General features: G+C 44.0%; 1 protein-coding gene and 1 long non-coding RNA gene across 3 annotated transcripts; one reads left to right on the forward strand and one right to left on the reverse strand.

Annotated features, from left to right (window-relative positions):
• Positions 1–2514: 2514 nt before the first annotated feature.
• LOC109870007 (histone acetyltransferase p300) lies at positions 2515–49173 on the reverse strand. Of its 2 annotated transcripts, none has more exons than XM_031804712.1 (29): positions 48457–49173; positions 45533–46122; positions 43821–44006; positions 43339–43648; positions 43048–43161; positions 41602–41841; positions 40898–41003; positions 40595–40729; positions 29862–29979; positions 29526–29613; positions 29114–29191; positions 19289–19371; positions 18885–19037; positions 17392–17853; positions 16644–17073; positions 16349–16467; positions 15978–16217; positions 15141–15229; positions 14185–14295; positions 13493–13549; positions 13326–13403; positions 13147–13214; positions 12871–13021; positions 11510–11656; positions 11108–11387; positions 10707–10874; positions 10312–10473; positions 8151–8432; positions 2515–7125 (listed from the first exon to the last, which is right to left on the reverse strand). In XM_031804712.1, exons 1-29 carry the CDS (start codon positions 48548–48550, stop codon positions 3757–3759), a joined length of 8508 nt encoding a protein of 2835 aa, XP_031660572.1. In that variant the 5' UTR covers positions 48551–49173; the 3' UTR covers positions 2515–3756. The 2 variants fall into 2 exon arrangements, with proteins under 2 accessions (XP_031660572.1, XP_031660573.1); XM_031804713.1 differs by having other exon boundaries at positions 14185–14265; positions 48457–49172.
• Positions 49174–65507: 16334 nt separating this feature from the next.
• LOC109870114 (uncharacterized) lies at positions 65508–68018 on the forward strand. The gene is made up of 7 exons (XR_004205465.1): positions 65508–65913; positions 66112–66212; positions 66350–66730; positions 66832–67062; positions 67221–67258; positions 67382–67541; positions 67704–68018. It is a non-coding gene; the product is annotated as an uncharacterized LOC109870114 (long non-coding RNA).
• The last annotated feature ends 4071 nt before the right edge of the window (positions 68019–72089 follow it).

Raw genomic sequence — 72089 nt, forward strand, 5'->3', positions numbered from 1 at the left:
ATTATACTGAACAAATGTATAAACCATTTCAAAGATTTAGACGAGTTATGAACTAAGGAAATCATAAATTTAAATAAACTCATTAGTCCCTAATCTATGAATTTTACACGCCCTAATAGGGCCACACAATGGGGAGCCAGGCCTGGCAAATCAAAATGAGTTTTTCCCCACAAAATGGCTTTACTACAGAAAGAAATACTCCCCAGCAGGTGAAGAAGCTGGATGTGGAGGTCCTGGGCTGGCGTGGTTACACATGGTCTGCGGTTGGACGTACTGCAAAATTCTCAAACAACGAAGGTGGTTTATGGTAGGGAAATGAACATTCAATTATCTGGCAACACCTCTGCTGGGCATTCCAGCGTGCCAATTGCACGTTCCCTCAAAATTTGAGACATCTGTGGCATTGTATTGGGACAACTGCACATTTTAGTGGCCTATTATTGTCCGCAGCACAAGGTGTCATGATTATGCTGTTTAATTAGCTTCTTGGTATGCCACACCTGTTAGGTGGATGGATTATCTTGACAAAGGGGAAATGCTCACAAGGAAGTAAACACATTTCTGCATATGGACAATTTGTGATCTTATTTCAGCTCATGGGACCAGCGCTTTACATGTTGCATTTATATTTTTGTTCAGTGTATTATTGGCTATCATGGGCGAGATAGATGTTATCTGTCCAACCAATTTCACCATGTGATGGAAATGTAGCTAGTGAAATAAAAGCCATTTCAACATACAGCTATTTTTCCAATGGTACAAACATACTTTATTGTACAATTAAATTGGCAAAAAAAAGACCAAAAGAACTTAAATAAGAAATTAATGAAAATGGAGCAACAGTTATTTATTTTTTGCTTCCTCTCAGCAAGCACCAAAGTATTTTAACAGAAAAGTGGTCAAAGATTCCATTTGAACACTAAACACAGTCTTAATTCCAGTTTCTTTAGGCAGAAAAAAAAGCAAAACAAAAGTTGTTCAGTTGCCATGGTTTGTACAGTGATTCAGTATGTATACAAGTGTACATTTCATCAAAATGGCATGATATACTCAAACAGCCCCAAAGAGGACTATGAATGTCATTTTACATCACCATTACATCTTCAATACAAAAAAAGTTTAATCTATTAATTCCTGTAGCTTCAAGTTTTATTTTCAAAAAATAAAATTAAATAATATCTATATATAAAATACAAGCTTTCCTTGTTTTTTTATAAAATAAGTCTCAAGATATATTGCCACTTGTTTTTCCCCCTCCCCCAAATCTCAACCTTTAGAGAAAAATAAGTGAACTTGTGAAATCTTGTGTAATTCTTTAATATGAGGCAAAATGAATTCATTTTCTGACCACAGTAATACGCCTTCTCACGTTTTGTGCATGTGTTCATGTGAATGTGTTGGTGTTCACAGCAATCAAGATGTTATGTTGCAATATCCCCAGTTTAAAAAAAAATATATATACACAAAGGCTCATTGGTGCTCATGACCTACACCCCATACTGTACCTTTCAGAAATCAATACTTTTACATAGTTTGGGAGTCCAGGTTGCTAGGAAACCAAATCGAGAAAATCAGCAGTAGAAAAAGAGTCTCTGCTCATCATAGGTCTGAAAGTCTGTACAGCGCAAATGTATGATTTTCATTTTATTACAAACAGTATTTCATTAAGTCCAGTTTTTGTACAGTAATAACATTAAATTAAACCCAACGTTCAGGGCAAAAGAAGAGGGGCGTGTGACTAGGATGAGAGGGGAAGAAGAGGGGCTTGTGACTAGGATGAGAGGGGAAGAAGAGGGGCTTGTGACTAGGATGAGAGGGGAAGAAGAGGGGCTTGTGACTAGGATGAGAGGGGAAGAAGAGGGGCTTGTGACTAGGATGAGAGGGGAAGAAGAGGGGCTTGTGACTAGGATGAGAGGGGAAGAAGAGGGGCTTGTGACTAGGATGAGAGGGGAAGAAGAGGGGCGTGTGACTAGGATGAGAGGGGAAGAAGAGGGGCTTGTGACTAGGATGAGAGGGGAAGAAGAGGGGCTTGTGACTAGGATGAGAGGGGAAGAAGAGGGGCTTGTGACTAGGATGAGAGGGGCTTGTGACTAGGATGAGAGGGGAAGAAGAGGGGCTTGTGACTAGGATGAGAGGGGAAGAAGAGGGGCTTGTGACTAGGATGAGAGGGGAAGAAGAGGGGCTTGTGACTAGGATGAGAGGGGAAGAAGAGGGGCTTGTGACTAGGATGAGAGGGGAAGAGGGGCTTGTGACTAGGATGAGAGGGGAAGAAGAGGGGCTTGTGACTAGGATGAGAGGGGAAGAAGAGGGGCTTGTGACTAGGATGAGAGGGGAAGAAGAGGGGCTTGTGACTAGGATGAGAGGGGAAGAAGAGGGGCTTGTGACTAGGATGAGAGGGGAAGAAGAGGGGCGTGTGACTAGGATGAGAGGGGAAGAAGAGGGGCTTGTGACTAGGATGAGAGGGGAAGAGGGGCTTGTGACTAGGATGAGAGGGGAAGAAGAGGGGCTTGTGACTAGGATGAGAGGGGAAGAAGAGGGGCTTGTGACTAGGATGAGAGGGGAAGAAGAGGGGCTTGTGACTAGGATGAGAGGGGAAGAAGAGGGGCTTTTGACTAGGATGAGAGGGGAAGGGTAGCATCGTTGACAAAAGTTAAAAGTTCCTAGGAAAGCTCGCCACACCTTCCCCATATCCCCTTCAAGTTTCAGTTCATGAGGGTATATACACACACTACATGGAGCCATCCATCAATCCTCCAAATCAGCTGGCAACATCAGTAGTAAGTTTCTCATCCATCGTCCTGTTTGTAAGTGTAGGGTTAAAGGGGAGTGTAGGACAGGGTTACCCAAACTCTGTCCTGGGCCCCCACCGGGTGCACATTTTGGCTTTTGCCCTAGCACGTCAGTTGCTTCAAATAATCAAAGCTTGATGATGAGTTGGTTATTTGAATCAGCCGTTTAGTGCTAGGGCAAAAACCAAAACATGCATCCGGGAGGGGGGGAAACCCTGGCGTAGAAGATCTGGCATCCAACGACCCGAGATGCTCAGACAATCCTAGAGGGAGATCAGCCACCCCCTGCTCATCTCCCCAGCAATAATGTTTCGGTTTCACTTGGATCCCTAACAAAATCAGAAAAAAAAATACACTTGCCCTTCTTTCAACCCTCTCGGTTTTTGGACAGTCATTAACAAAAATATATTCTTCTATTTGAATTGTAGCAGTACATCTCCCCCCCCCCCCAAAAAAAAAAGATATGACATTTGTTTGTAGATCCAGCAAAAATAATATTGATAATTATAATTAAAAAACACTTCTCTGCAAAACAGATACAATCATGACTGGTTTTATGGAGGAAAACCGAACGATAGAAAGGTCCATTGTATTAACTCACCTCAATTGTCCACATTTAAAATCTTAAAAATATTTGTAAAAAAGGCAAAATTCTCAGTCCCCAAAAATATTACTTGTGTCATATACTAAGGAAGAAATCTCTACTGTCCAGAAACCCCTTACACATTTTGTACACAATTGGCAAAAATATATAGATATATATTAACAGCAATAACTTACCATTCGTTCAATTTATTCATTTATTGACTTGTAGATTTAACGTTGCATCTCCCATAGGAAGTTGAGTTCTTTTCATTTATACATCAGAAAAATATTAAATAAAAATAACTTCAAAAACTGCCATCCCCCTTCCAGCCAGACCCATGAGGACAGTTGTTCAGAGCACTGAGACAGATGTAGTAGTAGGCTACATAATGTCTAAACTGTTGTGGTTGTTTGTCCCCAGGTCCTGGTGGTTATTACCCAACATGTCTGACTGCCCTGGGCCATGCAAGCCTCCCATCCCACTTATCTGGGACATCATAGCACTCGGGTCTGAACCAAACGTACCCGGGTCCCCAGAGTTAGCCTGCTGCTGTTGTTGCTGTGACAATTGTTGTGGGTTTTGGGGGGCCACCATGCCAGGGTGGTGCTGGGAGAGATGACTCGGGTGCGGAGAGCCTGTCTGTGTCTGGGGGGAGATGCGGTGAGGGGAGGGCTGGGGCTGCATGCGTGGCGAGGGGCTGGAGTGAGGCGGCTGGGACTGTGGCCGAGGGGAGGGCTGAGGGGAACGCACCTGGTTACTGAGGGACTGACCGCCCAGAGCCTGGCCCTGGAGGTGGGGGTGTGGGGACTGGGCCATCTGCTGCTGGGGGCTCATAGGACTGCCGTGCTGGGCAGGCGAGCCCCCTCCTAGGTGCTGCTGCTGGAGTAGTCTCTGGTGGAGGGCCTGCTGGAGCATGGCATGGGAAGACTGGGGCTGACCACCTTGGCCTTGCTGGGGACCCTGCTGCCCCTGTTGGAGCTGCCCAGGCCCCCCACCCCCACCCCCATCCTGCTGTTGCTGCTGCTGCTGCTGTTGCATCTGGTGCTGTAGCCTCTGTTGCAGGGCTGTGGCTACCTGCTGGGACATCGTTCCAGGGTAGCCCTGTCCTTGTTGGCCCTGCCCTGGACCCGGCTGGGGCCCCTGGGGACCTCCCCCACCCTGCTGCGGCCCTCCCCCGCCACCAGGCTGGGTCTGGCCAGGTTGACCAGGCTGGCCCTGATGCATGAAGCCCTGCTGGCCCTGACCCTGCTGCTGTTGTTGGGGGGGCTGGGGCTGCTGGAACTGACCATTGTTACTCATCTGTTGCTGCTGCTGTTGGAGGTGCCTTCTCATCAGAATCTCTCTGAACTGGGGAGTCATGTTGGACATGGGGGTGCCTTGGCCTGGCATACCGCCTTGCTGTTGTTGTAGTGCTGCCATTTGCTGCTGTTGCTGCAGACTCCCAGGCAGGAGGGGGCGCTGCTGCTGTTGCTGTTGTTGTTGTTGTTGCTGCTGCTGCTGCTGCTGTTGTTGTTGTTGTTGTTGTTGCTGCTGCTGTTGTTGCTGCTGTTGTTGCTGTTGTTGCTGCTGCTGTTGTTGTTGTTGTTGCTGCTGTTGTTGTTGTTGCTGCTGCTGCTGTTGTTGTTGTTGTTGTTGCTGCTGCTGTTGTTGTTGTTGCTGCTGCTGTTGTTGTTGTTGTTGCTGCTGTTGCTGCTGCTGCTGTTGTTGCTGCTGTAACTGCTGTAGCTGAGCCATAGTGGACATATTTACTCCTCCACCTGCCTGGCCCATGTTCATCCCTGGCTGGGCTACTCCGGGGTTTACGTTCACCTGCTGACCATCCATGCCCACCTGGTTACCCCCAGGGCCCATTCCTGCCCCACCAGGGGCCCCCTGGAACCGCACGCCTCCGGGCCCCCCTCCTCCCGGGGCCCCCGGCACCCCTGGACCTCCCTGGTATCGGGCAGCTCGCTGCTTGATGAAGGCAGCCATGAGGAGGGGGTTGGAGCGGAGGATATTGAGGACCTGTTGATGCTGGCCGGGGGAGCTGGGGGAACGGAGGGTACGCAGGAGGTCCTGTAGAGCTGCCTGGGGGAGGTTCCCTGTTCCCACCATCGCCGCTGCCGCCCCGGCCACGCCCCCTGGACCTCCCATCAGCCCCATTAACCCCCCTTGCCCTGCCTGCTGTTGCTGCTGACCTTGCTGTTGTTGTTGCTGGACGAGCTGCCGCTGCTGCTGTTGCTGGGCGAGCTGTTGTTGTTGCTGCGGTGTCAGGTGACCCATCTGTCCCATCATGCCTTGCCTCTGCTGGGGTGCCATCCCACCTGGGCCGCTCCACTGCTGTTGGTTAGGATTCTGGAGTTGGGCCTGCTGCTGGAGCTGAACCTGGGGAGAGAGCTGCGACTGGGGGCCTCCTTGCTGCTGCATGCCTCCTTGCTGCTGCATGCCTCCTTGCTGCTGCATGCCTCCTTGCTGCTGCATGCCTCCTTGCTGCTGCATGCCTCCTTGCTGCTGCATGCCTCCTTGCCCCACCACCATCCCCTGCTGCTCCATATGAGTCCTCCCTGCCACACCCTGGCCCTGGGGAGCCATCCCCTGGGGCCCTGCTATGCCTGCTCCTGAGTGGGCCATGCCTTGCATCTGGGTCTGGGGGTTCTGGTGGTGGGGGTGAGGGGGCATCATGCCTCCACCCTGGGCCGCCTGCTGCCTTTGGAGGATCTGAGCTTGAGCCTGGGCCATCTGACGCTGTGTCTCTGCCACACGCTGAATCTTCAACGCTATCTCCACCGCTGCCGGAGGAGGCCCCTGCTGCTGCCCCTGGGGCATGGAGCCCTGGCCGGGGTTTGCCTGCTGCTGTGGAGGTGTGGCTGGGCCCAGACCGGGTTTACCCAGGGACTGGTGGAGGGGCGAGGCACCTGGAGGTCTGGGGGTGTAAGGGGGAAGACCTCCTGGGTGCTTCATCTGCTGGACATTTGGAGACTGGCCCTGCTGCTGCTGCTGTTGGAGCTGTTGTTGGACCATCTGTTGCTGCTGAGGAGAGTTCATCATTACCCCTCCACTATGCTGTATCTGCTGCTGGAACTGGTGGTGCATGTGGTGCTGCTGGGGAATGCCACCCTGCTGCTGTAACTGCTGCTGTTGCCCTGGGGGGCCCTGACCCATCCCCTGCTGGGGTCCGAGGGGCATGTTCCCCTGAGTGGGGGTCTGAGGCGTGGGGGGCTGCGTGCCCACGGACATGGGGGTACTGGGCCCTGTAGTGCCGTTGTTTCCCGGGGACGGTAGCCCACCGTTGCCCCCCGGTCCCGGAGGTGGCTGACCCACCCTCTGCATGCTGGCCATCCTTCTCCGCAGCATCTGGGCCTGCTGGAGACGGTGCTGGAGCTGCTGCTGCCTCAGCTTGTGCTTGATGTTCAGACAGAACGGTACAGGACACTTGTTCTCCTGGCAGTGCTTGGCGTGGTAGCAGCACAGGGCGATGAGCTGCTTGCAGATGGGGCAGCCGCCGTTGGTCTTGCGCTTGCAACCTTTGGTGTGCTGCACCACACGCTTCATCTTCTGGCAGGACGGCAGGCTGCAGTTGGCGTTGCGACACTGGCAGGCGTGGACCAGAGACTGGATGCAGCGCTGGATACTGAGGCGGCGCGAGTCTCCAGGGTTGGCGATGGACGAAGCGGCCGAGTTGTTGCTCTCGTCATCCAGGCCGAGACCCAGCTTCTCCATCTTGTGAATGTGCCCCTTAGAGTTGTAGCAGGTGATGCACAGGTCATAATCCTGGGACAGAGAGAGGAGAAAGTAGCATATAGGTGTTGGTTACACCACACTTTACTTATCATCCCCTTATTAGAATTACCCTAAAACAAATCTCAGTTTGACTTTTCAGCCAGTTCCTCTTCTTTTCCCTCCTAGCCCACTCTATACCCATCCAACCCCATTCAATCCCCTTCCCCAGAGCTAGATGAAACATTTATCCATTTTGCTCAATAACAATATCTTCTTTTTATAAACAGGTACTGTATCATAAGTGTAAACGTCTTTCCTACCTAACGCAGTCTCTTCTGTGAGCTGCTCCACGCTACAACCAGTTGTGAGCTGCGCGGTCTCTTGCTGCCTGACAGTTGATATTTTGCTCAAACTAAGCTGTGTATGGCGAGTGTAATCATTTATCTACATAACGAACTGACAGCTTAGATTGAAAATAGCATTATTACAACATTGTTTTCACGGGCCCAGTGAATGGTTTTCACTGACGTGGATGAATGAATGGCCCAGAGGGATAACAAAACCTCCCAGGGCCAGCGGGCAGCCCTGCAATGAGTAGATGGGAGAGGCAGGACTTGCAGTGTGTCGAATGTCTCAAATAGTCCTATTTTAGCGTTCGGCAACGCATTTGCTCGTTGACGAAAGCGAGCAGTTTGGATGCAATAATTGAATAACGTACTCGTTACTATGCAACTCTCCCGCACACAGTGAGGCCAGTTTGCTTTCCCTGTAAGCTACATACTACACCACCTGAGGTGGTGGGAACTAAAAATACATTAGCTCGATTACTTTCATGTCCTACAAAAAAAAAAAAACGTTCCATCTGTATGCCTAGGCTACTTTATGTATTCAATGTGAATGGCATGCTACGCTCCACAGGTGCATCGTCTCAAAAACATATTAGCCTCGCGCCACAGACAAACAAAATTGTGTCATAAGAGGAAGGCAATGTTGGTGTTTAATTTTCTGTTTATCGTCCCAGCTCTACCCTTCCTCTCCTCTTCCTCCACCCCTCTAACCTGAACCCTAACCCTCACCTCGCAGACGGTGCAGTGGTAGCGTGTCTCCACGTGGCCCTTGCACTCATTGCAGGTGTAAACGAAGCGGTCCTGGCTCTGGTTGTGGAGCTCCACCAGCATGCACATGGAGCTCCACTTGGACCTGCGCAGCGAGCTGAACTCCAGGTGTTTGTCGCGGGCCAGGGTGAGAAAGGCGTCGCGCCCGTCCATCAGGTCGCATGCCATTAGGCCGTCGGGGTCCGTGATGGGGCCCAGCGTGTTGGACATAGGCGCCGCTATCAGACGGATCACAAAGAATACCTGGCGAGGAGAGAGCAGAACAGAGTTAATGGAGAAGACATTTAGACCGGTTTTATTTTAAGCTGTTTGTCAAGGGTCATTTTAACTTGATTGTACAATAGAGGGCACTATATGTTGGGGTCATGGGTCACAAGTACAGTTGAAGTCGGAAGTTTACATACACCTTAGCCAAATATAATAATTCCTGACATTTAATCCTAGTAAAATTGCCTCCTCTTAGGTCAGTAAGGGTCACCACTTTATTTTAAGAATGTGAAATGTCAGAATAATAGTAGAGAGAATGGCTGATTTCATATTTTATTTCTTTCATCACATTCCCAGTGGGTCAGAAGTTTACAGGCTTTCCACAATAAGTTGGGTGAATTTTGGCCCGTTCCTCCTGACAGAGCTGGTGTAACGGAGTCAGGTGTGTAGGCCTCCTTGCTCGCACACACTTTTTCAGTTCTGCCCACAAATTTTCTATAGGACTGAGGTCAGGGCTTTGTGATGGCCACTCCAATACCTGGACTTTGTTGTCCTTGGGCCATTTTGCCAAAACTTTAGAAGTATGCTTGGGGTCATTGTCCATTTGGGAGACCCATTTGCGACCAAGCTTCAACTTCCTGACTGATGTCTTGAGATGTGGATATTTTGAAGCAACATAATTTTCCTGCCTCATGACGCCATTTATTTTGTGAAGTGCACCAGTCCCTCCTGCAGCAAAGTACCCCTACCACATCATGCTGCCAACCCGTGCTTCACGGTTGGGATGTTGTTCTTCGGCTTGCAAGCCTCCCCCTTTTTCCTCCAAACATAATGATGGTCATTATGGCCAAACAGTTCTATTTTTGTTTCATCAGACCAGAGGACATTTCTCCAAAAAGTACGATCTTTGTCCCCATGTGCAGTTGCAAACCATAGTCTGTCTTTATGGCAGTTTTGGAGCAGTGGCTTCTTCCTTGCTGAACGGCCTTTCAGGTTATGTTGAAATAGGCCTTGTTTTACTGTGGATATAGATAATTTTGTACCCGTTTCTTCCAGCATCTTCACAAGGTCCTTTGCTGAGGTTCTGGGATTGATTTGCACTTCTCGTTACAAAGTACATTCATCTCTAGGAGACAGAACACGTCTCCTTCCTGAGCGGTATGACGGCTGCGTGGTCCCATAGTGTTTATACTTGCGTACTATTGTTCGTACAGATGAACATGGCGTTTGGAAATTGCTCCCAAGGATGAACCAGACTTGTGGAGGTCTACAATTTTTTTTTCTGAGGTCTTGGCTGATTTCTTCTGATTTTCTGAACTCTGAACTCAGAGGCACTGAGTTTGAAGGTAGTCCATTAAATACATCCACAGGTACACCCCCAATTGACTCAAATGATGTCAATTAGCCTATCCGAAGCTTCTAAAGCCATGACAATTTTCCAAGCTGTTTAAAGGCACAGTCAACTTAGCGTATGTAAACTTCTGACCCACTGGAATTGTGATACAGTGAATTATAAGTGAAATCATCTGTCTGTAAACAAAAAATTACTTGTGTCATGCACAAAGTAGATGTCCTAATCGACTTGCCAAAACTATAGTTTGTTAACAAGAAATTTGTGGAGTGGTTGAAAAACTAGTTTTAATGACTAGTGTATGTAAACTTCCGACTTCAACTGTATATAGATAGCACATGAAAGGTTAGCACAGGTGAGAGAGGGCATACAGGTCTTACCATATCACAGAACATGCTCATAGATTTCACCTCTACACCTTTTCTATGCAAATATTTGTATTTGAACTAAACCATTTATCTTTTGTATGCTCAATAAATGGGAACTTCACCCGAAAAGAGTTAATGTTTGGAAAACAATTTCGTCTCTCTCCTGTGCCATTAGCCATCAGTCACTCCCTCCTACCTCTTTGTGCTTCTCCATGCTGGCGTAGAGTTTCTGAGAGAGGTCATTGGACACGTTGGGCAAGCCTGGCTTCTTCTTATTGGCTCGGCTCATACTGCTCTTATTCTTAGAAGTCTTCTTGGTGTTCTTCTTCTTGGCATTCTTGCTGTCGCCCTTCGTGGCCTGGAGGTGAATTACACACACCACAGTAGTAAACTTTTTTTAAATTTACAACCAATGTAGAAATGCAATTCATACAAAAATCTATTCAACATTTTGTATTAAGTGAAACATAAAAACAGAATGAAATTATCACACTGATTGAAAGAGATCAAATGAAATCACATCAAAACAAACCCAAAGATCCATATGAACACACTGCAATGTACCTTGTGGTAAATGTCCATCCCACTTACATCTATGCTCTCGTTGGAAGTGCTGTTTTCCTCTCTCTTCCTCTCCTCCTCCTCCTGCTCCAGCTCCTTGATGCTCTCCTCCAGCACGTTGGGCCAGAAGTCCCCCTCAAAGTACGGCAGCTCCTTGGCACTTGTCAGACGGTCCTCCGTGGCCTGCTTGAAGATGTCCTGAGTGAGGGACATAAATATATTAAACCCAGATTTAACACTCCACTCGTCCTGCTTTATGTAACAAATGAGTAACACCACTTCAAGTTGTCACAACATGAACGGTGATAAAATGGTGCTTCTCAGAGGCCAATCCATGACTGTCCTTGTGTGCTCAACCCTCCACTTGCCGAAGAAGACAATTTAATAAAATTCTAACTTTGACCCCGCAAGGACCCCTCAAGCCTCTTTACCTTGAAGTCATGCACAATACGCTCTGCCACAGCCTTGTCCAGCATCTTCCTATACCACTCCTGAAGCCTCTTGGGCTTGGGGATCTTCTGGTCCATAGGGTGACAGTGGAAGATGTAGTCGTCCCCTTCACTAGGTGGGCACGCCCAGATGTGACCCGTCGTGTACCCCAGCTTCTTGACATACTCCAGATAGCCAATGAGAATCTCATGGTAGACGCCCGTCCTCAGAGAACGAGGCTGGAAGAAGTGAACACTGTCCAGGTACGAGATGTACACGCGTCTGGGGAGAGATGGAGAGAGGAGAGAGGGCAGGAGAGAGCAAGGATGAGGTCCAGTCCTTAACATTAACATAAAACTGCTCCCCACGGAGTTGAGAAAATGTACCCTTCCAATAACTATCACCTCTGATTGGGAGGAGGGCAGTCCGAGCCGTACTCCTGTACATGCATGCCAAAGAAGCAGACATCAGCTCCATCAATGTCCTCAAACGCAAACAGGGCTTTCGTTCTGTATGGGAATGACTCACACATCTCCCCAGTGTCCACAAACCTAGAGAGAGACAAGAGATGTCTGATGCTAGAATGACAGCATGCATGCATACTAACAGGTTTGGTAGGTTACTTTCTAAATGTAATCCGTTAGTTACAGTACCTATGCATAATTATCAGTAACGTAACTTTTGGGTTACCCAAACTCAGTAATGTAATTGATTACTTTCACTTACTTTTCAATTACTTTCCCCTTAAGAGGCATTAGAAGACAAAAAGGATCCATCAAACGCATTTGGTGTGTCATCATAGTGGTCTCTGACTTGTGGTCAGACTTGCTCAGGTGAAACAAACTTAAGTCCAATGCAACTGTTCTCAATATTAAATCATTTCTAGGTAACAATTAAGTACCAAAATGTACTTCTTAGAAAGAACAATTACTCAAGCAAGAATTTAGCTAGGACTGTCGGAGTGGTCCGAGTTGGGAGGGGAAAACTGAAAACTAGATATTGGCAGAGAGGTTTGGAACTCTTTCTTATTGCTCTATTAACCAATTTACCACCTGGTGATGTCACCAGGCAGGCCAAAACGCCATCCCACCACAAAAGGCTGACATTTCAGGCTCTTTTCAAAACAACTCTTATACAAAAAGGCTATTAATAATTTTACAATTTGACCGTATTATTCAAATCTCATAGTGTGGAAATATTATAAAACACAAGAAAATCAAATTTAAATTTGCACCTTTTTTCCAATGCTAAATTGAATGTCATTATGTCAAAGGTGACATAACATATTTTTTTCCACAAACATCCTTTCTGAATTTAAAAGTAATCCAAGAAGTAGAAATCTAGTTTTTCCAAAAGTATCCAATGTGACTACAATATTTTTGATTGGTAACGTAACTAACTACAGTTAGTTTTGGTAATCAGATTACATGTAATCAGTTACTCCCAAACCCTGCATACCAATATATTTATATATTCACCATCTTTCATCATTCAGAGTTACTGCTTCACCATCTACCATGCTCTGGTCTCAAACTCTTTCTACCTTGCAATTCTGATACGGAAAAAAACCCCTCTCAAATTCTGAGATTAAAAAAAGGTGATCCAATCCTCTCAGATTTACAGTGCCTAGGGGTAGCGGCTAGGGGTTGATTTGGGATTCAACAAATTACTACATTAACCCCACTCGTTCTGCCTCTTATCCCTTTCTCCTGTTCTACTTCAGGGAAACACGCTCACTATTCCCCCAGTGGTGCCTGTCCCTTACCTGGACTTCATGCCTGGTTTGACCTCCACCACCTTGTCTGAGACGTGGACCACTCGGATGGTGACGTCACCCGACTCAGGGTGGCTCTGACGCTTCAGGTAGTCATTCACTCTAGTCTCCAAATAACAGCCCAGCTTAGTGTGGGGCAACCCTGGAGACAGGGAGATAAGCTTCATTACAAATAAGCTAGGTAAAGGAGGGAGGAACTACCTCAAATGGAGACGGGTAAGTAATATTTAGGGTTCAAAAAGGGTTCAAAAAGACATTGGTACTAACTTTTGGCAGCATACTTGTTCTCTCTCCGCGTCTTATTCAACTTCTTTAAGCAGCCATCACAATTAAAACTGGTGGGTGAAAGAGTTAATTAGCGTCAGTAGAGATGCCAGAACCTTCTAATAAGACTAACTGCTTCCTCTCTTCTGGTTACAGGGAACAAGGCATGCAGACAGACTTACCCTAACGGCCAGATAGTGTCGTTGTGCAGGACACAGATCTGGTGCATCTTACGTCCGCAGTCCATACATTCCACAAGTCTGCAGAGAGGAACGAGAGGAGAGAAATAAATCAGACTGCTTACGTCGCCACAACTAAATGTAATTACTCAACAAGACGGTGGACTTACAATTCAGGATCCAGTGTGTCATTCTTCTTCTTCTCAAACTGATCTTTACCGATGGAACTGAAATTAGAAAGAAGAAATGTAACACACATACCGCAACAATAGCAACCAGGCCACCCCCAGTTAAAAGCCTCAAGAAAAAAATATACATTGAAAGGGTAAGGTGGATGAACCACAGTCTAACCAACCAATAAAATACAGCTTCTTAAATGAACCACAGTCTAACCAACCAATAAAATACAGCTTCATAAACTCCAAATGACAATCAAGGTGAAAGCATTGGATTCTCTGGCAGGGCTCTCATCCAACATTTCATATAAAGTTTAAGACTTATTTGGCCTGATTTTCAAATATGCCGTGTTTTCATCCCAATTTTGATTTACTGAAGAGGTGCTGCAGAACAGATGTAGGCCAATAGAGGAAAACAGTCTACGAGAGGTGAGACAAACAATAACTGCGACAGTAGAGATGTACAATAAAACCAAATCAACTACTGTAGGAGAGAGAATACCACAGACATGTAAGGAAGACATTCACAATAACAGCAAATGGAGGTACTTTAAAGCTGATATGAGGGAGAAGCTTAGCATATGAGGAGTCAAATAAAAGCCTATAGCTAAAAGTATAGAATAAAGTTTACGTTAAACCAAAAGAAAAGTTGAGGGAAGGCTAGTGGATGGTAACGTTCTACTCACGTCGGAGGCTGGGAGGGGTCGTCTCCCAGGGACACGTTGTCCCCCTGGATTTCGTTGAAGCACTTCTCACAGAAGTGGTACCTGCCAGCAAGAAGCCCAAATTTTGGTGAACTACACCGTTCCCCAACAGCACAGCCAATCACAGAGAAGGCACGTAGAGGCAGCCACCAATCAAGGCATGACAGGGTGGGAGCAAGCACGCAGGCACACAGGAGACAGGAGGAGCGCAGAGCAGGCAGGGCAGGTGTCGTCGTCAGAACAGCCAATCATGATTCAGGATGGAAGGGAAAGGGGGGGGGGGATAGATGGGGTTTGGAGGCGCATGATTGGACCAGACAAAAGCAAGCCAATGCAGATGTCACAAGCATTGACGACACAGGGAAAGGGCAGAAAGGGTTGGATGGAGGAATGATTTGAATGGTGAGGAGAGAACAAGACAACATCCAGGACAACAGAGTAGAAGGCCAAGGCAAAGCACAGATTAGCGTTTTGGGCAGGAGAAGATGAGCAAAACCATCACAGCTACATATACAGCAGTGACAGAATCAACTGGAGGGGAAGCCTGCGTCAATGCAGATACTGAACAGATGAACAGCGACACAGACAATTGTTCTATTATAGAGCTCATTTTAAAGTGGGTCCTTTCTTATCTTCAGTCAGGTCAGTGCTGTCACAAATAATATTTGTGAATGTACATATTCGTACCCGATCACAGCCTACAGCTTTTGTTAGAAATTGAAGTTTGAAGAAATGTCCAGAATGGCAGTAAAAAAGGACAGACTTAAAATGTAATTGCGTTAAGCACATGGATATTAAAATGGGGAAAAACGTGGCAAACCATTTACTCCCAGAGAAACACAAAATTCAACATACAGTCATTATGACATTTATCACTGTGTGTATGGGTGTGTGTGTGTATGTGTGTGAGAGAGACACACACTCGGCTCCCTCTCTACCTGTTCTGGTAGCTGAAGTAGGCAGCGTCCCGGGGAATAGTGCACAGCTGCTTCCCATAGCAGCACAACGTCTGGGGAGAGAACTCCAACTGAAGGGAGGGAAAAAAAATGCAGGAAAGAGAGAAAGTTAGATGATAAATCAACACTTCTTTACTCCCCAAATCCCCAAGTTATTTGTATAGCGCTTTTCAATACAGGTAACAAAGTGATTCACATAAAATAACAACAGTACAAACAAAGACAGGGGGAATGACAATGAACAAAGATTACGAATTAAAAATCATACAATAAAGCATCTTTATGTTCAGTAGTGCCAGGAGTTGTTAAGGACCATCCAACCAGGGAAAACTCTGGGCCCAATTCATGATTATGACACACCAATAGACACAAAAGGAGAAAGACAATCACTGTATCAGTATCTAGAGCTTCTTCACCAGCCAAAAACAATCCGTTTTCATGGAGGCAATTTGGTTAGGCCAAAGGAATGTGCCAGCCCTGGGTCACATGGCCCTTCAGGCTCATAGTACATGACAACAGCTGTCCGGCCTTATGGTCCTTCTGAGGGGCTTAACCCTGACATCCACACCACTTCTCTAATTTTCATAAAAACGAGTCACTCTGGTCATCCTGTGGACCACTTAGCAAAGTCATAAATAAGCTGCAATGTTCAATATTAAGTGTTGAAATGTAATATGGCGATGTTATGCCAACGCTGAAATTAACCACCCCTCGTTTTGGATGTGAAACTAGCAATGCAATAACCACATCTAGTTGGAAAGTATATGTCACACACACACAGCTGAATACCAACCAGACACACACACACACCCATCTCACCTTCCTGCCGCAGCAGTAGCCCAGGCTGACCATGACGGGGTCTATCTCAGCCTCGAACACCTCGGCCAGCTTGGAGCAGTACTTGTAGACGCGGGACGTCTTGCGGTTGTACAGCCAGGCGTTGTTCAACATGACCCAGATGTCGTCCACGTACTGCCAGGGTTCCTGGTACTGACCAGTATCCAGCTTACGCTTTATAGTGGACAGGTCCATGGGGGTCTTCACTATGTCAAAGTAGTCCTGGAGAGGGGTATGGTCAAGTCAAGTTTCCTTTATTATTTGACAAGTGGGAAATTTGTGTGTAAAAAGTACATATCTTTTTAATAGAACATTAAAACCAGACTAAAACGGTGTGAATATACAGTACATACAGGTATGCCCAGTAGATGAGGGTCCACAGGCTGTCTGAAGGGCAGAGACTCTGGGTCCTGGCGATACAGAGACTCCAGGGTAGGCATCAACGCCTGGCGCAGCTCCTCTGGCTTGAAGACTGAGATAGGTGGGAGGAGAAGAGGGGAAGGTTTAGAGAGGTTAGGGTTGAAGTTGTATTCAGAAACAGACTATAACTCCGCAAGAACATAACCACAGATAGTGTATAGAGACGTACAACTTGCACATAGTATATATGACGTCACAGAATCATCAACAGAATAAAGCCGTCCTTACTCTTCTTCTTGCTCTGGGCACCAGACGGAATACCAGGGGAATCTGATCCCTTCTCCTCCTCTTTCGGCTCCTTCTTCACCTCCGGTTTCCGGTCTTCCATCTTCACCCTTTCCTCACTCTTAACCCCGGACGATGACAACGTTTCCATGGGAACACCTTTGCCCCCTTGGCCTCCACACTCCTCTTTCTTCACCCCCTCCATTTTGATGGGTTTGTTCTCCGTCTTGATGTTGGATAGCTTCCCCCCCTTGGAGCAGCCTTCCTCCCAGTCGTCCTCCTCATCCTGCTGCTGCTTGACCTCCGCCTTTGGGTCCACGGAGGCCGAGGCGTCCGACTGGGAAGCCTGCTGGGAGGCCGTGTCCACACTGCTGACTGACGCTGGGGTCAGAGCCTGACAGTCCTGCGACTGGAAGCCACCCTTCTGGGACATCTGTGAGGAGGGATCGAGAGAGAGCAAAAGCTAAAAGTTAGAAAAAGATTGATACTACAAGAGAATGCAACAACAACCCCCATGGGTGTTACAGTGAAGGAGAGAGTCAGGCGAGAGGTCAGAGGAAATTCCTAAATAATTGTTTACTACATTGACCATTAACTGCTCCATTTTGCAGCTGTATGTATCATGGTGGAGTCAATGTTGTGATCACTTCTGTAAACCAATGTCCTATTTATACCATGTGTTGAAAATGGACGATTATAGCAGTATGTTTTTTTTCTAAATGATCAAATAAATCAAGTCAATTAATCTCACCGGAGTGCGAGGCGTGCGAGGGAGCTGGGCTCCATGGGGGTTGGGTGTTGTGGAGGGGTGACCAGGGTGAGATGGGGTGGTGGCCCCTGCTCCCATTCCCTGCTGCATGGGCTTATTGGAGCCTGGCCCCTGGCTGCCGGGCCCTAGCTGCTGCTGGGGGCCTGGGGGGGGCAGCTGGGGCGGGTTAGGGGTGTGGGGCTGGGGGGTCTGTGAGCCTGCTAGCCTGGGTGGTGTTTGGTGGGGTGTGGGGGTGATGCTGCGGGCGGGGGAGGGCGAGCTCTGGCGCATGGCCGAGAGGTGGGTTATTGAGTTGGGCTGCTGGGAGTTGTTGGACGAGGGGCCTCCACCCACACTCTGGGGACCCATGGGCCCCACCGAGGGGACACCGCTACCCCCTCCGACCGAACCGGGCCCGGCTAGAGGGCTGTTGGCGGGGAGAGGGGAAGGAATGGGCATTGGAGTCTGTAGGGAGAGAGAGGGAAACGGAGAGAACAGATGAGGCATTTAGCATTAATACATTATTCAGAGGTTAACATAAACCATGTTCAACAGGGACATCCTCCAATAAACCTCTACATGAGGACACACTAGTGCAGGCAGGAGGGTTTGACTGGTGCATATACAGATGTGTGGGAACGTATTAGTGATTACATTTAGTTGGTTTAGTTAATATGATTAAATTAAAAACTATGGTTGCAACTTCCGAAGTTCACCAGTAAACTACAGGAATTTGAACATTTTCCATAAGTATTTTCATAACGTAAAATATATAAAATCATAAATTAAGACGATTGTAATATAAATAAAATGACAAAGCTGTAAAACATCCTATATAGAACCCATCAAATACAGTTGGTGTTACGAAATGAGGATTTCAGCATGAAATATCCTTTACATTGTTTACACACATTCGACCCTGTCAATATGTGTTGTAAATGTTTTGAAACCAAATTGGTGGCAGTTGTGAAAAAAAGTTAATAGTTGGAAGAGTTGCAGAGTTCATTGGAAAGTATGTCATTGTTGATAACATCCTTTCATGAATAAATAATTTCTGGGTAACAATTAAATACCTTAATGTGATTTTTAATTGAAAACAATGGTCAAATAAATTAAAATAGCTTAGCAAAGAGCAATTTCTCAAGCAAGAATTTAGCTAGGAGTGTCTGGGATAGGTAAACTGAAAACTAGCTCTTCTAGAGCTCTTACACTAAAAGGGCATTATAATTTTCACAATGTCACAGTATTATTCCAAACGGAGTTTGGAAATAATTGCATTTTTATTTTTAAAAAACTGTTAAATCCCATTGGACTGGGCAATTACAAAAATGACAAAACTCAAGCAACTTTAGTCAACTTTGGGTAGTTTATAACCCTAATTAAAACAAACAGCATTGAAGCCCTCGTATTGTCAAGCACCAATACTTTTTGCGTACCCAATCTGTCCATCGACATAGACCACATACTTCCACCTCTCTCACCTGTGCCATGCCTACCTGATTGCCTTGCTGGTTCAGACCAGGCTGTGCCATGCCGGGCTGCCCCGTGCCGAGGCCTGGTCCTGGGCTGGAGCCTGGGAACTGTCCCTGGGGAAGGTACTGGTTCTGGCCCGTGTTGGGCTGGCCCATCCTGGGGTTCCCCATGCCCATCTGCAGGAGACAACAGACATGGTTTAAAATAGAACTTATATTAGTCCTTTGACACTTTGGATACTAGGGATTACGCTGTATGTGGCATCAATGTATACATTAGTGCTATGACATATGGTTCCTCTTGCAATGGAATAGGTCTATAAGATATATTGAAGACTCAAACTCTTATATTTGGGTATAATGGTTTATTTTCAAATGAAAAGCTTATGCCCATTAAGTGCATGTAAAGCCTTGATGAGCACACTGACCTGGTTGATGGGTGTGAGGGGGAGAGGAGGGGTGGACCTCTGGCCCATAGACTGCATCCCCATCTGGTTGAACTGGTTCATACCTGAAGAAAAACAGCCGTGAGGAGCATACAGAGAACACCGCTAGTGTAGCAATTAGGGATATGCATATTTCCCTTTGAGGATACATGGGATATGATACGTTTTAGTTTGAAACGAGTCGGTGCGATTCGGTTTGATTAGAGAACGAGTCAATGCACTCACATGTTGCATAAACACATACATTTTTCATTCCAAATTAAAATCTGCTGATGATTTAGCTCATGAGCTGGTCCTCAAAGCTGGATCGGTCTACACTGACTTCTGTGTGAATCAGGGTTCCCCAACTGGCAAGCCCGATGGTTTCATTTGAGCTCCCAAGTTGAGCAATTAGTTTTGTTTTTATTGTTGGACATAAGATTGTAAAAAACAGGAAATCAGCTCCAAGTGATTTTAATGTTGGAAATCTGTTCCCCAGTATTCCCACACATGGAGACGTGATCGTATACAAATGTATGCAAGGTTTGAAATTATTATGTTTCAGTCAAATAATATATCTGTTTAGGCTTCTTGCAGTCCACAAATGACTTGTTATTATGTTCCAGCCCCCCGACCATCCCCTCAAGAAATTGGCCCGTGGCTGAATGCAGTCGGTCTAAATGGTGTATGTACTTTTGATTGGGGAAGCAGCAAACCTTCACTGTGGGGACAACGTCGGCGATGCATTTCGTGATGAAGCCGGCAATGGAGGGGATTAGCTCATCGATGCCATCGGCAGAGTCGCAGAACATATTCCAGTCAGCGCTAACAAAGCAGTCCTGCAGCATAGCCTCCACTTCGATGGAGCATTTCTCTACAGAGCGCATCATGGGTACTTCCTGTTAAAGCATCGGTTTGTAAACAGGAAACAGGAGTATAGAACCATGAACTGATTTGCCCAAGAGGGGACAAGGGAGGGCCCTTGTATGCTAACTTGTGGGTTGAGTAATAGTGGTCTAGGGCGTCATCACCCCTAGTGGCGAAGGAGACGTGTTGATAGAAGTTGGGCATCACGTCTAAAGCCTTGTTCACACTGCAGGCCCTAATGTTTTGTTTTGTTTTCAAAATCCGTTTTGAAATACTGACAGTCCAAAAGAGAAAATTACAAGTGACCAAATCGGATGTGTGTTCAGACAGCAGTCATTTGCTAACATGGCTACAATATTTGTCATAGTAACGACGGGTGTTTGCGCAGTGGCGTAGGCCGATTGGTGGTGGTGCTCGTGTTTCCAATCACTCAGAAGTTATGCAGCAAGCCAAGGTGACACACCTGCCATGGACATTTCCCAGTTGCTTAGTCATTTTTGGCTAGCCACATCAGTCAACTAGCTAGCTATGTAGCCATTTAACACATTCACTAAATTGTTTGTAAACAATTAACAAGCTAGTTAGCTACCACATGTTCTTGTTAAACTGTCAGAGTAGATAGCAAGCAACAAGAAATGCCAAATAAGTAAAAAAAAAACACTTGATGGCAAATAAATCATTTGACCCTTCAGACAAGTCACATGGCTAGGAAACAGACTTGTATCGACTTTAAACCACCTACCACAATCAGATTCCATGTTTCTAAAATTGGACATATGAGTCATTTCAAAACGGTCAATGTGAACAAGGCTTTAGTGACACGGAATCAAAATCACTGGCAACAAGAAAAGCAGCCTCCGGGTGCATGGTTTCTTTGCTCGTTTATAGCCTCATACAGTACCAATGAGCATTTCTTGTAGTGGATAACTGTTTGGAGCGGTTTCCAAGTTAATAATAAATGAATTCTCCCCCATGTGAATACAATAAGAAAATGGGAACATAGATACATTCAATATAATTCATGAGTGGAATCAAAACCTCTGTTTAAACCCTTTCTCATGCTTGGAGTCTTCACAGATTTGGCATAAATCATGTGACAAAACACTTTCCTATACTGCTGTTTGTAATATCATATACTAAGCATTTAACAATTGAATTACACATCGACCTTGATCCTGTGAAATGCCTAGATATTTCTGTCACTGTTTTTGTATGGATACCTCTTAACATTTCATATCTCCCTATGTTACGGTGTGAAAACAGTTTATTAGCACACATATCCAAAACAATGTATGTGAATGCAAAAATACTTCAAACAGAAAAGGGTACATTTTATGATTACATTTTTTTTAAGTTTAAAAATCCCTACCACCATTAACGGGGTTCTTCAATAATTACGCATAATAGTGATTTGATGTGCATTTGATGTCTAGCTGTTTAGTTACACGGGGACACTATCACTCAACATCAGGATTTTCTGAATGACAGTCAAGTCATAAAGAGCTTGTGTGATACTGCATGCGATTTAACAGCCAGGTGCAGCAATTCATGGTGATCTCGAGGATCGACGTCTATGTTGTTACGGCGGTCAAGATAATTAGCCTACTTCGTGGACGACAAATCAAAATTCCTGAAGTAAGATTAGTGTACATTTTGATCGTTTGTTATCCCGAAGCTCTCACTATGTTACCACCCATCAATCCCTCTCAGATCTCAACAAGTGTCTATACTCTGGGTAGTAGGGACTAGGGGCTGCTTCTTGACAGGCCATGGGAATTATGGTAGCTCAGTCGGTCATAGGAATGGGATTGAGAAATCGAGTACTTGAACGGTCGATGTTTAACATCTTTTTCAAATACTGTAAAACTATTTGTAAGAAATTGCCTTAAGTCTACATTAACTTGCTTTGACACTAGTATTCCATTTTGGCATTTGAGGGACACAAAAAAAAAATATATATATATATATATATATATATATATATATATATGAATGTACCAAGCATCACACTTCTGCTCCCCAAATTCCCTTTTCCCTGTCTCATGCAATTGAGTTACGACTGGTCCCTCCACACAGTGTGCGCCTAAATAAATAAATGCCTATAAAAACATATAGAACAGATGGGATACACAAGCTATAGTCCTTGCCAAATGACAACAGTTTAATCACAAATTCTAAATGGACTGGTTGACTGAAGTAGGGAAATGTGGGTGTTGCAACAATGAGCTGTAGTTTTGGAATAATTGCGTCATTATCCGCTTACGCTACTTCGCAGTAATCACTACTTAACACAGCCAGTCAAAATTGGCTAGATCATAAATATTCATACATGTATTGCTTTTTGGTCTTAAGGTTAACAGTGTAGTTAGGGTTAGGTTTCAAATCAGACAGGGTTTATGACTCTGTGGCAACTAACGTTAGTGACAACTTTACTTTGCGAACTGCTAGTGGTATTTAGAATTGGTTAGCCTAGGCTATTACCCCCCTAAACATACAGGTTCCACTGAAAATATACAATAACATGTCTTTGTAAAACAAAGTATTTATCAGATTCATTAAGCTTAGGCCGACTCGCCAAACAGATATCCCCATGCAGTGTTCAATGCAGAATAACTGTTCCAGATGAGAGATGCAAATCACTTCACACTATTATGTCCTATTTCATTTATTATATCCTGGGGTTGTTGTTTTTTTTACTATAAAAAAAGGTGTCTGGACTGTGATAAGGGTCAGGAAATAATTGTCTGCTAAATTAACAAAACAAGGCTATGCCATTGCACAACCACAGGCAAGCAAGCCCCACACTGCTGATGTTACTACTTTTTTAAAGCTTATATAATATAAGCCAGCTAATAAGTTTCAATACATTTGACTGAATATATACTGGGGTCAGCAGGTTGCGGATCGAATCCCCGAGCTGACAAGGTAAAAATCTGTCGTTCTGCCCCTGAACCCACTGTTCCTAGGACATCATTGTAAATAAGAATTTGTTCTTAACTGACTTGCCTAGTTAAATTGATTATTGAGGCAATTTAGCAATTAGGATAGGTTATCTGTAATGGTTGATAAATTAGGCATTGTTACACAGTTGCCATAAAGAAATACAGTTTTTCTCCCAGTGCCGCCTTCGGTCAAATGCCCATCCCTTGTCAGAAATTTGCTGTCAAATACTTGCTTCCTATGTCCTTGGGATTGCATTTCTTTGATTGAAAATAAGAATTTGTTCTTAACCGACTTACCTAGATAAATAAAGGTAAAATACAATTTGTTGCATCCTCGTCTCCTTCTCAAAACCCATTGCATGAGAAGGTCAGAGGTCCCCCCCCCCTTTAATTGAGGTGGCGAGAGGACATGAGAAATGAAGGAAACGCAATAGAGATTCTCCTCGTTTCATCCATTCCTCACCTCCCGCTCAAAGCATATTGGGCTCCAACGCACTTTAAAGGAGAAGCAAGGAGTAGAGGAAACAATAAATGTGATGTCTAGTTTACACACACACAAAGCTTGAAGTGGACTGATGAATGATTTCATTATTGTTAATGCTTTGACGGAACCCAATGTATTATATTATTGTAAGAAATTATTTTATGAACTATTAAAAAAAAGCTGCTGATGATCTTTTTCATTCTTCTGGAAGGTTTAGCATGGCTATAAATGATAGAGAAGTTGACTAAAGCAAACAGACCCAACTACTAAGCATAACAAAAAAATTACACGTATATGTTGTTGTTGTTGTTGCTAGGCGTTATGGTCTCCTTGTGCCCATCTAAAAACTCTTATTCCTGTAACTATACATGTGAAACTGCAAGAAAATCACATTTAAACGTACAGCACCAGTAAAAGGTTGACACCTACTCATTCAAGGGTTTTTATTTGTATTTACTATTTTTGACATTATGGAATAATAGTGAAGACATAAAAACTATGAAACATAGAATCATGTAGTAAACAAAAAAAGTAAACATTCAAATAGATTTTATATTTGAGATTCTTCAAAGTAGCCACCCTTTGACTTGATGACAGCTTTGCACACTCTTGGCATTCTCTCAACCAGCTTCACCTGGAATGATTTTCCAACAGTCTTGAAGGAGGTCCCACATATGTTACGCACTTGTTGGCTGCTTTTCCTTCACTCTGCGGTCCAACTCATCCCAAACCATCTCAATTGGGTTGAGGTCGGGTGATTGTGGAGGCCAGGTCATCTGATGCAGTACTCCATCACTCTCCTTCTTGGTCAAATAGCCCTTCACACCCTGGAGGTATGTTGGGTTATTGTCCTGTTGAAAAACAAAAAATGATAGTCCCACTAAGCGCAAACCAGATGGGATGGCGTATCACTGCAGAATGCTGTGGTAGCCATGCTGGTTAAGTGTGCATTGAATTCTAAATAAATCACAGACAGTGTCACCAGCAAAGCACCCCCACACCATCAGACCACCTCCTCCATGCTTCACGGTGGGAACCACACATGCGGAGATCTGTTCACCTACTCTGCGTATCAGACACGCAGGTTAGAACCAAAAATCTCTCATTTGGACTCATCTGACCAAAGGACAGATTTCCACCAGTTTTCAGTCCGTGAGCATTAGCTCTGTTCCTAAAGACAAAGGAATTCTCCAGTTGAAACATTATTGAAGATTTATGATAAAAACATCCTGAAGATTGATTATGTACATCGTTTGACATGTTTCTACGAACTGAAATATAACTTTTTTGACTTTGTCTGGACCTAGTGCCTGCGCATTTGGACTACTGTACTAAATGCGAACAAAAAGGAGATATTTGGACATAAATGTAGGAATTTAATCGAACAAAACTATCATTTATTGTGGAACTGGGATTCCTGGGAGTGCATTCTGATGAAGATCATCAAATGTAAGTGAATATTTATAATGATATTTCTGACTTTTGTTGACTCCATAACATGGCGGGTATCTGTATTGCCTGTTTTGGTCTCTGAGCAGTGTACTCAGATTATTCCATGGTGTGCTTTTTCTGTAAATATTTTTGGGGAAATCTAACACAGCGGTTGCATTACGGAGAAGTATATCTTTAATTCCATGCATAAGTTGTATTTTCATCAACATTTATGATGAGTATTTCTGTAAATTGACGTGGCTCTCTGCACTTTCACCGGATGTTTTGGAGGCAAAACATAACACGCCAAAGTAAACTGAGATTTTTGGATATAAATATTCACTTTATCGAACAAACAATTATGTATTGTGTAACATGAAGTCCTATGAGTGCCATCTGATGAAGATCAAAGGTTAGTGATTAATTCTCTCCATTTCTGCTTTTTGTGAGATTATGAGATTTGTTTGAATTTGGCGCCCTGCACTTTCACTGGATGTTGGTCAGGTGGGACGTTACAGGTGGGACATTAGCGGTATCTTTGCAGCAATTCGACCATGAAGGCCTGATTCACGCAGTCTCCTCTGAACAGTTGATATTGAGATGTGTCTGTTACTTGAACTCTGAAGCATTTATTTTGGGCTGCATTTTCTGATGCTGGTAACTAATGAACTAATCCTCTGCAACAGAACTTTTCTACTTAACCTTTAACTAAGCAAGTCAGTTAAAAACAAATTCTTATTGACAATGACAGCCTACCCCAGACGACGCTGGGACAATTGTGCGCCGCCCTATGGAACTCCCAATCACGGCCGGAAGGGATACAGCCTGGATTCTAAACAGGGACTGTAGTGACACCTCTTGCACTGAGATGCAGTGCCTTAGACCACTGCGCCACTCGGGAGCCCTGGGTCATCTTTTCTGTGGCGGTCCTTATGAGAGCAAGTGTCATCATAGCGCTTGATGGTTTTTGACACTGCACTTATACTTTTTCAAAGTTCTTGAAATTTCTCATGTCCTAAAGTAACGGACTGTCGTTTCTCTTTGCTAATTTGAGCTGTTCTTGCCATAATATGGACTTGGTCTTTTACCAAACAGGGCGATCTTCTGTATACCACCCCTACCTTGTCACTACACATCCGATTGGCTCAAATGCATTAACCTGTTAAGGTATAGGGGGCAGCATTTTCAGTTTTGGATAAATAGCGTGCCCAATTTCAATTTCCTGCTACTCATGCCAGGAATATAAGATATGCATATTATTCATAGATTTGGATAGAAAACACTGAAGTTTCTAAAACTTTTTGAATCATGTCTGTGAGTAACAGAACTTATGTAGCAGGCAAAACCCCGAGGACTAACTGTTCAGATTATTATTATTGTTTTGCCTCCGACTGTTCCCTGAGTTGTCATTGCCATGGGATATTTCTTAGAAACCTGTTTTCAGTTCCTACCGCTTCCATTGGATGTCACCAGATAATGACTGTCATCAGATAATAGCTTCTTATGCTTTCGCCGAAAAGCCTTTTTAAAATCTGACATGTTGGCTGGATTCACAACGAGCGTAGCTGTAATTGAGTATCTTAGATGTGTGATTTAATGAAAGTTTGATTTTTATATCATTTTTGGAATTTGCCGCGCTGCATTTTCCCAGTTTTTTCCCCCAGGTGGGACGCAACCGTTCCCTATACCATAAGAAGTTGAGGAAAGAAATTCCACAAATTAACTTTTAATCTGTTTGGAATAGGGGGCAGCATTTTCACGTTTGGATGAAAAGCGTGCCCAGAGTAAACTTCCTGCAACTCAGGCCCAGAAGCTAATATATGCATATTATTAGTAGTATTAGATAGGAAAAAAACTGTTTGAATGATGTCTGAGTATAACAGAACTCGTATGGCAGGTGAAAACCTGAGAAAAAAATCCAACCAGGAAGTGGGAAATCTGAGGTTTGTAGGTTTTCAACTCATTGCCTATCGAATATACAGTGTCTATGGGGTCATATTGCACTTCCTAATGCTTCCACTAGATGTCAACAGTCTTTAGAACCCTGTTTGAGGCTTCTACAGTGAAGTGGGGGCGAATGAGAGCTGATTCAACCAGAGGTCTGCCAGAGTGGCATGAGCTGATCACTCGCGTACACGTGAGAGCGACCTGCGTTCCATTGCAATTCTAAAGACAAAGGAATTCTCCGGTTGGAACATTGAAGATTTATGATAAAAAATACCCTAAAGATTGATTCTATACATCTTTTGACATGTTTCTATGAACTGTAATATAACTTTTTGAACTTTTCATCTGAACTTTCGCTTGGACTTGCCTCGTGAGTTTGGATTTGTTTACTAAACGCGCTAACAAAAAAAGGTATTTGGACATAAATGGACTTAATCGAACAAAACAAACTTTTATTGTGGAACTGGGATTCCTGGGAGTGCATTCCGATGAAGATCATCAAAGGTAAGTGAATATTTATAATGCTATTTCTGACTTTTGTTGACTCCACAACATGGCTTGTTTGTGTCTGAGCGCCGAACTCAGATTATTGCATGGTTTCCGTTTTTTTTCGTTCCTTTTTTCAAATCTGACACAGCGGTTGCATTGAGAAGTATATCTATAATTCTGTGCATAATACTTGTATCTTTTAGCAATGTTTATTGCTATTTCTGTAAATTCATGTAGCTCTGAAAATTTGCCGGATGTTTTCGAGGCACAACATTACTGACCATAAAGCACCAATATAAACAGATTTTTGGATATAAATATGAACTTTATCGAACAAAACAAACATGTATTGGTTAACATGAAGTCCTATGAGTGCCATCTGATGATAATCAAAGGTTAGTGATTCATTCTCTCTATGTCTGCTTTCTGTGACTCCTCGCTTTGGCTGGATGTGTTTGTGACTGGGCTCTAACCTAACATAATCATATGGTGTGCTTTAGCTGTAAAGCCTTTTTGAAATCGGTCATGATGGGTATATTAACAAGAAGTAAAGCTTTAATTTGGTGTATTGCACTTGTGAATGTATGGAAGTTACATTTGTAAAAAATATTTTTGAATTTCGCGCTCTGCCTTTTCAGCAGAATGTTGTCGCTGAAAACGGAAACCCTAGCCGTAAGAAGTTAAGGCACACCTGTTAATTGAAATGCATTCCAGGTGACTACTTCATGAAGCCAGTTGAGAGAACACCAAGAGTGTGCAAAGCTGTCAAGGCAACGGGTGGCTACTTTGAAGAATCTCAAATATATTTTTGCCTAACCCATTTTTGGTTACATGATTGTGTTATTTCATAGTTTTGATGTCTTCACTATTATTCTACAATGTAGTAAATAGTAAAAAATAAAAACACCTGAATGAGTAGGTGTCCAAACTTGACTGGTACTGTATATCAAACCATTTTGAAATTTAGACACCGATGTCACACATTGGCCCCTTTATTTATAGAAATACCCATATACAGCAGTCACGATAACAGATGAAGACCCTTCTACCATCCGAGAGTTAACATTTGACCATGAGGTATTCCAAGACGGGTGAACAATAGGTTGAGACTTGCACTGCGCTAGATTCTGCACACCATTTGTTGTTGATGAAGAGACATACCCCTCCTCCTCTGGATTTCCTTTAATCCAATGTCCTGTTCACTCGGGGAATGGATAATCCATCAAGTTGGAAAGCCACGGGGGAATCTTGTCCGAAACCCATGTTTCAGAAAACAGACTTCAACAGAATGGAGGGAAGTGGTGGCTGGTTTTCCCTTAGCATTAGTCTCCCCAAGGACGCTGCTCTCCTGCCTCTTTTTAACCAACATTTCCTCTTGGGTAGCCTGAAGACTGGGTTGGAGGTACACAAAGAACCCAAAGCAGATGAGTCGATGTCAGAATTGAAGTCAGAAACTGACGATCTGATGTCCAAAAGTTCTTGTCGATCATAAGAACTGATAGCGGATACATTCCGTAAAGAAGATAAACACCAAAAGGAATCACAAAATAGCAGTTGTTTCGGAGCTCGCAAGACAGCAACCATACAGTGCCAGCTTAAAACACAAACCAGCCCAGTAATGTTGTGTCTCTGTGTGGCAACCCCCCTCTCCTGGCCCCATGGACTCACCTGCCGGATTCTGCATCCTAGTCACCATCTGGTTGGGTCCACCGGGCCGCACCAGAGAGGGGTCAGGGAGGGGACCATCTGTAGGAGTGCAGAGGTGAGAAGATGGAGATAAGGGTAGGCAACTAGACTCAGCAATGGGACGAGTTATGTCCGAGCAGATGGTCAGGTGGCCAGAACATAATTATACAAATTTGTACCCAGCAAAATGACCACAAGTCCCAAACTAAAATGTATTTGAAAATAACATCATACCTTGATTATATTGAGACACGATCACCTCTTTATTTGTAGAAATACTTCAAACATATTTCCTGAATTAATCTAATTTTGCTGAATTCTTGGCGATTTAGTATTATGTCCCAAAACTGTTCTGTAAAATTACATGTGTGCCCTGATGTAGACATCAACACACCCTGCTTTTGGAGCCGCGTTCGCCTCTTCTCCTCCAATTCCTTTTGGATCTTATAAATCTTCTCAGCCAACAGGTGGTAGTACTCCGCCTGGGAAGAGGAATCAGAAATTAAGAAAGCGTGAAGGAGACAGTGAGGTAAATGAAGGTTAGAGAGAGAATGATAGAAGAGGGATCATTTTGAGAAAGGGAAATTGTGTAAAGGAGGGGGAAAATTAGAACATAGGAATGGACAAAACAATACAGTAGTTTATTTTTAATCCAGGCAGTATGGTCTGAAGTTGGTCCCACACTCAGAAATTCAGTAAAAGAGCATCTTTACTCAGTGTAGCAGCTTACCCTGCTGTTGGCTGACTCATACATGTCCCCCTCCACCTTCCTAGCGTACGCCACCAGGTTCTCCATCCGCCGGTCTTTCAGAGCAGCGGGGTCCGGGGTCGGGAAGATGGCTTGCACCCTACACAGAGAAACAGACATTATGGAAACTGGGGGTGGATATGTGAACGAGAGTACGATGTAAAGCAAATTTCAGTAAAACAAACCCTTTTTAACTTTTATTTTGTTCCATTGAGATAATCCTTCTAGAGGAAAGTTAGAGGAGATAGAGCAGTGAAGTGTGTTGTAAGCGGACTGAATCACAGCTCGCTGTGTCTGAGCTGGTTGACAGTGGTGAACGTGATGAGTGTTTGTCAGTCTGTTTTCTATAGTTGTATGCTGCATGGATCAGAGGATGTGAGTTTACTGTGAAACTGTGGCCTGTTCATGCCAATTGCCACACTCCCTCAAAACTTGAGACATCTGTGGAATTGTGTTGTGACAAAACGGCACATTTTATAGTGACCTTTGGTCCCCAGCACTAGGTGCACCTGTGTAATGATTGTGCTGTTTAAATCAGCTTCTTGATATGCCACACCTGTCAAGTGGCTAGATAATCTCGGCAAAGGAGAAATTCTCACTAACAGAGATGTAAACTAATTTTAGCACAAAAGTTGAGGAATATGCTTTGTGAATGTGGCATCTTCAATTTCAGCTCATGAAACAAATACAATTTTATTGGTCACATTCAGATGATTAGCAGATGTTATTGCGGGTGTACTGAAATTCCTTTGCTTCTAGCTTCGACAGTGCAGTAATATCTAACAAAATACACAACATATACCCAACAACATACATCTAAGATGGAATGAATTAAGACTATATACATACACACATGGACGAGCGATGTCAGAGTGGAACGAACTAAGATACAGTAGAATAGTATAGAAAAACAGTACATACGAGATTAATAATGTTTACATATCTGGCATTACTCAAAAGACTAATGTTACATTCCTTAAAATGGCCAGTGATTTCTAGTCTATGCCAATAGGCAGCAGCCTCTAATGTGCTAGTGATGCCTGTTTAACAGTCTGGTGTTCCCTCTGCTGTTTCCTGAAGTCCATGATCATCTCCCTTGTTTTGTTGAAGTTGAGTGAGAGGTCATTTTCCCGGCACCACACTCCCAGAGCCGTCACCCACTCTCTGTAGAAGGTCTCGTCATCGTTGGTAATCAAGCCTACTACTGTTGAGTAGTCTGCAAACTTGATGATCGAGATGGAGGTGTACATGGCCACGCAGTCATGGGTGAACAGGGAGTACAGGAGGGGGCTGAGCCATGCACCCTTATAGTCAATAAACATAATTCTTACATAGGTATTCCACTTGTCCAGATGGAACCAAGGCATAACATGTTGCGTTGAAATTTTTGTTCAGTGTATTGACTATTTGTCTAGCAACTAAATTTTCCAATATTCTTACAGTGGTGGCAAAGCATTGGGCATGGCCAATGGCACGAACTCCTGACCCCAAAAAATATAGGCCCTCTTGGCCGCAGAGACAATGTTGCAGTTTAAAGCTTTTTTCCCTGCAATTCTTCACATTTTGCCATGTCCTTATACATGGCATGAGCCATCTGAGTGACTCAAATATTATAAAAATCAATTGGGTCCCCATGCCATGACATTTTTTTTTAGGTACTCCGAGTCTAGTTTTTATTTAGGTGATTGTTAGTTCTAAGATAACAAACAGCTCCTTTATCTTTTCTACATACTTTACATCTGGTTTAAGTCTTTTTTTAAAGGACACCGATATGGTTACCGTTCTAAAAAGTATTACATTTAATTTATTTAAAAAATTGACCACTGGCGTAACGCAGTTTCCCTGTAAACCCCCAGTACCTTACAGGTTGTCCGTGTGGTTGGTCCTTTTGGCAGTAGGGATATGACAATATTTCCACAGGAAAGTACAATTACATAAACTTTCCAAAGTGCTGGTAGTGAATTCAGATTTCTATCACCTGAAGCATGTGCACAAGTTAACACCTGCACAAGACTCAGACATCCTTGCCGAGCTCGTGCACATGTTCCATGGTTCTGAGCAGGCTTCAGGTGATAGAAAACGAAAAGCACTACCAGCGCACATTCCTAGCGCCAAAAGGACCAACCGGCACAGACCAGTGAAGTATGTTAAAATATAATTTTATTCAACATTTTGGCTTGTAGTGGTCTGCCGGTGTAGAATACAATGCAATTCAAAGTCAGGTTTCCAGGCAAGCTCTCTCCCAGCTTGGTGGTGTCTATTAAAATGGCAAATACAGACAGTCCACCCTCAAAAGACTACAATACTAGGGACTTTGTAAACCTTGTAAAAAAAATACAAATCAAATAGCCTATCAATTAGGAAAAATTTGTCTCGGGCACAATCTACATTGAACTCAACAGGTTGCCTGGCTAATAGCCCACAAAAGGGCTGCAATATTTAAAGTATATGAAATTCAACTTGAGACTACCAAGTCCTTTTTTGAACTGTTTTCACCACAGCCTGTAGGTCCAGGTCCACTGCCAAACTATTTTCTATACTGCTTATTGGCAACCCAGACAGTCTTTCCTGAGAGTGTGCGTTGTCAATTGCGCTACACACAAACTGTCTTGAATGATGCATGCCAAGATAGTGAATTCGGAAACTATGACCCCTTGACCTTTTCCATATCGTTACAGCCTTATCCTAAAATGGATTTAAAAAAACATATATATTCCTTAAATCTACAACCCAATAGCCCATAATGACAAAGCAACACAGGGTTTTAGAAATGTTTACAAATTTATATTTAAAAAAAAAATTCTAAATCGCATTTACATAGGTATTCAAATTTCACTCACTACTTGGTTGAAGCACCTAATACAGCATTTACAGACTCTGGTATTATCTCCCCAAATACATCATTTTCTGCAGATCCTCTCAAGCTCTGTCAGGTTGAATGCAGCACAGCTATTTTAAAGTCTCTCCAAAGATGTCCGATGGGGTTCAACTCCGGGCTTTGGCTGGACCCCTCAAGGATATTCAGAGACTTGTCCCGAAGACACTCCTGCGTTGTCTTGGATTGTCTTGGATTTTGTTGTCCTGCTGGAAGGTGAACCGTCGCCCCAGTCTGAGGTCCTGAGTGCTCCGCAGCAGGTTTTCATCAAGGATCTCTGTACTTTGCGCCGTTCATCTTTCCCTGAATCCTGACTAGTCTCCCAGTCCCTGCTGCTGAAAAACATTCCCACAGCATGATGCTGCCACCACCATTCTTCACTGTAGGGATGGTGCCAGGTTTCCTCCAGACGTGGCACTTGGCATTCAGCCTAAAGAGTTCAATCTTGGTTTCATCAGACCAAAGAATCTTGTTTCTCATGGTCAGAGTTCTTTGGGCAAACTCCAAGTGGTCTGTCATGTGCCTTTTACTTAGGAGTGGCTTCGTCTGGCCACTCTACCATAAAGGCCTGATTGGTGGAGTGCTGCAGAGATGGTTGTCCTTCTGGAAGGTTCTCCCATCTCTGAGGAACTCTGGAGCTCTGTCAGAGTTTATCGGGTTCTTGGTCACCTCCCTGGCCAAGGCCTTTCTCCCCCGATTGCACCGGAGCTCAATTTCGAGTCTCATCACTTCGGGTCTGAACAAAAAAGTTATTTTAGGTATAAATTTGCATACAATTCTAAAAAACTGTTTTTGCTTTGTCATTCTGGGGATTGTGTGTAGATTGATGAGGAAGATTTTTATTTAATCAATTTGAGTAAGGCTGTAACGTAACAAAATATGTAAAGAGTCTAGGGGACCGAATACGTTCCGAATGCACGGTATACCAGAGATAAGGGACTGTTGATATTGCAACCACAACTCAAATGCAGATTCACCATTATGAACGAAATCGCAAACTGCTTGTTTTGTTCAACCCCTCAAGAGCAGTTGTCAGCTAAATATGATATCTGCATGCATCCAGACAACATGTCCCCAGAGTTTCCTATACAGTTCATCTGTCTGTAACGTGTTGAGGCCGGCAATTAAGGAGAATGAGAGGCTCAATTAAAGATGTTGCAGAACTGCTGTATTTGAAGCACCAAACCCTTCAGCCCAGTTCCCCTGATGTTGCTTCGGCGATCAAGCCGTTTTACCATCCTGGTAACGGACGCGTCGGTGTATAGATCATTTGTAAATTAAAACTCAAAGAACGTGTCATGGCAGCTCTGCTTCTAAACAACTGCAGTATTATTTTGGGGGGGTTTGGCTCTCTTACATTATTAGCACAGAACATTTTTGGGGTTAATACATACAGCCGGAAATAACTTTTGGATTTCAGAGCGGCGGTAACTCACCAGCATTACGACTTTCCCGAGTTGGAGCCTATGTTCATACCCCCCAATTGAAGTTATTCCCGAGGCTGCTCCAAGATGCTTCTGGCGGAGAAGAGGTTTACACCATCCACCACTTCCGAGTATATTACTTGCTAATGTTCAGACTCTGGATAATAAAGTAGACAAGCTCATGGCGAGGACCTCTTCCAAAGAGACATTAGGAAATGTAACATACTCGGTTTAACTGAATCATGGCTCTCTCTGGGATATACTGTCCACTTCCAAACAGCTAGCTGGGTTCTCAGTACATTGCGCAGACAGGAAAATTGTTATATTATTGTAGCTGGAAAAGGCTACCAAAACAACACATTGCCTGTAGTACTCGTGCTGCAAAAATGCTTGACCACTGTTACTCCCACTTCCGGAATGGCTATAAGGCCATCCCCGTCCTCAGTTCGGCAAATCAGATCGCAACTCCATTTTGCTCCTCCCTTCCTATAGGCAGAAACTCAAACAGGAAGTCTATTGCCCAAACTAAATGGCCTGCTCTTCAGTCTCAGTTGCTAATATATGCATATTATTAGTAGTATTGGATAGAAAACTCTAGAGTTTCCAAAACTGTCAAAATATTGTCTGTGAGTAGAACAGAACTGATATTGCAGGCGAAACCCTGAGGAAAATCAAACCAGGAAGTGGCTTCTATTTTGAAAACTCCATGTTCCATAGCTGGCCTTTGCTCCATTTAAAGGGATATCAACCAGATGCCTTTTCCTATTGCTTCCTCAAGGTGTCAGTCTTTAGACATAGTTTCAGGCTTTTATTTGGAAAAAATGAGCGAGAAAGATAACATTGCGTCATTGTATGGCCGGGTGCCAGCAGCATTTGTATGCGTAACAAAGTTTGGGCAGCCATTGCCTTTCCCTTCTCCGACAGAAAAAGACAGTTGGGGTTGATGTATCATCAATTATATAAAAAAAAAAAAAACCTGAGCATTGATTATAAAAAAACATTTGACATGTTTCTGTGGACATTACGGATACCATTTGGAATTTGTCTGAGTTGTCATTCCTGTGGATTTCTGAACATAACGTGCCAAAAAAAGGAGGTATTTTGGATATAAAAATAATCTTTATGGAACAAAAAGGCACATTTATTGTGTAACTGGGAGTCTCGTGAGTGAAAACATCCAAAGATCAAAAGGTAAACTATTAATTTGATTGCTTTTCTGATTTGTGACCAAGCTACTTGATGCTAGGTGTACATAATGTTTTGTTGAGCGATCGATACATTTAAACGCTTGGATTGCTTTCGCTGTAAGGCATATTTTCAAAATCTGACACGACAGGTGGATTAACAAAAGGCTAAGCTGTGTTTTCCTTTATTGCACTTGTGATTTCATGAATATAAATATTTTTAGTAATATTATTTGAATGTGGCGCTATGCAATTCAGCGGTTGTTGATGACAATTATCTTTTAACGGGATGGCAGCCATAAGAAGTTAAAGATCGTTTTGATTACACGGACTGGGATATGTTCCGGGATGCCTCAGAATAACATTGACGTATACACAGACAGTGACTCAGTTCATCAGGAAGTGAATAGGCGATGTTGCTCCCACTGACTATTAAAACATACTCAAAACAAAAAACGTGGATTGACAGCAAACAGGCAAAACGTCAATACAGAGTCAGTGGAGTCGCAATTCAACAGCTCAGACAAAAGGGATGCAATGGTAAAGTGGACATACGCGTCGGTATGTATCAGTTTGTGTGCCACGGTAATGGTACGTTTCGGTATCTTTATAATAAACTCAGACAAAAAAATAACTTTCCATTCAGAAAAATGGCAGCATGACTGACTAGGCCTGGTTTCTGTCTCTACTGTATGAAATCAAGCATAGAAAAACGAACTATTATTCTAAACTTTGACAACCTGTAGCTCGTCATCTCCCAATCCAGAACATAGTGATCCGTCACAGCGAAGTAGCTTTGAGTTGCTCTGGAGGTCCAACTATCAGTGGAGAGAGCTAGATTGAATTGACAGACATTCGTTTTCAATTTCTCTGTGATGTTTCAGAGTTTGGGAATTACTATGCTGCTGAAATGTGTGCGGGAGGGGACATCGTAACGCGGTTACATTTTTAAAAATCAGGTGACGAAATCCCAAGTCAGTAACCACCAACTAGAACTGCAAGTCTTTGGCTATGAATACCACCACTGCTTTCATAATGTCTTTGTTTTTCTGAATTTGTCACAAATTGTTGATGGAATACATTGTTGTGTTGTGAGATTGTGTTGTTTTCGCTAACGAGTGGACTCTGCTTGCTCCAGCTGCAAGGGATACGGCCAGGTGATGGCGGCGACACGTTAGAAGTTGTTACACTTGAGTAGCCAACAGTGGCAAAGCAATGCTTGCAGACTGTACTTTGTTAAAAGTCTTCTTATCCTCGTCATCGTATTGAACGCTGAATCTAAAATGTTCCAACACAGAGGATTTAAAAGATGTCGGTGCCTCTTCAAATTGGCTTCCCTCTCTCACTAGCCATTGTCATGGAGCTGAGAGAGTATTTGTTTTTAGTTTCCCCATTCTTCATGGGGCCCCTTCAGGGATGTTTCCTACTGAAATGTCATTGCAAATCATCCATTAGTTGTTTAAGAGGGGCGGTTTGCGGTCACTAAATTGAGACGTCACTGTGGAGTAAAGTTTGTCAGCCCTCAGGAGCCCCCTAACATCCACAAGCCGCGCATCTGGTTCTGTGGATCAGAATGTATGACGTGCGTGTAGTCTGCTCCGCTAATAAGCAAGTTTTGGACATTATAGGAAAATGACAGGTATACCGTAATTCCGCAGTTCATGTGTGCGCATTGAACCTTAGGAGGTGTACCGAACAGTTCGATAACATACGGTGCACCGTTGCATCCCTAGAGATGTATGTGGCAGGGTCTACAAACAATCAATGATTAGAAAAAGGGAAAAATCAGCATCGTCGGACACCGACATCTTGCCCCCGGACAAGCTAAACACCTTCGTCCGCTTTGAGGATAACAGAGTCACCGACGCGGCACGCTCCCAAGGACTGTGGGCTCTCGTTCTCCGTGGTCGACATGAGTAAGACATTTAAGCATGTTAAACCTTGCAAGGCTGCATCCCTATCCCAGTCTGCTGTCCTCATTTGCTTCAAGATGTCCTCTACCAAAGAAAGCAAAAAGGTAACTGAACTAAATGACCATCGCCCTGTAGCACTCACTTCTGTCATCATGAAGTGCTTTGAGAGGCTAGTTAAGGATTATATCACCTTCACCCTAGACCAACTACAATTTGCATACCACCCCAATAGATCCACAGACGATGCAATCGCCATCGCACCGCCCTATCCCATCTGGACAAAAGGAATACCTATGTAAGAAAGCTGTTCATTGACTATAGCTCATCATTAAGCTTGGGCCTTGGTTCTGAACCCCGCCCTGTGCAACTGCGTCCTGGACTTCCTGATGAGTCACCCCCAGCTGGTGAAGGTATGAAACACAATTTTGCTGATCCTCAACACTGGGGCCCCACAAGGATGCGTGCTCAGCCCCCTCCTGTACTCCCTGTTCACCCATGACTATGCACACCACCTCAATCATCAACTTTGCAGACAACAGTAGTAGGCCTGATTACCAACAATGACGACGAAAATAACCCCTCACTCAACGTCAACAAAAGGAGCAGATGGACTTCAGGAAACAGAGGGAGCACGCCACTATCCACATCGACCAGACCGCGGTGGAGAAGTTGAAAAGCTTCAAGTTCCTCGGATAACACGCCACTGACAAACTGAAATGGTCCACCCACACAGAGAATGAAGGCGGCGCAACAGCCCCTCTGCAACCCCAAGAGGCTGGAGAAATTTGGCTTGGCCCCAAAGACCCTCAGAAACTTTTACAGATGCACAATAGAAAGCATCCTGTATCACCGCCTGGTAGGGCAACTGCACCGCCCGTAACCGCAAGGCTCTCCAGTGCGTGGTACAGTCTGCCCAACGTATCACCGGGGGCAAACTACCTGCCCTCCAGGACATCTACAGGACCTGATGCCACAGGAAGGTCAAAAAGTACATTAACCACCCGAGCCACGGCCTGTTCGACATGTCATCATTCAGAAGGCGAGATCAGTACAGGTGCATCAAAGCTTGGACCGAGAGACTGAAAAACAGCTTCTCTCAACTGGCCATCAGACTGTTAATTAGCCATCCCTAGCTGGCTACCACCCTGTTACTCAACTCTGCACATTAGAGGCTGCTGCCCTACATACATAGAATCACCCTTTAATAATGTTTACATAAAGCTTTACGCATTTCATATGTACAGTTGAAGTCAGAAGTTTAAATAGGTTGAAGTCATTAAAGCTCGTTTTTCAACCATTCCACAAATGTCTTGTTAACAAATTATAGTTTAGGCAAGTCGGTTAGGACATCTACTTGTACATGACAAGTAATTTCTCCAACAATTGTTTACAGACAGATTACCTCACTTATAATTCACGGTATCACAATTCCAGTGGGTCTGGAGTTTACATACACTAAGATGACTGTGCCTTTTAACAGCTTGGAAAATTCCTGAAAATTATGTCATGGCTTTAGAAGCTTCTGATAAATGATGTCAGTTAGCCTGAGTCAATTGGAGGTGCAACTGTGGATGTATTTCAAGGCCTACCTTTCAAAAGCAGTGCCTCTTTGCTTGACATCATGGGAAAATCAGAAGAAATCAGTCAAGACCTCATTTTTTTTTTTTTTTGTAGACCTCCACAAGTCTGGTTCATCCTTGGGAGCAATTACCAAATGCCTGAAAAGGTACCATGTTCATCTGTACAAACAATAGTACGCAAGTATTAACACCATGGGACCACACAGCCGTCATACCGCTCAGGAAGGAGTCGCATTCTGTCTCCTAGAGATGAAAGTACTTTACTGCGAAAAGTGCAAATCAGCAAAGGACCTTTGGAAGCTGCTGGAGGAAACAGGTACAAAAGTATATAGCCACAGTAAAACGAGTCCTATATCAATATGACCTGAAAGGCTGCACAATGGGGGAAAAAATAGTGTACTTTTTGGAGAAATGTCCTCTGGTCTGATGAAACAAAAATAGAACCGTTTGGCCATGATGACCGTCGTTATGTTTGGAGGAAAAAGGGGGATGCTTGCAAGCCGAAGAACACCATCCCAAACATGAATCAAGGGGGTGGCAGCATCATGTTGTGGGGGTGCTGTGTTGCAGGAGGGACTGGTGCACTTCAAAGAGATGGCATCATGAGGGGGAAAAATTAGGTGGATATATTGAAGCAACATCTCACGACATCAGTCAGGAAGTTAAAGCTTGGTCGCAAATGGGTCTTCCAAATGGACAATGACCCAAGCATACTTCCAAAGTTGTGGCCAATTGGCTTAAGGACAATAAGTCAAGTCAACGTATTGAAGTGGCCATCACAAAGCCCTGACCTCAATCTTATAGAAAATGTGTGAGTAGAACTGAAAAAGTGTGTGCGAGCAAGGAGGCCTTCAAACCTGACTCAGTTACACCAGCTCTGTCAGGAGGAATGGACCAGAATTCACCCAACTTATTGTGGGAAGCTTGTGGAAGGCTACCCAAAACGTTTGACCCAAGTTAAACAATTTAAAAGGCAATGCTACCAAATACTAATTGAGTATGTAAACTTCTGACCCACTGGGAATGTGATGAAAGAAATAAAGCTGAAATAAATCACTCTAATATTTTTCTGACATTTCACATTCTTAAAATGAAGTGGTGATCCTAACTGACCTAAAACAAGGTATTTTTTACTAGGATTAAATGTCAGGAATTATGAAAAACTGAGTTTAAATGTATTTGGCTAAGGTGTATGTAAACTTCAGATTTCAACTGTATTCTTTTCTACTGTATTTTAGTCAATGCCACTCTGACATTGCTCGTTATAGTATAGCTCTTAATTCCATTCTTTTAGATTTGTGTGCATTGTGAATGGTTGGATACTACTGCACTGTTGGAGCAAGGAACACAAGCAGTTCGCAACACCCGCAACACCCGCTAAATATATGTATGTGACCTATAACATTTGATTTACCTAAGAAGCATTAGGCTCTCGGTCTGCTATGCGCTTTTGAAAACCCGGGTAAGCGCCACTAGTAGCCTTGACCACGGCATTTGTTCACTGATATGCCTTATACTTTCAAATCAGTCACATTCCTGAAGCCCAAGAAACAAACACTTAGCTTCCTACTACATATGGAAATTAAAAAGGTTTATGAAATACTTTATTGAGGGTTGTTGTCAAAATGTATAAAATGCAGAACCATTTCCCCCCCATCGATGACAGGCGCATGGGTCCCCAGAGACAATGTGTTTTTAGGTCCCATCCAGAGGCTGTATTGTCCCTCCCGGCCACTTACAGTTTGTGCACCAGGTGGTTCCTCAGGTCCTGGGTGATGTCCTCATGCCAAGTCTTCCTCATACCCGCTGCAGAGGGTGGGGTCGCCATGGGCATGGAGCCCATGTTACCCGTCCCACCCGCATCATTCATCAGACTAGAACACACAGAGAGAACAAAGTTTGTGCCTGACTGAAGTGTCAAATGGGTGGATGAGATTTACAGTTCTGGGACAATTATATTGCACCAGGCATGCTCAATCAAGTGCAGGTAGAAGTATTTAAGAGAGCAAATAATTATATTTTAAGGCAGGTCTGCTACTCACCCCTGGGAGTTCATGTTGAGGTGGAGCATGGTATCCTGCAGCAGGCTGGCCTGCTGGTTCTGGGGTGAAACACCCATTCCTCCATTCACCCCCATTGGGTTACCCCCTAACATGGTGAAATAAACATTCACACACACAGGTTTTCCACAAATAATATTCAACATGACCTTTTGTTTGTGGTTATGAGAATAAAGTTGTTAAAACATTACTTAGAAGTCAATGATGGAAATTACTCCCACCACACGTAATATTTTCAAGTGACTCGAAAAAAAGTCCACTACACCAAAATGCAGACAAATAAAACATGTGCGTAATTCCCATTAAAGTGGACAAAAAGGGGCTGTTTCAGTTAGGCAAAGCAACAGTGTAACCTTACTATTATGGGCAGACTGGTTACGGCTTCAAAACCCAAGAGGACCATGCACACTCCTGTTGTAGTACATTATTTAAACCAATAATAACACGATTCTCAAAACGGGACTCTTTTCTCTGTATTTTCGAAGGTAAAACACTGGCACTCTTTTTAAAGGGGACAGGACACCTGAATATTGAAACATGTAGAACCCGGCCACTTGCTAACCTATGGCATTGAGTCAGAAAGATAAATAATAATAAAATATGCCAGATGTTTAAAGGCACGGACTTTGAAATGGGGGTAAAAAACACAGTAGACCTGATTATCTTTTAGACAACTAACAGCTTACCCATAGGGTTGAGCGGCCTCATGCCCGGCTGTCCCTGCAGACCCTGTGAGGGCAGAGAAGCCTGGTTGGGCTGGCTCTGGATCTGGGTGCCCTGGTAAGTGAGGCCCAGGGCAGCGTAGGCCCTTTCAATTGAGCTGGGGTCGATCTGGCTGGGGGGGTTGAGATTGGCGGAGCTGGGCTGGCCTCCGGGCACCGAGCCCAGGGAACTACCCAGACCTACACCAGCACCTCCTAGCAGAGCTGTAGAGACAGGATTATTAATAATAAGTGTTCAGACCCTTTATTAGTACTTTGTTGAAGCACCTATGACAGCGATTACAGCCTCGAGTCGTCTTCGGTATGACGCTACAGGCTTGGCACACCTGTATTTGGAGAGTTTCTCCCATTCTTCTCTGCAGATCCTCACAAGCTCAGTCAAGATGGATGGGGATCGTTGCTGCACAGCTATTTTCAGGTCTCTCCAGAGATGTTCGATCGGGGCAAGTCCGGGCTCTGGCTGGGCCTCTCAAGGACATTCAGAGACTTGTCCCGATGCCACTCCTGCGTTGTCTTGGCTGTGTGCTTAGGGTTGTTGTCCTGTTGGAAGGTGAACATTCGCCCCCGTCAGAGGTCTTGAGCACTCATCAAGGATCTCTGTACTTTGCTCCATTCATCTTTCCCTCGATCCTGACTAGTCTCCCAGTCCCTGCCGCTGAGAAGTGTCTTCCGTTTGGCCACTCTACAATAAAGGCCTGATTGGTGGAGTGCTGCAGAGATGGTTGTCCTTCAGGAAGGTTCTCCCATCTCCACAGAGGAACTCTGGAGCTGTCAGAGACCATCGGGATGTTGGTCACCTCCCTGACCAAGGCCCTTCTCCCCCGATTGCTCAGTTTGGCCATGCAGCCAGCTCTAAGAAAAGTCTTGGTGGTTACAAACTTCTTCTGGTACCCTTCCCCAGATTGGTGCCGACACAATCCTGTCTCGGAGCTCTACGGACAATTCCTTCGACCTCATGGCTTGGTTTTTGCTCCAACTTATATAGACAGGTATGTGACAGGTATGTGCCTTTGCAAATCATGTCCAATCAATTGAATGTACCACAGGTGGACAATTTCAAGTCTCATAGCAAAGGGTCTGAATACTTATGTAAATATTGTATCGGTTTGTTTATTTTTTCATACATTTGCAAAAACATTTTGCTTTGTCATTATGGGGTATTGTGTGTAGATTAAAGAGGAAAATGTTTTATTTCATCCATTTTAGAATAAGGTGCTAACATAACATGTGGAAATAGTCAAGGGGTCTGAGCACACTGTACATCCATAGACATTACTTGAATGAGTGGAGACTTGACGGCTCTCTAAACCTAAGACTAGACGCGTACTACTATTACACGAGCCAGCTAACAGACTGAGGGAGAGCGGGGTAGTGAAAAAAGTATTGTTTGATAGGCAGATAGACACTCACACTGCTGGTTCCTCTTGTCCCCGGCATTCTTGAGCGGCAGGCAGACAGGACAGTCGTGCCGCGTACAGTTCTTCCAGTGAGAGATGATCTGTCTGGATGACGCACAGTGAGCCACTAAGGAAGGAGAGAACAAAGGGGCAGAGGGGCAGAGACAAGCAAAAGAAAAAGGGTGAGAAAAAGATTGTGGTGATTACTTCAGAGAGCTCTTGATGAATATCATACACATCTTAGGTAAAGGTGTGACAGGGAACCATCTTGCAGGTCTATCTATTCTGGGTCTTATCAGCTCACCCTGGCAGGTCTTGCCGGCCTGGCAGTGGGTCATGTGGTTGAGGACGTTCTTCATGGTGCGGCAGTGTGGCAAGTTGCACTGGCGCACCTCCCCGTTGGCTTGCTCCCGCCGCTGGCACTTGTGTGCATGGAGCAGGAGTACCAGCTGCTGCTGGATCAGCTTGCGCTTCTCGGGGTCGGCCGTAGGGGGCGCCCCAGCTGCTGCAGCTGCTGCAGACACGGCGGGCCCCAGGCCTCCCTGGGCGTTGGGGACCAACCCTGCAGTGCCTCCGGCTCCACCGCCCACACCTGTGGCAGACTGCTGTGTGGCCTGAGGATAGAGGGGAGGAAGAGAAAATAAAATAATTGAAAATATACAAGTTACTGCAACTGTGATAGTTTGTTCAGGGTTGGTCAGTGTGGTTGACTGGTACACAAAAAGGCAGCATCCATGACAGAAGTTTGAAATGATAGGTATGAGACTAGCTACCTAACTTCCTTACCATGGCAGCCATGCCCTGCATGGGCTGGCTCTTCTTGTCCATGCTGAACTGGGCCAGGCTGTTGGGCATGGAGCCTTTGTTCTGGAGCGGAGGGCCCAGCCCTGCTCCCCCCAGGCCCTGTCCTGCCTGCTGCTGCTGCTCACCATAGGGGACTCCATAGGGGCCTGGGTTACCCGCCATACCCATCTGAGAAGAGGATGGGCAGGGAAATGTATAGAAGATAAGGAGAGACAGAAATGGAAGACCGGAGGGAGGGTTAGAGATGGCATGGTTTAAATCAGGGGTGTCACAATCATTCCATGGAGGGCCGAATGTCCACTGGATTTTGTTTTTTTATGCCCTAGAAAACCAGGTGTGGATAGTTCCTTACTAATTAATTACCTTAATCAAGTACAATGGAGGATCGAAAACACGCAGACACTTGGCCCTCCGTGGAATGAGTATGACACTTGTGGTTTTAACAAAGCATACTGGATTGAGAAAAATAGTGAAATAAATTGACATACATTTTTACAGTTTTTATATGCAATGTGTTAGAAAATGTAAGTGTTCAAATCACTTGAATTGTATTTCTTCAGACCGAGAGTAGTCCTGTTAAATGAGCACAACCCTGGGGATATTAATCACTAACAGTGTGGAAAATAATAATGGGAGAAAAACGTAAATCTAGAGTTACATATGGAGATATTATTTTACGGTATATCGTATTGTTCTGACAACGAAATATTATTTTTGTGCCAGTTTGCTATACCTGCACCAAAAAGCCAGTATTTTTCCTTCATAGTTTGTTTTCGATCTTTTAAATAGGGAGCCAATTTGTTTTTCAGCACTTATTTCCATGACTGATCAAAACTTGTTCTCATGACTCTCGCTTGACACTCTGCAGCAGTGGTTGGAACATTGAATCGCAATACATATAGAACCGTGAGATTCAAAAGACATATCGGCACCAAAGTATCATGATAATATCGTATCGCCAAGTCTCTGGAAATTCACAGCCCCAGTGAAGACCATTAAAGCTAAAAGAACAACCATCTCCCTTGTACCACAAATCAACTTCTCTGCCACGCCGTTTGCACACCAATTAAAATCAACTACTTCTAAAGAGCGACAACGTACTTATTTTCTAATCAATTAGCAGCAGGTAACATTGGTGTGTTCAATTAAATCATTAATGATGGCTCAGAATAGGCAGACCAATTATCAATCCGCCATGCCACGGTTGCCCCACATTTCATGTTGACATGTTGGAATAAGACGACCACTGATGTGCTTAATTAATCAAGGGCTTCCACGTGGCTCCCAATTTGTAGTAATGTCTGGTTGCTCGCTAGGGGTTAATCGAATGCTTTCATCATTTTGCATACATTCTCCCTCCCTCCCTCCACATGCCAGCCATGCCCTCTACTAGTCTTCCTCCTCCCTGACCGAGCCTTTAACTATACAGCATTAGATCTCTAAAACTCCAATCATTTGAATTTTACACTTTTAAACCTTGATTAAAACATCCTTAATATTTGAATAATGACAACTGCTCTTTTAACTGGTTTTTGTGAATCAACTGTTGAATTTTAACATTGTGTGGGCAAAAATACACACATGCAGCTTTCTTGGTCAGGGTGGCTTAAAGATGCCCATCTCAATGTCCTAAAACTAAAGAATACGTAAATTAAAAACATCTCTCCTCTCTTGTCTGAAGGGTTCATACAAACCTTATTCAGTGCTCCAGGTTGCTGTACTCTGAGTCCAGCCTGTCCCCCGGCGCCCTGCTGCTGCAGAGTCTCAGCCAACATGTTACTGTTCCCCACCATCCCCTGGTTCGAGAAGCTCATCCTGGGGGATCCGTTCATCACCGGCCCCCCCATCATGGCTTGCTGCTGCTGTCCATTGCCCTTCTGGGCCCCAATCATGCCCCTGTTCATGGCACCCACCATCCCCACCTGCTGCTGCATCATGCTGGCCTGCTGCTGGGGTGAGAGGTGTTGCTGCTGGCCCATGCCCTGGGGCCCAGGGGATACCTTCATGTTCCCCAGGTGGCCCATGCTGGCCCCGCCTGGGCTGCCCACCACACCCTGGCCCTGCTGTGTGGAGGCATGTGGAGCGCCTGATCGAAGGAGCTCTGAGAGCTGCTTGTGCTTGGCCACTGCGTCCTGGCCACCCCCCCCTCCCAGGCCCATCCCACCGCCTCCCCCCAGACTGGTGTGCAGCTGGCTGAGGTCCCCTCCATTGACCAGGCCCAACTCCGAGGAATTGATGAGCTCGTCAGGGAGGTCATGCTCCAGGTCGAACAATGATCCGAAATCTGTGCAGGGAGGGAGAAAACATGAGTATGTAGAAAGAGAGCAAGAGGGGGATTGTGAACAAGAGGAAAGAGAAAGAAGTGAAAGGGAGAGAAATAGAGGTGTGCCAGGGTACCTTTCTGGCAAAACAATAAATGACTAACAAAACCAATTCCAGTGCACTGTATCCAAACAGTCATACATGGTTGCATCAAATGTGGTGGCCAATTGGCATAGCCTGAGAATTACATTTGTATAATGAGGAGACCCAATGCTTTGAAATTAAGGTGGCCGTTCAAACAGACGCTCTCCCACACACACAGTGGCTTGCCTCGGACGATCTGTGGACCGCGAGTGTGATTTAACACGGCGCAGACAGAGCTTTACACACAGAGTGACAGATGGGCCTCAACACTGCGTTAACACCACACAGAGAGCCAGGTTCATAGAGACCCTCTGGACACAGGTCCACCTCCAGTGTCATGTTCAGTAGGTAACAAATGGGAGAAAACCGTCTTGAAACTGAGAAAAACAGGGGGGCAACAGGTAGTTGTCCATTTCAAAACATTTTGCAAAGCTGTGCCAGAGTATTGAACACAACCCAAGGGTAAGACAGAGCGTCACAAAATTATACCAATTGTCAAGAAATAGCCTTTCTTCTTTGTTATGCTATATTCAGGGATTCCATGCCTTCTAACAAAAAAAGGATCCCCCCACACTGACACATTGTCAACTGCTGAATCCTTGAGATGCTCTCAAACAGAAAGCAGTGCATTGTGTCTCACCTGAAGACATAAGTCACTGAAGTTTCTGTAGTGTCCATCCAATTAGCAAATTCAGGCCTCGTTTTGATATGCACTCAATATTGGGGTAACATACAGAATGCCTTTTGCAACAATAAAACAAAAAAAATAACTAAAGCAAGTTGCAACAATTAAAAATAACTAAAGAATTTACGAATTGCTATAGGCCTACAGCACCTTCCCTGGAGAAATTGGACAGCCACAGCATTCTCTTAGCACTACGAGAGAGAAAAATATATCAAAAGTGCAGTACAGGCACGGGATTTTTCTGTTATTAAGTACCTTGGGCCGTCAAAGTATTGTGTCAAGTGGCTGACTTTAGCATGTACTGTTTGCTAATATATGGGCAATGGGAGGCAGTAGCTAGCTAGCTATGCAATGACAAAATTAACTAACAGTTTCAAGTCCAATTTCAAACTACTTACTACTCGCTAGCTATTTAGCATCTGTAGAAGGCCATCTAAACATATCACAGTGGTAAATACTGTGGCCCAGTTCTATGTTTTACCACTGCAATTTGACGTTTTTGTATAGGTTGTTAGCCTTAGTCCTCCAGTCTCTGCCACACATCTTCAGAAAAACTAGTTAATGGCAATTTGAACATAATCACTCACCCAGCAAGCTAGCTACATGGGCCTGCTGCAGTAGTAGCTAGCTATGTCATTAACATCGTTAGTTTTATAAACGATGACTAGCTAGCTAAGTTAGTTGGAAACATGTAACGTTACCAAGTATCTAGGTGAACGAAACTTCACCAATTAGTTTGCTAGCTAACGTTATCGTTTGTACGAATTGCTTATAGTTAAAGTTAATTACCTAACTTAATTAAATACTATATTTGAAAGGGTAAAAACGTCAAGTGTTGCAGTGAACTGTTAACCTTAGTTGGTGTGCTTGCGGGCTAGCTAGCGCGTTAGCACCGAATGGCGATGAGAGCTTTGTCACAACTCCCTTTGAAAGTTGGCTAGCGAACTGACTAGAGCTCACTAGCAACCTGAAAAATAACTAGTTAGCAAAGTAAGCTACTTGGCTGGGCGAATTAACTTGTAAACGAGTTGAACGATTTGTGTTTCATGGATAGCCTCTCTGCTAAATTAGCTACCTCATTTAGTATAAAACATGTTTTTAAAACCATTTGCCACACCGATCACTACAGTAGCTAGCTAACGTTAGCTAGCGAGTTCTGTGTCGCTTAAAGGAAAGCGTCCATGTCAATCTCGGGGATAATAATTTAAATTAATGTTTTGCCGTGTAACATCACATCTTCATTTGAAAGTATTTATTAACTAAATGCTAAGTACAAATAATGTAGCGAACGACCCATGCAGCAAGCCCCGTATTCGTAACTCGCTAGCCAGTGTTCATCGTAGTGCTGAAATTACTACTAGCCTACTGCTATGCAACTCCGACACACATTCGCTAGCTAGCGCGACAAAAACAGTGGGCCATTACACGGACCCTTTTCCTTCCGAATCATACCACAATAATTGAAAATACTACAAAATAAACAAAAAAAATAATACCCCTAACAAAAAAAGATGTAACAATATTTACCGTTTCCATCGCTGGCGGAGGCAGAAAGTGCCGGAGAGGATAGTTTAGGCCTCTTGGCTGAAGGCGGGCCAGAGTCCAGAACGTTCTCGGCCATATTTTTTCGAATTAAAAATATATACGGATTCCACAACGGGAGACGTTCTCACGTATTTTGAACCTTAATTTTCTTTTAAATTCCACAATTGTGACTTTTCCCCCTCCTTTTGGGGAAGTCCCGTGTAAAAAAAATACTCCTTAACTGGGTTCGCCTCTCGATTTCAGCTTCGGCGTATCAACCCCCTCCCTAGTCTGATTTTTTGTTCTTTATAAATTGCCAGCGGAGGAGGAGGGGGTTCGGTATGGGAGACACACGTAGCGGCTCTCCTCTAAACTCATATAACGTTAGCCTCATTTGATGCGAGAAAATTGTCCCAATGTTTATCTTCCATGATTGTACGCGACAGTCATTTCTGCCACCCTTACCATAAGGTGAACATAAATGTCGGGTAGCAAACCCTTGTTGGTTGTGTTGTGGTCGCGGGCGAAGAGGTGATGCGAAAAAATATTCCAGCGCAGCTGCAATTTTTGGGGAATAGAATAGCCTATTATCGACAGGGTCTGGTAAAATGCAATTGATGAATATTGTATTTCAATAGCCTATATGTTGCAATGCAACACAAATATGACAATGTATCTGGTTAAATCAGAATTGCAACTGCATGCATGGTGGTAAATGATGCATATGCTACCAAATCTGAAATACCATGTTGCAACCATATAATTAGGAATTAGAATACTTTAATAGGATCTCTGTTTGCACCATACAACTTACACTATATATACGAAAGTATGTGGACACCCATTCAAATTAGTGGAGTCGGCAATTTCAGCCCCAACCGTTTCTGACAGGTGTATAAAATCGAGCACACAGCCATGCAATCACCATAGACAAATATTGGCAATAGCATGGCCTCAGTGAATGTCAATGTAGCACAGTCATAGGATGCCACTTTTCCAACAAGTCAGTTCGGTCAAATATCTGCCTTGCTAGAACTGCCCCGGGGCAACTGTAACTGCTGGTAGTGGGAAGTGGAAATGTCTAGGAGCAACAACGGTTCAGCCGTTGTAGGCCACACAAGCTTACAGAACGGGACCAGCGAGTGCTGTAGCACGTAAAAATCGTCTGTTCTAGGTTGCAGCACTTACTACCAAGTTCCAAACTGCCTCTGGAAGTAACATCAGCACAAGCACTGTTCGCCTGGAGCTTCATGAAATGGGCTTCCATGACCGAGCAGCTGCAGATAAACTTAAGATCACCATGCTTCACCATCTGTCAGTCCGACGGACAAATCTGAGTTTGGCGGATGCCAGGAGAACGCTACCTGCCACAATGCATAGTGCCAGCCTTAAAGGTTGGTGGAGGAGGAATAATGGTCTGGGGCCGTTTATCACAGTTCAGACTATATCGTTTAGTACCAATGAAGGGAAATCTTAACGCTACAGCATACAATGACATTATAGCCGATTCTGTGCTTCCAACTTTGTGGCAACAGTTTGGGGAAGGCCTTTTTCCTGTTTCAGCAAGACAATGCCCCTGTGCACAAAGTGAGATCCATACAGAAATGGTTTGTTGAGATTGGTGTGGAAGAACTTGACTGGCCTGCACAGAGCCCTGACCTCAACCTCATCAAACACCTTTGGGTTGAATTGGATCTCTGACTGTGAGCCAAACCTAATCGCTCAACATCAGTGCCCGAACTCATTAATGCTCTTGTGGCTGAACGCAAGCAAGTCCCCGCAGCAATGTTCCAATATCTAGTGGAAAGCCTTCCCAGAAGAGTGGAGGCTGTTATAGCAGCAATCGGGGGACCAACTCCATATTAATGCCCATGATTTTGGAATAAGATGTTCGACGAGCAGGTGTCCACATACTTTTGGTCATGTCATGTGGATCTCTAAGATAAGCTGATCAGAGTGCTGATCTCAAGCTAAACAGGGAGCTAACGCAAGTCTTCTGGGTCCAGACAAGGCTACTCATCACGGCTCACCAAACCACCGATCCGGTCTGTAACATATTCTCATCCTCTTCCCTCCACAGCGGTGTGTGAGACGTGTGGTTTCAGTGGAACCGGATACACCTTATTTTCCAAGACCAAGTGTTTCTGCAGCATCTCCTGCTCCAAAGCCTACTTCTTCAACTGCAAGAAGTCCTCTATCCTGGCACGGCTGCAGGTGAGAGAGAGAATCAAGGCACAGGTGATGATCGGCCTCTAAGTACAAAATGTATTTCTGTGTGTACAGGTGGTGAGGCTAGATTTGGATAGACTTTATACTGTATAGCCATTTATATAGCAACACCCTTTTCGCCACTCCTTGTTCTATTTTCTAAAGGGAAAACCCCCCACCAAGAAAGCCAAGGTGCTGACTTAGACTGCCTGGTCCCCCCAGATGGGGAACATGATCACCTCTCTGGGTAATAGTCAGGACAATAGCTCCAGCTTTGCTGGACTGGATGTTTAGGCCACTTAGAGGGCTTTCCATTGCTGGGTTTTTACACAGGTGTTTGACCTAAAGACTCTTGTGTTTCTATAGTGGAAAAGCCACATTATTGACAGACACATACATAGACTATGTTAGTTAAAACATCACACCATTGCAGCCAGGAAGGAAAATACTATCAATAATTGTATGTAAGTTACAAGATGTGAAACATTTAGTTCCTTTCTCTGAGACTTGTCCAGTATTATCATCCCCTTTCCCTATTGCTATTTAGTTATAGCAACAGGAAGCTTGGACTGGGGTGCTTAGTGGAGGAGAGAGGCTCTGTCGCTGGTTCAGACATGTGAGGCTTCCTCTGATTTTATACTAACCTGTACCATAAAGACATTTTCATAGCAAAACATTCAGTATGTTAACGCCCGAGATTTCATTCTAATTAGCTTTTTTTTTTTTTATCCCCATCAAAATCTGTCCATTTAAGCTACAGAAATCCACCGCATTCGCCGATGTCGCCCTTCCGCATCAGTGGTGAAAGGTGGCAGAGCTAGAACGGTGTTAGTTAGGTCACGAGACATCCCGAAAACCTGTCTTCACACGAAAACGTCTCTTAAGACCCCTCAACGGAAAGATGACTCTCACGAGCAAGTACGTGTTGGTTGTTTTGCCTCACAATACTAGTCTGTCAGTTGCCCGGTACCAGTTAAAAAAATGAAACTCCAAGCGGGCTGTCATGTGCCTTTTTCTGAGGAGTGGCTTCCGTCTGGCCACTACCATAAAGGCCTGATTGGTGGAGTGCTGCAGAGATGGTTGTCCTTCTGCAAGGTCCTCCAATCTCCACAGAAAAACTCTGGAGCTCTGTCAGAATGACCATTGGTTTCTTGTTCACTTCCCTGACCAAGGCCCTTCTCCCCCGATTGCTCAGCTTGGCCGGGCAGCCAGCTCTAGGAAGAGTCTTGGTGGTTCCAAACGTCTTCCATCTAAGAATGATGGAGGCCACTGCGTTCTTGGGGACCTTAAATGCTGCAGAAGTTTTTTTGGTACCCTTCCCCAGATATGTGCCCCGACACAATCCTGTCTCGGAGCTCTACAGACAATTCCTTTGACCTCGTGGCTTGGTTTTTGCTCTGACATGCACTGTCAACTGTGGGACCTTAGATAGACAGGTGTGTGCCTTTCCAAAACATGTCCAATCATTTGAATTTACCACAGGTGGACTCTAATCAAGTTGTAGGAACATCTCAAGGATGATCAATGGAAACATAATGCATCTGCTCTCAATATTGAGTCTCATATTAAAGGGTCTGTAAATAATAAATACTTACGTAAACACAGTATTTCTGATATTTTTTATTCAATAACTGTTCGCTTTCTCATAATGGAGTATTGTGTGTAGATTGATGAGGAACAGTTTTTATTAGTCATTTTAGAATAAGGCTGTAACGTAACAAAATGTGGAAAAAGGGAATGGGTCTGAATACTTTCCAATTGCACTGTATTATTGAAATCAATCTTTTTGGGAGCCCAGATAATTGATTTATAAATCCCATCATTGGGTGGTTCGTGACTTGCGTTTGGCAAGGGACTCCATAGGCCAGCATAGCTGAGGGTATGAAAAATGCTGCCCTTCAGATCACAAGGCATTATTGTGAAATATTGGAGTATGGGCATGCCATTTTGATTCCTTTACATTGTTTGACATTTTTGCAGCAAATAGAGATTGTGTGAGCAGAAATGGGACCAAAGCATAGTTTACATTGTTTAACAGATATATCAGTGAAGACCACCTCTTCCAGGGCAATAGGAGACACTGTATTTCTCTCTATACTCACCCAGTTGGTGGAGGAATCATGTCTAAACCAATTTAGGATCGGACAAAATTCTAGTGCCTGGAATTACAATTTTAAAGTTTGGTACGGATAGTCCCCCTACGTCTTTCCCATTTTGTAATTTTACCCGGGATCGCTTACCTTGCAATATACATTTTGAAACCCCAATATGGATTTTTTTCTCAATAGTAAGAAGGGGGCGACAAGGGAAGGATTTAACTACATAAATTCAACCGTGGCAATATATTCATTTTAACAATAGATCTGCTGCCGGTTAAAGCAACTGGGATGTTAGTAGGCTTGGGCGGTTTAACTTGTATATCGGTGTATTTGGAAAAAGCCACGGGATGGGTTTTCAATACAGTCAACTATTTCTTTGACGTTTTTAAATCCATTTGAATTACCTGCAGTCAACTTGTGCAATTCTTTTGCACAGTGGTTCCCAGACTGTGGGGTGCGCAGTTTTTTTATTGAGGAACTCAGCCGGCTTTAAACTTACTCTTGAAAGTTGTAATATTAGAATTTCTAAATTGTTTAGTGCATCAGCAGTTCCTCTTGTCATGTCAGTCATTGCATACCTTAGAAAGCTATTTATAACTTGTCAGAAATGTCCAGATCAACTAGCCAATGTTAGCTAACATTTTTATTTATTTAGGTTTCTTAGCGCATAGATATTGTTGTAATTTTGTAGTCCATTTTTGCTTTAGAACGGCAACATTTTCTTTGCACTCCATGACAAAATGTGTAGAAATGCAGAAAATGTGCTTTAAACATGCAAGATTCTCTCTACCAACGAGAGCTGTGAACAATTTGCCCATATAAATAGGCGCGTGGGACGTTCCCAAATGCTGGAAGGGAAAAGGTTTTGGAACCCCCGCTTTAGGAGATAACGCAGATTGCGTTCTTCATTTCACCTGTCACATTATTTAACCTTATGAAGATTACCATAGTTTCCCAGAACAGTTGAGTCAGTGTCAAGCGTTCGTTTGTAAATAGCACAACGCGAGAAAGCAGCAGGTGAGTCCATAGCATTCTTTATCTATCAGCAAGTCCCTGTTGTGTGGCGCACATGAGGTATATGCAATGCAAACATTTTGTACTGAAATCAGATATCTTATAAGGGCTTCCATACTCTCCGAAAATTACATTCGTTAGCTATTAACAATGCTTGTATAACTTTATGAGCTGGAATTGACAGTTTTAGCAATTTGCTATTTTTCCGCTTGTAAGCATTTAGCTAACAGCGTCTGTGAATTCGATATTAGTTTGTGCTAATTTTGCTAGCATTCTGGTAATTGAGACCCAATTGTCTTTTCTTGCTTTTATGGCGCCCCTTATGTGCTATGCCGGTAATACCCTAAATCCCGGTATGAGAGAAGGAAGGCGTGACGATATTGAAAATCTGGATACCGGCCAAATCTAGATGTTATCTATTGAGGTCGGATTGAATTGATTTGAGCGCTGTGTTAAAGATTCTGGAAATGAGTTTATCTAAGGAAGGAAATGTATAGACTAACGGTCAAACGTTTTAGAACACCTACTCATTCAAATGTTTTTCTTGCTTTTTACTATTTTCTACATTGTAGAATAATACTGAAGACGCCAAAACTATGGATTAACACGTAGAATAATGTAGTAACCAAAAAAGTGTGAAACAAATCCAAATATATGAAGCTGGTTGAGAGAATGCCAAGAGTGTGAAGCTGTCATCAAGGCAAATGTTTAATTTTTATTTATTTTTTAAAAACGGGTTACTACATGATTTCATGTGTTATTTCATGATGTTAATGTCTTCACTATTTTTCTACAATGTAGAGATTTTTTTTTTTTTAAGAAACCCTTGAATGATTAGGTGTACTAAAACTGACCGTGTATGTGTGTACATACACTTAGGTTGAAGTAATTTTAAACTCGTTTTTCAACGGCTCCACACACTAATGCTAACAAACTATAGTTTTGGCAAGTCGGTTAGGACATCTTTGTGCATGACAAGTAATTTTTCACAGACAGATTATTTCACTTCTAATTCACTATCACAATTCCAGTGGGTCAGACTGTGCCTTTGAACAACATGGAAAATTCCAGAAAATGATTTTATGGCTATAGAAGCTTCTGATAGGCTAATTGAAATCATTTGAGTCAATTGGAGGTGTACCTGTGGATGTATTTCAAGGCCTACCTTCAAACTCAGTGCTTCTTTGCGTGACATCATTGGAAAAATCAGCCAAGACCCCAATTTTTTTTTTTGTAGATCTCCACAAGTCTGGTTCATTCTTGGGAGCAATTTCCAAACGCCTGAAGTTACCACATCCATCTTTACAAACAATAGTACGCAAGTATAAACACCATGGGACCACTCAGCCATCATACCGCTCAGGAAGGAGACACGTTCTGTCTCCCAGAGATGAACATACTTTGGTGCGAAAAGTGCAAATCAATCCCAGAACAACAGCAAAGGACCTTGCGAAGATGCTGGAGGAAACCGGTACAAAAGTATCTATATCCACAGTAAAACGAGTCCTATATCGAAATAACCTGGAAGGCCGCTTAGCAAGGAAGAAGCCACTGCTCTAAAACCACCATTACAAAAAGCCAGACTACGGTTTGCAACTGCGCATGGGGACAAAAATCATACTTTTTGGAGAAATGTCCTCTGGTCTGATGAAACAAAAATAGAACTGTTTAATAATAATGGCCATCGTTATGTTTGGAGAAAAAAGGGGGATGTTTGAAAGCTGATTAACACCATCCCAACCGTGAAGATGGGGGTGCTTTGCTGCAGGAGGGACTGGTGCACTTCACAAAATAGATGGCATCATGAGGAAAGAAATTATGTGGATATATTGAGGCAACATCTCAAGACATCAGTCAGGAAGTTAAAGCTTGGTCGCAAATGGGTCTTCCAAATGGACAATGACCCCAAGCATACTTCCAAAGTTGTGGAAAAATGGCTTAAGGACAATAAAGTCTAGGTATTGAAGTGGCCATCACAAAGCCCTGACCTCAATCCCATAGACAATGTGTGGGCAGAACTGAAAAAGCGTGTGCGAGCAAGGAGGCCTACAAACCTGACTCAGTTACAACAGCTCTGTCAGGAGAAACGGGCCAAAATTCACCCAACTTATTGCGGGAAGGTTGTGGAAGGCTACCTGAAACATTTGACCCAAATTAAATAATTTAAAGGCAATGCTACCAAATACTAATTGAGTGTATGTAAACTTCTGACCCACTGGGAATGTGATGAAATAAATAAAAGCTGAAATCACTGTTCTGACATTTCACATTCTTAAAATAAAGTGGTGATAAACTGACCTAAGACGGGGACATTTTTACAAAGATTAAATGTCAGGAATTGTGAAACTGAGTTTAAATATTTGACTACGGTGTATGTCAACCTCTGACTTCAACTGTGTGTGTATGTGTCGGAAATGTTTGGGATACCATAAATAGGGATGTAGATCTTATCGGGGTCTTGAGGCAGATTTGGTTAGATTTATTTTAGGACTTGAGATGGTGCTGAATTTGATCTTAAAAGCGTTTGAGGGATTTAGATACTTTATCTGGACAATGTAAGATATTATTGGCGTAATAATGAGGTGACATAATCCGTAGAATTGAGAGATGTTGGTGTAATTTCTTTCGATTGTCGAATTGCCAGGGGCTCCATAGACAAAAAGATAGCAGAGGTGAAATGGGATCACCTTGCCTGCTTTAATTGTGCTCCTAGATTTGTGTATTTCTACTTTGGAACACATCATATACTCCTTGTAAAAAAATGTCAGCGTAGAGCCCTGAACTGTCATGTTGTATAATTATTGGAGACAGGCGCAAAAATACGTAATAGGGTTTTTTATTTTCTCTACCCAAACAGAAGAGCGAGGTGTAAATCTCTAAATAATGCACGGGACGAGACCCGTAAAACAAGGGCACAATAACATGTAGCATGGAAGCCTGTTTTTTTATGGTGTATTTGGAGCAGTGGCTTCTTCCTTGCAGAACGGCCTTTCAGGTTATTTTGATAGGACTCGTTTTACTGTGGATATAGATACTTTGGTACCTGTTCCTCCAGCATCTTCACAAGGTCCTTTTGCTGCTGTTCTGAGATTAATGTACTTTGGTGCGAAAAGTGCAAATCAATCTCTAGGAGACAGAACGCGTCTCCTTCCTGAGCGGAATGACGGCTGAGTGGTCCCATGGAGTTTATACTTGCATACTATTGTTTGTATAGATGAATGTGGTACCTTCAGGCTTTTGAAATTGCTCCCAAGGATGAACCAGACTTGTGGATGTCTGCAATTAGTTTTCTGAGGTCTTGGCTGATTTCTTTTGATTTGCCCATGATGTCAAGCAAAGAGGCACTGAGTTTGAAGGTAGGCCTTGAAATACATCCACAGGCACACCTTAAATTGACTCAGGCTAACTGACATGATTTATCAGAAGCTTCTAAAGCCATGACATCATTTTCTGGAATTTTCCAAGCTGTTAAAAGGCACAGTCATCTTAGTGTATGTAAACTCCAGACCCACTGGAATTGTGATACCGTGAATTATAAGTGAGGTAATCTGTCTGTAAACAATTGTTGGAGAAATTACTTGTCATGCACAAAGTAGATGTCCTAACCAACTTGCAAAAACTATAGTTGGTTAACAAGAAAGTTGTGGAGTGGTTGAAAAACGAGTTTTAATGACTAAACTTCTGACTTGAACTATGTGTATGTATCTCAGCAAAAAAAGAAATAACCTCTCGCTGTCAACTGCATTAATTTTCAGCAAATTCAATAATTTTGCGCGCCCAATTTTTCAGTTTTTGATTTGTTAAAAAAGTTTGAAATATCCAATAAATGTCGTTCCACTTCATGATTGTGTCCCACTTGTTGTTGATTCTTCACAAAAAAATACAGTTTTATATGTTTATGTTTGAAGCCTGAAATGTGGCAAAAGGTCGCAAAGTTCAAGGGGGCCGAATACTTTCGCAAGGCACTGTGTGTGTGTGTGTGTATATATATATATGTGTGTGTGTGTATATATATGTGTATATATATATATACTGCTCCAAAAAATACAGGGAACACTTAAACAACACAATGTAACTCCAAGTCAATCACACTTCTGTGAAATCAAACTGTCCACTTAGGAAGCAACACTGATTGACAATAAATTTCACATGCTGTTGTGCAAATGGAATAGACAACAGGTGGAAATTATAGGCAATTAGCAAGACAACCCCAATAAAGTAGTGGTTCTGGAGGTGGGGACCACAGACCACTTCTCAGTTCCTATGCTTCCTGGCTGATGTTTTGGTCACTTTTGAATGCTGGCAGTGCTTTCACTCTAGTGGTAGCATGAGACGGAGTCTACAACCCACACAAGTGGCTCAGGTAGTGCAGCTCATCCAGGATGGCACATCCATAAGAGCTATGGCAAGAAGGTTTGCTGTGTCTGTCAGCGTAGTGTCCAGAGCATGGAGGCGCTACCAGGAGACAGGCCAGTACATCAGGAGACATGGAGGAGGCCGTTGGAGGGCAACAACCCAGCAGCAGGACCGCTACCTCCGCCTTTGTGCAAGGAGGAGCACTGCCAGAGCCCTGCAAAATGACTTCCAGCAGGCCACAAATGTGCATGCGTCTCCTCAAACAGACTACAAGAGGATGGTATGAGGGCCTAATGTCCACAGGTGGAGGTTGTGCTTACAGCCCAACACCGTGCAGGATGTTTGGCATTTGCCAGAGAACACCAAGATTGGCAAATTCGCCACTGGCGCCCTGTGCTCTTCACAGATGAAAGCAGATTCACACTGAGCACATGTGACAGACGTTACAGTCTGGAGATGCCATGGAGAACATTCTGCTGCCTGCAACATCCTCCAGCATGACCGGTTTGGCGGTGGGTCAGTCATGGTGTGGGGTGGCATTTCTTTGGGGGGCCGCACAGCCCTCCATGTGCTCGCCAGAGGTAGCCTGACTGCCATTAGGTACCGAGATGAGATCCTCAGACCCCTTGTGAGACCATATGCTGGTGCGGTTGGCCCTGGGTTCCTCCTAATGCAAGACAATGCTAGACCTCATGTGGCTGGAGTGTCAGCAGTTCCTGCAAGAGGAAGGCATTGATGCTATGGACTGGCCCGCCCGTCCCCCAGACCTGAATCCAATTGAGCACATCTGGGACATCATGTCTTGCTCCATCCACCAACTCCATGTTGCACCACAGACTGTCCAGGAGTTGGCGGATGCTTTAGTCCAGGTCTGGGAGGAGATCCCTCAGGAGACCATCCGCTGCCACCTCAGGAGCATGCCCAGGCGTTGTATGGAGGCCATAGAGGCACGTGGAGGCCACACACACTACTGAGCCTCATTTTGACTTGTTTTAAGGACATTACATCAAAGTTGGATCAGCCTGTAGTGTGGTTTTCCACTTTAATTTTGAGTGTGACTCCAAATCCAGACCTCCATGGGTTGATACATTTGATTTCCATTGATAATATGTGTGATTTTTGTTGTCAGCACATTCAACTATGTAAAGCAAAAAGTATTTAATAAGAATATTTCATTCATTCAGATCTAGGATGTGTTATTTTAGTGTTCCCTTTATTTTTTTGAGCAGTGTATTATATAGTACTCTACAAATAAAAATGTGGGGAAGAGCAAACTTTTTTTTAAGCAGTATCTGAAGGGGCGTTATACAGTGGGGCAAAAAAGTATTTAGTCAGCCACCAATTGTGCAAGTTCTCCCACTTAAAAAGATGAGAGGCCTGTAATTTTCATCAAAGGTACACTTCAACAAAAAAAATCACATAGAATTTTTATGAATTTATTTGCAAATTATACCAAGTATTTGGTCAATAACAAAAGTTTATCTCAGTACTTTGTTATATACCCTTTGTTGGCAATGACATAGGTCAAACGTTTTCTGTAAGTCTTCACAAGGTTTTCACACACTGTTGCTGGTATTTTGGCCCATTCCTCCATGCAGATCTCCTCTAGAGCAGTGATGTTTTGGGGCTGTTGCTGGGCAACACAGACTTTCAACTGCCTCCAAAGATTTTCTATAGGGTTGAGACTGGCTAGGCCACTCCAGGACCTTGAAATGCTTCTTACGAAGCCACTCCTTCGTTGCCCGGGCGGTGTGTTTGGGATCATTGTCATGCTGAAAGACCCAGCCACGTTTCATCTTCAATGCCCTTGCTGATGGAAGGAGCTTTTCACTCAATCTCACGATACATGGCAACATTCATTCTTTCCTTTACACGGATCAGTCGTCCTGGTCCCTTTGCAGAAAAACAGCCCCAAAGCATGATGTTTCCACCCCCATGCTTCACAGTAGGTATGGTGTTCTTTGGATGCAACTCAGCATTCTTTGTCCTCCAAACACGACGAGTTGAGTTTTTACCAAAAAGTTATATTTTGGTTTGATCTGACCATATGACATTGTCCCAATCTTCTTCTGGATCATCCAAATGCTCTCTAGCAAACTTCAGATGGGCCTGGACATGTACTGGCTTAAGCAAGGGGACACGTCTGGCACTGCAGGATTTGAGTCCCTGGCGGCGTAGTGTGTTACTGATGGTAGGCTTTGTTACTTTGGTCCCAGCTCTCTGCAGGTCATTCACTAGGTCCCCCCGTGTGGTCCTGGGATTTTTGCTCACTGTTCTTGTGATCATTTTTGACCCCACGGGGTGAGATCTTGCATTTCCTAATAATCGGTCCCACAGTTGATTTCTTTAAACCAAGCTGCTTACCTATTGCAGATTCAGTCTTGCCAGCCTGGTGCAAGTCTACAATTTTGTTTCTGGTGTCCTTTGACAGCTCTTTGGTCTTGGCCATAGTGGAGTTTGGAGTGTGACTGTTTGAGGTTGTGGACAGGTGTCTTTTATACTGATAACAAGTTCAAAAAGGTGCCATTAATACAGGTAACGAGTGGAGGACAGAGGAACCTCTTAAAGAAGAAGTTACAGGTCTGTGAGAGCCAGAAATCTTGATTGTTTGTAGGTGACCAAATACTTATTTTCCACCATAATTTGCAAATAAATTCATAAAAAATCCTACAATGTGATTTTCTGGATTTTTTTTCTTCTCATTTTGTCTGTCATAGTTGAAGTGTACCTATGATGAAAATGACAGGCCTCATCTTTTTAAGTGGGAGAACTTGCACAATTGGTGGCTGACTAAATACTTTTTTGCCCCACTGTAATTAGAAGAACATGAGGGAAATGCTCTTAATTTATCAATATTGGTCGTGTCATTTAATGGTGACTTATTTTATCAAATTCTTTCTCTGTAATTATTATTACTGATTAACTAATCATGTACATTTAGTTAACTGGGAAGTCGGGGAACCACGGAAAATCTTCAGATTACAAAGTTATAATATTGCAAATATAACTCTAGATATTTTTATATTTGATCAATTAGTCTATCAATAAATTATTCTTTACCCTTACGCCAGTCTCATTTCAAGCATCGTAGAATACTTGGTTATCTGCACAAACCCAGCCTAAACTATGAATCATCCATACACCAATTGGCTCAATTATTTATTTACTAACCAATTACAGAATATACAATACATAATAACATATCGTCCCTAGTGGACTAAACTGAAACAATTGGGTTATAACACAATAGATTCAGAGAGAAAAGAAGGGGGTTTTAGAAGGAAGACTAAGGGACTTTGGTCTTTATCGGACCTGGGAAGCTATTCTCACAAATACATATGCCTCTAATGATCGCTCATTTGGAAAAGCAATGTATTGTATTTACGTGAGGCTGGTGACGTGAGGCTCTGGTTTTCCCTGTCTTTGGCGGAATCTTCCGGGTTGTTGTGTGGTCTGAGAGGTTTATCTTACTCTGGAGATTGGTCCACGTCGGTCAGTTTTCTCGTACTAGATTTGCTACCTTTCCAGCTACAGTCTGTTAGGCTGTCATCTAGGACTCAGTTCTTCTTGAGTGATCAATAGTTCAGAGTTCATACCATTTCACATGTAGAGCAAACTCCCATGTTTCCTGGCCTGTAGGTTGACATTAGAATTAGCCCTTTTAAAAACGTGAGGACAAGTCCTCCCGTTATTTGGAACTTAGGTGACTTTGGGTCACGGGGGCTTTTATAGAAATGTAGATTAGGGGTTGGTTCATAATTTCCAACCAATGCCTATTCACTTGGGTGTGGCTACTGACTTAGTTAAACTTCACAGGGAAGATTTTCTCATTTTAAAAGTTCACATTACATCATTTTGCAAATAGTTTCATTTTACTTCTACTTCTAAAAATGAACCTTTCCAGAAACAAGTTTCTCACCGTTGCCGCTTGCTATAGACCACCCTCTGCTGTGCCCTGGACACCATATGTGATTTGATTGCCCCCCCCCCCCATCTATCTTCTGAGCTCGTGCTGCTAGGTGACCTAAACTGGGACATACTTAACACCCCGGCCATCCTACAATCTAAGCTTGATGCCCTTAATCTCACACAATTTATCAATGAACGTACCAGATATAACCCCAAATCCATAAACACGGGCACCCTCATAGATATCATCCTAACTAACTCGCCCTCCAAATACACCTCTGCTGTTTTTAACCAAGATCTCAGCAATCACTGCCTCATTGCCTGCATCCATAATGGGTCTGCAAGCAAACGACCACCCCTAATCACTGTCAAACGCTCCCTAAAACACTTCTGCGAGCAGGCCTTTCTAATCGACCTGGCCGGGGTATCCTGGAATGACATTGACCTCATCCCGACAGTAGAGGATGCCTGGTTATTCTTTAAAAGTGCCTTCCTCACCATCTTAAATAGGCATGCCCCATTCAAAAAATGTAGAACCCGGAATAGATATAGCCCTTGGTTCACTCCAGACCTGTCTGCCCTTGACCAGCACAAAAACATCCTGTGGTGTTCTGCATTCGCATCGAATAGCCCCTGTGATATGCAACTTTTCAGCGAAGTTAGGAACCAATATACACAGGCAGTTAGGAAAGCTATGGCTAGCTTTTTTTAAACAAATTTGCATCCTGCAGTACAAACTCAAAAAAGTTCTGGGACACTAAAGTCCATGGAGAATAAGAGCACCTGCTCTGAGGCTAGGAAACACTGTTACAACTGACAAATCTACTATAATTGAGAATTTCAATAAGTATTTTTCTACGGCTGGCCATGCTTTCCACCTAGCTACCCCTACCTCGGTCAACTGCCTGGCACCCTCCACAGCAACCCGCCCAAGCCCCCACCATTTCTCCTTCACCCATATCCAGATAGCTGATCTGAAAGAGCTGCAAAATCTGGACCCCTACAAATCACACAGGGTCCAGATTGTCTAGCCCCTCTTTCTAAAATGATCTGCCGAAATTGTTGCAACCCCTATTACTAGCCTGTATAACCTCTCTTTCGTATCGTCTGAGATTCCCAAAGATTGGAAAGCTGCTGCGGTCATCCCCCTCTTCAAAGGGGGAGACACTCTAGACCCAAACTGTTACAGACCTATATCTATCCTACCCTGCATCTCTAAGGTCTTCGAAAGCCAAGTTAACAAACAGATTACTGACCTTTTTGAATCACATTGTACCTTCTCCGCTATGCAATCTGGTTTCCGAGCTGGTCATGGGTGCACCTCAGCCACGCTCAAGGTCCTTAACGATATCATAACCTCCATCGATAAGAGGCATTACTGTGCAGCTGTATTCATCGACTTGGCCAAGGCTTTCGACTCTGTCAATCACCACATTCTTATTGGCAGACTCAACAGCCTTGGTTTCTCAAACGATTGCCTCGCCTGGTTCACCAACTATTTCTCAGAGTTTGGTGTGTCAAATCGGAGGGCCTGTTGTCCGGACCTCTGGCAGTCTCTATGGGGGTGCCACAGGGTTAAATTCTCGGGACGACTCTCTTCTCTGTATACATCAATGAGGTCGCTCTTGCTGCTGGTGAGTCTCTGATCCACCTCTACGCAGACAACACCATTCTGTATACTTCCGGCCCTTCTTTGGACACTGTGTTAACTAACCTCCAGATGAGCTTCAATTCCATATAACTCTCCTTCCGTGGCCTCCAACTGCTCTTAAACGCAAATAAAACTAAATGCATGTTATTCAACCGATTTATTGGCCACCCATCCAGCATCACTACTCTGGACGGCACTGACTTAGAATACGTGGATAACTACAAATACCTAGGTGTCTGGTTAGACTGTAAACTCTCCTTCCAGACTCACATTAAGCATCTCCAATCCAAAATTAAATCTAGAATCTGCTTCCTATTTCGCAACAAGGCATCCTTCACTCAGGCTGCCAAACATACCCTCGTAAAACTGACCATCCTACCGATCCTTGACTTCGGGGATGTCATCTATAAAATAGCCTCCAACACTCTACTCAACAAATTGGATGCAGTCTATCACAGTGCCATCCGTTTTGCCACCAAAGCCCCATACACTATTCACCACTGCGACCTGTATGCTCTCGTTGGCTGGCCCTCGCTTCATATTCCTGCCAAACCCACAGGCTACAGGTTATCTACAAGTCTCTGCTAGGTAAAGCCCCGCCTTATCTCAGCTCACTGGTCACCATAGCAGCACCCACTCGTAGCACGCGCTCCAGCAGGTATATCTCACTGGTCACCCCCAAAGCCAATTCCTCTTTTGGTCACCTTTCCTTCCAGTTCTCTGCTGCCACTGACTTGAACAAACTGCAAAAATCACTGAAGCTGGAGATTCCCATCTCCCTCACTAGCTTTAAGAACCAGCTGTCAGAGCAGCTCACAGATCACTGCACCTGTTCATAGCCCATCTGTATATAGCCCATCTATCTACCTCATCCCCATAATGTATTTATTTTGCTCCTTTTGCACCACAGTATCTCTACTTGCACATCCATCTTTTGCACATCTAAAATTCCAGTGTTTAATTGCCATATTGTAATTTACTTCGCCACCATGGCTTATTTATTGCCTTAACTCCCTTATTTGACCTAATTTGCACTAACTGTATATAGACTTGTTTTCTTTTTTTCTACTGTATTATTGACTGTTTTGTTCATTCCATGTGTAACTCTGTTGTATGTCGAACTGCTATGCTTTATCTTGGCCAGGTTGCAGTTGCAAATGAGAACTTGTTCTCAACTAGCTTACCTGGTTAAATAAAGGTTAAATAAAAAAAATAAAAAATACAATAATTAGATGCAAACCTCATAACTGAGGCACCTGTAGAAACAGATGTAGGGTAATGTGTTAGGGTATTGTCTTTCAAGAGGTCACAAACATGAAACAAAATGTACCGGGTCGTAGCTGGCGTCTCCACCGACAGTTTACACATTCTCCAGAATAGGAATATTGTTCAGTTCTCCAATTCTGGGATGGAGTAGAATTGCGTGGGAGGATCCCTTTGTCTTACTGTGAAACTCTCTCTCCATACTACATGGCCAGGGAGAGTCTCTTTACGGAATTTATGACGTGGGGGTTAAGTTGTAAAACTGCTCCCCCCTTAACAGGAGAGGGGGGTTGTTCACATCTCTGCTAGCCAATTCACTGAAAGGGCTAGCGTCATTTGTCATGACAGTTGTGTCCCCTTTCTAGCTTTGCACTAGAGCATCCTAGACTGGAAGGAGTACCTGATGAAATGGCTGGTTGGAGCCAGAACTCTGCCTATGGATTTGTATATGAAAGTAACACTTGTGACAAACATACTGCCTTTTCTCTTTGGTAGAACCAACCAAATTACCGCTGCCCCTTTTTTCCTCTAATGACCCTTCCTTCTCTCAGACACACAGCTGGCAGAGTGTATGAAGGGTCCGTTCCGTACTGGGATGCATGTGGTGGACCGGACTCTGGTGAGCCTGGACGCGACTGGCGGTGGTGGACACTAACCGGGGGCCACCTCAGACTTGTCTATGATGACGGGGAGCAGGAGGCCATGGGGAGCCCCTCTCTGACTTCTGGTGCCATATGTGGAGTCCCCTACTGCACCCAGTGGTTTGGTCCAGCAAAGTGGGCCATGTCATCAAACCACCTGCTACGTGATTAAATCAAACGGTACACTTTCTTTTTTTCTTTAATTTTTTTTTTTGATAAAGTTGAACGTTGATGATATTTAACTTTTTTTCCCCCAAACATTGACCACCCAACATTCCGTAAGGTGTACTGTGACAGCGTCCCCATGCTGTTTAAGAAGGTCAGTGTATAGACTGATCAGATTAATCAATATCTATCTATAGATGGCACTTTGGCATAGCAACAAACTTTTATACCAGAGTCAGCAGCTAAAGAAGCACAAATAGAGCGCAGTGTCTCTGCATGCCACAACTGCTTGTTTCATGACTGAACCTTTTTATAGCACCGCTATGCTTAACTATGACCCCCCCACCCCTAGCCCAGGACAGTGTACATGGAGGCTTCTTTGAGGTGGGGATAAAAATAGAGGCCATCAACCCTCTAAACCTGGGCAACATCTGTGTGGCCACTATACACAAGGTAACAGAAGATGAACAGGAGTTTGCTATAATGGCTACTTCTAGCTAGCAGACTAGTGATTCAACCTGATGAAAAAGGTCTCTTTCTGTCTCCGGTGTTGTTGGATGGCTACCTCATGGTGGACATTGATGGCACAGGTGACGGGTCTGACTGGTTCTGCTACCACTATCTTCCATGTGATCCTACCCAAGGGATACTGCCAAAAGCACAACATACAGCTCACACCCACCCCCTGGTAATATCCTATTCTCTCCTCCCTACTTTCTCGCTCTTCCTATTTCTTGTTGCTCTGGTTTACTTTTCTGGGCAAACGCCACCTGCTCAGTGAATCTATGATAAGAATGAAGTCAGTGGTTCCCTACGCTATGTCATATCCCTTACACAAGTGGGATATTCATCTTTTCCACCAGGCTATGACTGGAAAACCTTCAACTGGGCCAAATACCTGGAGGAGAAGGGAACCATAGCTGCACCAGTATGGCTCTTCAACACGCTTTTATCTACCAAGTATCATACAGGTGACCAGCTTACAGTATATGGGCTTATGAGATGCTATTCATACTCAGAGGTTTGGGAATTCTGCATCTATGGTGTGTATGCGTGTGTGTGTGTCTTACAGGATGGCTTGAGTAACGGCTTCGCTCAGAACATTAAGTTGAAGGCAGTGGACCTGATGGAGCCTCGGCTGGTGTGCGTGGCCACCGTGAGGCGCTGTGTGGGCCGGCTACTGCTGCACCTTGACCTTGATGGCTGGGAGCCAGACTTTGACAAGTGGGTGGACTACCAGATATCAACCCTGTGGGCTGGTGTGAGGTCACAGGATACCAGCTCCAGCCACCTATTGGACCAGGTAAGAACTGAGGACCCGGAGGGATGTGTGGAGAGATGCACACGAGCACATGTGCACATGCACGAGCACATACAGGCCCCCACTATTTGCTGTTATATTGATGCAAGCTTTGAGTGTTGTTTGATTGGCATGTGTTGTTTGTGTTCTCCTTTTCGTAGATCCTGTCGCAAGAAACACAAGCCCGTGGGGAAAAATAGTAAGTTCTCCCAAAACCATTCCGCACCACAGATACTATCTAAACCAGATAACCCGCTTTTAGATTCAACCATGCAACTCAATACTTATTCCTCTGTCATAACCCTCTCTTTTCCCGTTCCAGAGAAAGGGATGGTTAAGAAGAAACTGGCAAACCTTATCTCCAAGAACCCCGCCCCCAAGCCAGCCGAGCAAACTGTCTGAACCAGAGGCTGGAACACCAGAACAGTCAGACCCCACAACTCTAATACAGTAGATTAAGGCTGAGCCTGAGAAGCAGGAGAGTGAGTAGACGCATACCCTTTCAGTTACAGTCCATACAAGATGAAGTTGATAACTTGGAAGATTGGGGAGATACAGATTATTATTGAATGCCTGTCACTTTTATTAATTGCTCTCAGTGTTTGTGTCCTCTCTGTCTCTCTCTCTCTCTCTCGTCATAGCAGTGAGGGTGGAGATGGCGACCCTAACCCACCATCACAGCCTGAGATCACTACACTACTGATCACCTCAACCTGAAGATCAGATGGTTTTACCTAACCCATACTTGGATTTATGGATTTCAGCATCTCTTAAATGTTGAGCTGTTCTCCAGTGTCTCTGTGTGTGACAGTTTAACAGAAAGGCCAGTTGCTGTGACACAAGTTAAGGACATTCGTTCATCCACTGATTGTAAGAAAACCCCCAGTAGATATTTTTATGTTCTTTGTTTTATATCCATATTCCTTTCTTTGTTGTACAGTACCAGTCAAAATTGTGGACACACCTACTCATTCAAGGGTTTCTTTATTTTTTTCTATAATCTACATTGTAGAATTAGTGAAGACTTTAACTATAAAATAACACACATGAAATAATGTAGTAACCAAAAAAAGTGTGTATTTGAGAATCTTCAAAGTATCCACCCTTTGCCTTGATGACAGCTTTCTCAACCAGTTTCATGAGGAATGCTTTTCCAACAGTCTTGAGCACATGTTGGCTGATTTTCCTTCACTCTGTGTTCCAACTCATCCCAAACCATCTCAATTGGGTTGAGGTCGGGTGATTGTGGAGGCCAGGTCATCTGATGCAGCACTCCATCACTCTCCTTGGTCAAATAGCCCTTACAAAGCCTGGAGGTCTGTTTTGGGTCATTGTCCTGTTGAAAATACGAATGATGGTCCCACTAAGCGCAAACCAGATGGGATGGCGTATCGCTGCAGAATGCTGTGGTAACCATGCTGGTTAAGTGTGCCTTGGATTCTAAATAAATCACAGACTGTGTCACCAGCAAAGCACCCCCACACCATCACACCACCTCCTCCATGCTTCACGGTGGGAACCACACGTGCGGAGATCATCTGTTCACCTACTCTGCGTCTCACAAAGACCCGGCAGTTGGAACCAAAAATCTCTCATTTGGTATCATCAAACCAAAGGACAGATTTCCACCAGTCTAATGTACATTGCTCATGTTTCTTGGCCAAAGCAAGTGGCTTCTTCTTATTGGTGTCCTTTAGTAGTGGTTTCTTTGCATGAATTTGACCATGAAGGCCTGATTCACACAGTCTCCTCTGAAGAGGTGATGTTGAGATGTGTCTGTTACTTGAACCCTGAAGCATTTATTTGGGCTGCAATTTCTGAGGCTGGTAACTCTAATGAACTTATCCTTTGCATCAGAGGTAACTCGGGGTCTTTCTTTCCTGTGGTGGTCCTAATGAGAGACAGTTTCATCATAGTGCTTGATGGTTTTTGTGACTGCACTTGAAGAAACTTTCAAAGTTCTTAATTTTCCATATTGACTGACCTTCATGTCTTCAAGTAATGATGGACTGTCGTTTCTCTTTGCTTATTTGAGCTGTTCTTGCCATAATATGGACTTGGTCTTTTACCAAATAGGGCTATCTTCTGTATACCACCCCTATCTTGTCACAACACAACGGATTGGCTCAAATGAACTTTTAACAAGGGACACCTGTTAATTGAATGCATTCCAGGTGACTACCTAATTCGTTATTTAACTAGGCTAGTCAGTTAAGAACAAATGATTATTTACAATGAGGGCCAAACCCAGAAGATGCTGGGCCAATTGTGCGTCGCCCTATGGGACTCCCAATCACAGCCGGATGTGGTGCAGCCTGGATGAAGCTGGTTGAGAGAATGCCAAGACTGTGCAAAGCTGTCATCATGGCAAAGGGTGGCTACTTTAAAGAATCTAAAATATACTTTGATTTGTTTGACACTTTTTTTTATTACTACATGATTCCATATGTGTTATTTCAATTTTTTTCATAGCCTTCACTATTCTACAATGTCTAAAAAATTGATTTTTTTTTGACTGGAATTAGTATGTGTTTCCAAACTATAGACTGGGGAGTCTAGGGAGTTTTTCCTAGCCACCGTGCTTCTACACCTGCATTGCTTGCTGTTTGGGGTTTTAAGGCTGGGTTTCTGTACAGCACTTTGAGATATCAGCTGATGTACGAAGGGCTATATAAATAAATTTGATTTGATTTGACTGGTACTGTAGCCAATTAATACATGTTTGTATGAAAGTGTGAACATGAGTTGGTTAGAGCGTGTATCTGAGTGTATACATGAGACGGGAAGTTTGCAAGCATGTATCAGTGTCTGTCTGAGAATGAGTGTATGTAAGAAAGAGAGCATAACGTGTGTATGTCGTACATGTGTAGCGGCAGCAAGGGGCAGAAGAGTGTTTTCTGCCAGGCTGATGACATCCATGCCGATCAGAGGGTTGGAGTCAGGCACCACCTCCTGCTGGATCCTCTCCAGGTAGAGACTGACCAGCACCCAGCCCTGCCAGAGAGTCCTTAGACATCTACAGGAGAACCACAACACAGAGGGGGAATAGGAGAGGAGAAAAGAGAGAAGCATAAGAGATTGCAAGGGGGTAAAAAGAGGAAAGTAAGGGAGATATGAGAATAGAAAGTAGAGTGACAGGAAAACCTCCAATCCCCTGCCGTCCAGAAACAGATCCTTCAGTGCCCTAGCCAATAGCTGGAAAACATGCGGCCAACTCCAGCTAATGGGATTCCCCGACAGCTGTAATGATCCCAGGTTGCCCGTCTTTGCGAACGCATCACTGGGCACCACCTCGGATAGAGCCCGTTCAACTTCTCAGCCCCAGTCAGAATCCCCGGCTACAGCTTGGTGATGTAATTGTTCTCCATGTGAAGGGCCAGCAGGCCAGGTAGCAGCTTGAACCGGAGGCCTCGCAGGTCGAGGAGGCACGTGTTGGGGGAGAAGCCGTGGGGGACTTTGGTGTGGGAGAGGAGGATAACATAGAGAGGGTTTGGTGAGGTAAATCCATTTTAAAGCTGGCAAGTTCATATCAAACTCCCAGCATCTCCATCTCTCACCTGGCAGGCACAGTTGGCGGGACACTTGACATTGTTGGTGGGGGTTGGCATCCCCCTTGTCTGCTCCTCAAACTCAGCCTTTAGCATGGCCCCCTGGCTCTGGCAGCGCAAGTCCCGGAAGTGGATGGTCTCCAGGATCTCCCCAGAGAAGTGGGCCGGTCCCCCGCAGGCCCCCATCAGCCATGTTGAGGGTGTAGGTGAGCTGGTTGTGGGCAAGGGAAAGCAAGTTGAGGGAGCCCAGCTGAGAGAAGATCTCTGGCTGGATCTCCTCCACCGGGTTATGGTCAATCAGTAGCTGCTTCAGCGAGGAGAGGCCGCCGAACGCATCCTGCAGACGTAGAGGAAGAGAGTGTGGAGCTTTTAATTTGCAATACCAACTTCTCCCAGCAACATAGTCAAACCGCAGCAAAGAAACAGTCACATATAACACTGTCTCGCTCTATCTCACCTGATAGTGGATCTCAATGTTGTTGTTGGCCAGGTTGAGGAAGACTAGGCGGCCCAGAGCACGGAACGCCCCCTCCTTTATGGTGTGGATGTTGCTGTGCTGCATGGACAGGTGCATCAGGTATGGCATGTGTTTGAATGCACCTGATGGCAGCTCCTGGTTGTTGTTGCCTATCAGATCCAGCTTCACTGTGATCTGATGGGGAATGGATTGATAAGGATTGAGATCTGATGGGGAATGGATTGATAATGATTGAGATCTAATGGGGAATGGATTGATAAGGATTGAGATCTGATGGGGAATGGATTGAGATCTGATGGGGAATGGATTGATAAGGTATGAGATCTGATGGGGAATGAATTGATAAGGTATGAGATCTGATGGGGAATGGATTGATAAGGATTGAGATCTGATGGGGAATGGATTGATAAGGATTGAGATTAGTTTGATACATATTTTATTTTCGTCTTGTATTCAAACAGGTTTCTCCTTGAAATGTAATTCAGTTGCTTACCTCATTGTGAGACTGTCAGGTTTTTGTTGATGCAGGTAACAATGAGTGAGATTTGTTCACACACACTCTTTTAGGCACTTGCCAAGGTGCACCCAGAGATGACCAAGAGCAATACCAGCAGAGTCCATAAGGCCGCGTGACAGACCATGGAATACATCTATAAAATCAAAGGCGATTCAATTGGCTGAGCAGAAATTATACTAGAACATAAACAACGTTTACAGCCATTCCACTTGTTGGGGGCCTATTCTATAGCCTACAGGTCTTAGTCTCAAATGTCCTGGCCTTGAATCGAATTAATATACTTTCTCATCCCGTCTGTTTTTCGAAGAGTCATTTGAACTATTTGCTTTCTCAAATCTTTGCTGGTATGCGTCGGATTTCGACCAGGCTACATTCCACGACTTAATGATCATCTCGATGAGTCGCGGTTTCACACCTCGCTGCGTCAAAATTATCCACAGGCATGTTTTTAAATGTGATCCCAACAACTTCAATTACGCATTCGGTT

This window comes from Oncorhynchus kisutch, linkage group LG25 (assembly GCF_002021735.2).
Source record: "Oncorhynchus kisutch isolate 150728-3 linkage group LG25, Okis_V2, whole genome shotgun sequence".
NCBI classification, from domain to species: domain Eukaryota; kingdom Metazoa; phylum Chordata; class Actinopteri; order Salmoniformes; family Salmonidae; genus Oncorhynchus; species Oncorhynchus kisutch.

Bases quoted from the DNA above. Each gene is read 5' to 3' on its own strand.
- LOC109870007 (XM_031804712.1), bottom strand. From the start codon at position 48,550: ATGGCCGAGAACGTTCTGGACTCTGGCCCGCCTTCAGCCAAGAGGCCT. The intron at 43,649-43,820 runs GTAAGGAAGTTA...CTCTATCCTCAG, and splicing joins TGCAGGGCATGGCTGCCATG to GCCACACAGCAGTCTGCCAC. The intron at 10,875-11,107 runs GTAAAGAGGCTT...TCCCTCACTCAG, and splicing joins GTATTGTGCATGACTTCAAG to GACATCTTCAAGCAGGCCAC.